Source organism: Pocillopora verrucosa, chromosome 11 (assembly GCF_036669915.1).
Source record: "Pocillopora verrucosa isolate sample1 chromosome 11, ASM3666991v2, whole genome shotgun sequence".
Lineage (NCBI taxonomy): Eukaryota > Metazoa > Cnidaria > Anthozoa > Scleractinia > Pocilloporidae > Pocillopora > Pocillopora verrucosa.
The window spans coordinates 9,315,002-9,378,591 of NC_089322.1; the positions used below are offsets into that span (position 1 = coordinate 9,315,002).

The following is a 63,590-nucleotide window of genomic DNA, read 5'->3' on the forward strand; positions in this document are numbered from 1 at the left end:
TAATGATCGTGATAATAAGAAGGGTGTCAGCTTGATCCCTCAGTGTTATTCGAAGAGATCGCTACTCTCGGAAACTTTTTTTCTTTAATGTTCGACTTTACTAGTTTCGGATTTGGATGCGAAACTATAGCTTGGTCAGGGCAGGATGAAGAACTGGTTACGGACACATATATCAGATTATTCGAACTGTTTTTAATAAAATAACCACTCTTATCTACATAAAAAATTACTTATTGAAATCTGCTTGCTTCCATACAACTTCGTCTGTTCTATTCAAAATATACTCTAAAAACTAACAACTGATAATATATGTAAAAATATGTGACATTTATCTAAGAAATAAGTGAACAAACACGAAAACGTGCTCATTATTGAGATATCTTTTGGTTACAGCGAGTTACCGTCAATTTCTTTATTGTCATTTTCATAATAAACGATTCATAACAGCACGTCATTTACATTGGAATCAAAATGTATGATTTTGATTAAATGTCCAGCATGTTAATTTTTCTGTTCCTTAGAGGATATGTTTCGCAGCACCAGATTCTCGTCAAATTTGTATAGCTGTAGTAACTTAAAGTTTACAAAATTTCACGGTTTTTTGCAAATCACATCGGCAAAAGGTCCCGCTTTCAAAGCCTTGTCGTCTCAAATATTGTTTGGGTAATTTAGTATTATCAATTGAGTTGATAATGTAAATTGGCCACCGTAAAGAGTTAAAAATCAAAGCTGACGTTTCGAGCTTTAGCCCTCGTCAGAGCGACGAAGCTCTGAAATACAATTTGAAATACTTCGCTCATAGCCATTACAAATTAACCTGGATTTACATCGGCAAATCACATGTTACGGTAATTTTTAATAAATATCGCCTTTGAGTCTGCTTTCGAAAGTTCTATACTCATTCACCTTGTTCAAAGAGCTTCATTCGTTCAAAAAGAATCGAATTAAAATCCAGCGGTTTAAGGATGTCTTCGTACAACAGCGCCAGTTCCTCGTTACTGAGTTTTTTGGCATTCTCCGTAAGACGCGAGTCACTTTCCACCGTAGCGCGGTCGATGGACGTGCACGGCGCGCTGCAAACCCTTAATCGCGGCTGATTTACCTTAGGTTTAACACCAGTTGGATCGCTCCCTCTTCGGTCGCGTTTTTCTTGTTTAGACCCTGTCGTCGGAACCAACGTCGTAAACGATCTTGGTTTTCGAGCTTGGTGATCACCTGTAGGCCTCAAAGCCTTTGTAGAGGAAGAAAACCTCATTTCTTCTTGTCTCTCTAACTCCCGCAGAACTGATGATAAGCTGGGAAAATTGTCGATATCAATGATTATACTCATCGTTTGAATTTGTACTTCGATTTTTCGGCTGCCGCCACAACCAAATCAGTAATAATCACCTTGGCGTTACCCACTTTTATAGAGAACTCCTTGCGCTAATTTTGATGATCATTGAAATTCCCGCTACCCCGGCGATTAGTTCTTTGCAAACAAGTGAGGCGAATTTCGTTTTTCATCAATTTTCACGCGCTTACTGTTACTAAAGGAAAAAAAGTTATTTGACAAATATTTCCTTTTGACGTCATTTGAAAAGACCGAATGACGTTAATCGCTTAAGTTTTACGTTTTGCTTACCATTAGATTGTATTTCTTTCCAGCATATTAACTTAGAAATTTCTAGAAATTCTAGGCACTAATTTAGTGTTATTTCATATGAAAGAACTATTTCACACTTTAACGACATTTTCTTTTATTGTTTTATAAAATAACAAGTCTACAGACGACATCTAATATGCAGAAAGTGCTAGGAAATAAATCTCCTAGGTGAGTAAAGGTAATAATTTTAATTGGTATTTCAACACTTTGTCTGCCGACACCTAGTTCCTTTACATTGCCAAACCAAGTAACTATAGCAACGCTAAAGCTGTCTTTATTGATACTAACTGTTCCAAGTCAACTGACGTCAATGAAGTAAATATATCAATTTGTACTAAAACACTGGATGTGCCGACACCCATGTACTTAACAACAGCAAAGCAAGTAACCATGGCAATACTGAATCTGCTTCAGCCAATAATATCATGCCTCCAAGTCAACTGAATTTAGCAAAAGAAATGGATTTAATGGATATCTTAACACCTACCGTAACAACACCCCTTCTCTTTACGACAACCGAGCATGTATCTATGGCAACACTGAATCAGGTGCTAGTGATTGCCAATTCTCACCGGTTTCCAAGTTTACTGATGTTACCAAAGGAGATGATGTTATTTTTTTCACCCAGTGACTCTACGACAATAAAGTAGGTTCTAAGGTGACACTAAATCACACCTTAGTGATCGCCAATTCTTAACTGTTTCCAAGTATACTGTTGTCGCTTTAGGACATAATATCTATTGACATTAAACACCTTTATATCGTCATCTCATGGACTTTTTTTACGACAGCAAGGCACGTTACTATGACGACACTGAGTCAAGTGTTAGTGCTTGCTAATACTTATCTGTTTCCAAGTCTACTGATGTCGCCCAGGGAAATTATATTTATTGTGATTCACAAACTTACTATGTGTACGCCCCACGACTCACAAAAACAAAACAGGTTACTATGACGACAATCAAACAGCCGGTATTGATACGAAAAACTATTATGACACCCAATGGCCTCTCACTGTCTCTACCTGATTTCAAAGTCAACATCTCCAAAGCCAGCAAAAGCTCTTTCGAATTTTACAACAAAACAAAAACAGTAAAGCGATCATTATAAATTCACCACCAATCAACAATACCGGAAAAGTCGAAGATCATTTTCGTAATTCGTAATGAGTGGAAACGTATCGAAGATAAATGCTTTACAAAACTTTCCACCAAAAAGAATCAAAACATGTTTGATGACATCCTTGTTCTGTCGCATTTTGTAATAATTCTTGTCCCACTTCCAAAGAAAAAGGCTGTCGCAGTTTGTAATAAACTTAGTACAGATGGTCGAATGGCAAGTAGACCCAATAACAACCATCATACTTTTCAATTACAATAATACAATACCAATAACAATAATACTAATAACAATGATAATACCTATTATTATGATAAAAATAATAATATGACGATGATGATAAAAATTATAATTGCAGTAATAGCATTTTGTGTATAAAGTCTCCTTTCTCCCCAAAGAAGGCGAAACAGTATGGAAATCTGATAATACAGATCTTCCTCAGGACGATCTTGAAGCTGAAACGCCACAGTTGTCGTGTTTCGTTAGTGGACATATTATTCTTATCATCATTATTGTTATTATTGTTGCTGTTAGCACTTATTACCGTTATCACCATCGTCATCGTTGTCTTTAATATCATCATGCAATTACTACTACAATTATCATTTTCGTCATCATCATCATCATTATTTTTATCATAATTATATATATTATAATTGTTATTAATATTATTGTTATTGACAAGTATGATGGTTGGTATTGGGTCTAATTGCCCTTCGACCATCTGTACTAAGTTTATTACAGACTGCGACAGCTTTTTCCTCTGAAGGAGGGACTGAAGTTTTTCACAAAGTTCGACAATTTTATTACAAAGTGCGGCGAGAATTACAAAATGCGACAGAACAAGGATTTCGTCAACATCAGTAAACTTGGAAACAGGTAAGAATTGTGTTGCCATGGATACATGCTCAGTTGCCGTAAGGGGAAGGGGTGTTGCTACAATAGGTGTTAAGATATCAGTTAAACTGAGCTCTCTCTCTTGCGAACTTCAGTTGACCTGGAGACATGATAGTATTGGCTGTAACTAAAATCAGATTCAGTATTGCCATAGTTACTTGCTTTGCTGTTGTTAAGTAAATGGGTGTCGACAAACCTAGTGTTTTAGTACAAATTGATATATTTATTTCATTGACGTAAGTTCACTTGGAGCAATTAGTATCAATAAAGACAGCTTTAGCGTTGCTATAGTTTCATCCTTTGGCAGTGTAAAAGGAACCAGGTGTTGGAAGACGATTGGTTAAATACCAATTAAAATTATCTCTTTCAGTCACGCGGAAAATTTATTTCCTAGCACTTTCTTTCTTTCATGTAGTCTGTAGACTTGTTATTTTATAAAATAATGAATGAAAATATCGTTAAGGTGTGAAATATTTCACTATCTGACTGACCTAACTGCTATCTGTTTACAGGAGAATTTGGATATCTCGGTGCATGAGTATTTCCAGCCATCGCCTGGGTTTTTGAGCTACATCTGTTTCTTCCTGAATAGGTACAAAAATAATTTTGGCTCTTTGTATTTATTCGATACGACAGAATCAATCTCGAAAGAAAATGAACGCAGTGCTTTTGAAGTGAATTAACACTAAAGTAGTGCCTAGAATTTTGAGGAATTTCTAAGTGAATGTGCTTGAAAGAAATACAATTCTTTAATAAGCAAAACGTAAGACTTACGCGATTAACGTCATTCGGTCTTTTCAAATGACGTCAAAAGGAAATATTTGTCAAAAAACTTTTTTTCCTTTAGTAACGGTAACCACGTAAAATTTGATGAAAAACGAAATTCGCCTCACTCGTTTGCGAAGAACTGATCGGCGGGATAACGGGAATTTCAAAGATCATCAACAATTAGCGCAGTGAATTCCCTATAAAAGTGGGCAGCGTCAAGGTGATTATCACTGATTTGGTTGTAACGGCAACCGGAAAATCGAAGTACAAATTCAAGTAATGAGTAGAATCATTGATATCGACAATTTTCCCAGCTTATCATCAGTTCTACGGGAGTTAGAAAGACAAGAGGAAATAAAGTTATTCACCACTACAAAGGCAGTGAGGCCTACAGGTGATCACCAAGCTCGAAAACCAAGATCGTTTACGACATTGGCTCCAACGACTGGGTCTAAACAAGAAAAACGCGACCGAAGAGGGAGCGATCCAACTGGTGTCAAACCTAAGGTAAATCAGCCGCGATTAAGGGTTTGCAGCGCGCCGTGCACGTCCATCGACCGCGCTACAGTGGAAAGTGACTCGCGTCTTACGGAGAATGCCAAAAAACTCAGTAACGAGGAACTAGCGCTGTTGTACGAAGACATCCTTAAACCGCTGGATTTTAATTCGATTCTTTTTGAACGAATGAGGCTCTTCGAACAAGGTGAACGAGTATAGAACTTTCGAAAGCAGACTCAAAGGTGATATTAATTCAAAATTTCCATAAGATGAGATCTGCCGATGTAAATCCAGGTTAATTTGTGATGGCTATGAGCGAAGTATTTCAAATTGTATTTCAGAGCTTCGTCGCTCTGACGAATAGGTAATGTTTGAAACGTCAGCCTTTTTACTCTTTACGGTGGCCAATTTACGTTATCAGTTCAGTTAATAATATTACATTACCTAAACAATATTTAGGGCGACATACCTTTGAAAGCGGGACCTTTCGCCGATGTGATTTGAAAAAGAATATGAAATGTTGTGTATCTAAGTTAAGTTACTATGGCTATGCTCCTTTGACGAGAATCTGGTGCAGCCAAACATATCTTCTAAGGAACAAAAAAAAGAAAAGCTGGACATTTAACCAACATCGTACATTTTTTACTCTTATGAAAATGACGTGCTGTTGTAAATATTAGTTTATTTTATAAAGAGATAGATGGAAACTCGCTGTAACCGAACAATATCTCATTACTGAATAAGTTTTTGTGTTTGTCATTGCTTGCATAAATGGTACATATTTTACATATATTATAAGCTGTAAGTTTTTAGAGTAAATTTTGAATAAAACAGAAAAAGATGTACGGACGCAAGTAGACTTCATTAGATAATTGTTTATGTAGATAAGAGTGGTTATTTTATGAAACACGGTTCGATAATGATCTGATATATGTGTCCGTAAACAGTCATTCATCCTGCCCTTACTAAGCTATAGTCTCGCATCCAAATCCGAAACTAATAAAAACGAACACTAGTTTAAAAAGAATTTCTGAGAGTAGAGATTTCTTCAAATGACACCGATGGATCATGCTGATACCCTTCCTATTATCATCGGTTTATAACATTCAGAATGCCCGATGCAGTGCGTGATATTTATTGCCTAATTCTTCCGTGTTTTTATAACTGAAAGATGAGACTTGAGGTTTACCTCAAGTTCAAAGCTGCAAAGAGTTCAGAATGCGGCCACCAAACTGCATCTTAAACAGTCGAAATTTAACCAAATTGTATCACTATTGTTCCAATTAAGTATCGCAAAGAGTTCAAGAATTTTTTTCTATGCTTTAAAGCAGTATATTTTATAGCGCCTAATTATGTTAAATAGTTCTAATTAAGCTTGTAAGTTTCAAGATTCCTACTAAATATGAACTGTCTAATCGGAAACTCGTTCTGAGGCCCTAGGAGGTAAAATTTTACTGACGCAAGGAGCAAGGGCCATCTCGTCTTCCACCCCGTGCCTCATTAACAATGAAAACTCTTCCGTAAAGAGACACATCTCAAAGTACCAATGCAAAGTCCACAAAGGCATCAAAATGAGGACCATTGTGCTTCAAAGACCCCGCAAATCCACGCCTGTTCGAAGCATTTTACATACGAAAATACAGACCTACCCTCAACTTCTGAGAAGAATGCAGCGAACTCGCAGACTTTTTGTTCTAATGACTATTTAGCCATATCTAGAGAGATTCTTTGTACATTGACATTAGTTCACTAAATCATTTTATCTATTTTTTATTCGTATTATTTTATATTTGTTCCTTTTTATTCATCTTATGCGTTTTTCTCCCCGCATTCTTTCGCCTTTCACGCGTTTTTATTTGCATTCGTGTTTAAAGTACTTATGAAACGAATTTTTCTAGTTGACAGATGTATTTAAAATTAGAAATAATCGGCTTTAGTGCCTAACGACCATTTTTGGGCGCATTGAAAGTACGATTTGACGGCCAAAAAGTGTCCCCATTACGCACGTGGCCAAAACGATCATGTTGCGTAGCGGTGACGTAGAAACAGCGAAGACAGCTCGGCAAATATGGTGGAGAAAGGAGAAATCTAGAAGAGAGGACGAACATATTGCGTGGCCGGAGCGCCAAATGATGTTAGCTACAATAATAATATACATACACCAGGCATTTCTCTACACTACTCTCCTAAGGGTGTAGCTGTGTGGCCAAAATGGATGCAATCGTCGACGTCGAGGAGATTTTCTTTTCAATTTTATCAGCCTTATTCTCTGTACCGGCTTCGAAAACGTCTGTTACGAACACATACCACCAGTCAAATCAGAAGAAGGTAACCAATGAATTAAGCTAAAAAAATACTGATTAAGGGGCTTGTTACCACACTGTACACGATTTTCCAAATTCTTTTCGGCCGACATTTTGCAAGCGAAGAATGGTGAGCCTCTTATTGTTTTTCATTTCACGCGCTTGAGATGTACTCATACTCTTTGTCTTTCCACATGACTGCATTTGCACTTTTCTTTTCGTATGAAAACCCTACCAGTTGTAGTTTCCATCTTATTTCAAAAACAGAAATACATCATTTATAATAAAGTTAAAGCCCTTTCCTGAGCTTACCGATATCCTGTTGCCCTGAACAGTGCGAAACCTCAGGTGGAAACTGACATAAACACAAGCTCGAGGGGGCCGTATATTCTCCCAACCTAGCTTTCCGAAAATCCATCCCTCGAGCCATCAATTCCCCCCAAGCCTAAAGAAACTAAAAGTAGCAAAAGTAGCAGTGACATTGTGATAACAGCACTGCAACGAGATAATTAAAGAAACAAATATTATTGAATTAGATGGTAGCGAATCCGATTGCTATAAGAAGTCGATGCATACGAAACATGAATTTTTCAACGCTGATGTCAGTTATTCGCCATTGAGCGAAATGGGTCAGTTTGCAATGCTGCACTTAAACTCAAAACATTTTTCTCTATTTAAATCCTTATTTGAGATAAACTTGAACCAAATGACTTTATAGTCACTCGTTTTCCGTGGACTGGCTCGATGACGATAGTCTCTGCCTTTGAAATCTCTGAGGAAAGGAGCAACTTGCAGTGAAACTGCCCGATGACTTCTCGACGAAAAATCATCGTGCCTCGTGATACAGCTAATTCTTTCGTCAAAAGTAAGCTTTTGGTTTGCTAGGGAATTACTCAACAACAACGCAACTCTAGAGCACTGACCAAGGAGAACCTTCGTCGCACTCGGTGCGAAGGAATAAAATGTTGTGGCAACAGAAACGAACAAAGCTACCTATTCCTAACATAAATTTCGCCGTGGAAAACATAACACAAACGCAACATTCACAAACATTCAGTAACAGGAGTTTTTTTTCTTCGTTTAAATCTTCGTTCGACGCACGCGGTTCTCCTTCGTAGGGCTGAACCACACTCGCAACTTCTATTTAACAATTGGTTCATACGTTAGCGTGCGTTCATCGAAATATGAAGCACGTGTGCAGTTTGGAGAACACGAAAGATACGTAAGAGTTGCTCGAAGGGTAGTCGAGAGCAACTCTAGCTTCTTGAGAGCTCTCCAGACTTCCCAATGCTTCATATCTCGATGAACACACAGCTGACGTATGAACCAATTGTTTTATAACATTTTCAACCTGATGGAAAATTTTTTTCTCGAGAGATTTGTTTGCTGAAGTCATGAGCGTGCACAATAGGAATAGGAAGCACGCTCGCGCAATTGAATTTGATCAGACAAATTTACTAGCTATTTTATTATTCTTCTTTGCTACTGGAGTACAATGTAACACAACTCTCAGTAGAGACTGCCGAAAGTAGGTAGACATCGCCATCGGTCATTATTTTAAGAGTACTTCAACGAGAACTGACACAAAATTACAATAGATGTGAGAGATTTGTAGGTGTCAACCGAGAATTTTCACATTTTTCTATGTCATCATTCACTTACCTCGTCGTCAGTCCACGAGATACTTTTAAGTCAAAACAAGAGCACGTTACGGCCCGAAAAAACCGAGTTTTACGTTTTTTTCAAATTTTTGCTACCGGAATTTGTTTGTACATATAGTAAGCTACATGTTTACGCAAAATAAAAAATCGTGTCTGTGGCGCTTTAAGACTTACGCGAAATATTTTTTCATCCCTGATGATACCGTGGATCAGCGAAAGCCTGGATTTTAAAAGGAGATTTTAACATCAATTTACAGAAGTTTAAGGCCTCAATTTATCTTTCGTCAGTTTTATTATCTAAAATTCTGTTGTAGGACGACATTCAACGACCATTACCATTGTAATTGTTATAATTTTTATGATTGTTTGTCACCTTTAGATTATTGGTTGAGAGTCAGTTAGTCAATATTTTTTAATCAACTTTCTCTTGTGGAACAGGTATTCATAAAAGTGTGGGATTCGACAGGTTTTCTGATTAAAGAAAAATTTCCAGCAGCACTACCTTCTAGCGTCATTATAAAACCGCTTCTTGATTTCAATGCGATAAAAATTACGCTCTATCATAGCCACATGCAGTCATAAACCGCCTATCAGTCCCTCCTAGATACTCAAAAGACTTACTGTTTGCGATATGATAAAAGCCGATTATGTCTTTGCTGTCGATTGTCATAATCTTATGATTAAAAGGGCAATCCAAACTTGCGCTTTGATTTCTAGAGGTGAATGTTTCACTGATATGGTGAGTTCCCAATATCTTAATTTCACCGATACATCCTCTGATTCTTTAAACGTTTGAGTAGATCAGTAGTTCATTTTGTTAAGTGGTACGGTAATTACTTAAATGACGACAGAGATCTTACTTGAATTCCAGAACTTTCACACGTTTCTCAAGACTTTCTAGACTCGCAGTTAAGGCTCTCTTTCTTCTTAAAAGCAAATTGCTTGCATTCGTCTTTTCATTGGTTTCTGTCAATTTTTTAACGATTGCACAGTGTCTGCAATGCCGTTTCTGCGATTATCTTCTCCTAAACCGCTGCTTCATTTTGACGTAGTCCAAAGCTATCAAAACCACACTCGACAAGAGCCAAAGTACCATTGCTACGTAAAATACGAAACGGACAGTTTCAGCAAAAAGACTCTTAACATATCGATCCTTTTCATTCCGATCCAGAGCAGCTCAAGTTTACTTTTCCCACATAACAGCTGAAGGTGTTTGCGCAGACTATAGATGGGTCGGTTTAATCCAACTGTTATGAACGAGATAACTTTACATCGATATAGATTATGAGATAAACTGTTATCAGATGTCTGTAGGCTCACATAACCTGCTAAAACACAAATGACAGCTTTGGGTCAAAACTGACGAAAACAGAACTTTTAAAACGTCTGACAGAGTTCCCATTGATCCACACCAAAGGTACGAGGGAGTTTCAGAGAGAATTACCCTTCAATAATGAAACAGGCATGATTTATGAGCCTGTTTGAGGTGAGATCTAACGTCCTTGTTACGATTTTCGTGCAAACACACCGAATTGGTGTATTCTCAATGAAATTGTCTCCATCTCATTCAGAAGGAAAACAAATGTGGGCACTCAAGCTTGAATGCCTGAGATTTGCATAGTCTTGTAAAGAATGGTGGGCAGTTATGCAATCTTTCAAAATTTCCACACACAACCTGTACGTTGTTTTTTGAGCCTTTACGCATCGACATATTTCTGTTACCAATACCAACGTGTTTTACCCGCATTTCTCCATCAGTAAAAGATAAGAAGAAAAAAGGTTTGAATATTTTTATCAACATGTATATTGTCCGAGGCGGTAGATTGCATAACTTTATCCTGTTTGTTTTTTCTCTTAGTTACCTTCCTAGTTAGTTTCTTTTGAGTTAAGTTAGTTCAGTATGATTTAGTCATTCGTTAATCTTTAGAATGTAGTTACTGTATGAACTCAAAGCCAGAAGCTATTTTGCGTTGAGCTATCGTAATGAGTCTCTGAATTGTGACTGCCTTGTTTAACCTTAAGTGGATGTGCTTGGTTTGTCCACTGACCTTGCATTGGCCTTTGCTTTCACCCACACGAAAGTTCTTGTTTTGGCTTACGCAATGAAAGGATTGAAAAGGCGGGAGGAGCTGAAATGACGACGAACGACAAGCCGCTTAAACGATATTACAACAGCGACAAAGAGAAAAGTGAAATCGACAGCGAGATTGGCGTTTAAAAATTAGACAGCGACTTTCTGCGTATTTGGGTAGTTGAAATTGTATTTATAAACAATTGTTAAGTTTAAAAACTCTCGCGACTCGTTGAAACATTCAATGATTATTTACCGATTGTTTATCCTTCTATTTTGGTCATGTTTTCTGGTGGTCATAACAGCCTAACAGACGTACATGTTTGATCACTTGCTTATATTATTTTACAAAACGACACGTGCTTTCGTGGTAAGTTACATATCCGTTTCATTTCATTCTTCGCGTGTGGTTGATTTCGTTTAGTCTCGTTTCAGATGGTTTCGTTTTGTTATTTTTCTTCTTCCCCCTAGTAGCTTTGCATGTTTTCATACTTTTTCGTCACTGCGCCTAAGGATTCTAAGTTACGGACCAACACGATGGCACCCTGACTAAATTGAGTCTGGTTTTTTCAGTCACCTTTGTTTATCACTGTACGTTCGATGCAGTTCTTGTCGCTGTCGGTAAAATTCCCAGCAACTTGCTGCTCGAGTCTCTCGCCAATCTATTTGAACTCTTTCAAGTTAGGGAAAGACCTGCATATGCATCTTAACGCACTTGCAGATCAGCGACACAAGGTGAAAGAAGTATTTGTTTCAGATACTTTGATAATAGTTAGAATCAAGCGAGGAAAATAAGGCGTTGGCTGCATTGTAATATTACTTTCTACACAATAATATAACACAGATACAAAACGAAATCAACAAAATTTATTTACTTTTGCAATTAAAATACATATCCCTCCCGCAAAATAGCGAAGCCAATCAAGGCGGAAGGGAAATAAACATTAGGATAAATTCAATTTTAACTGAAAAAAAAGAAACGTCTACGAGAGGATGGTATAAATCTCGTTTCTGATATTACTCGGCTGATATCACGGACACGAAAGTTATCGATCCGCATGAAGTAGAGTACGTTGGCCAATGTCCCGTACCTTAACCATATGCTTAGTCAATAACATATATCATTAAATGGTATTGCGTCTCAGAAGCAGCGAAAGCGTTTTGGACCGCGACGAAGAAAAGAAGGAAATAATTAGGGTTTTTACCGTACATCAAGCTAAACACGTTCTTCGACTCAAACCTCCTGAAATGATTGCTGCATAGCTTTTTTGGAAAAAGCAAATACACTTGCAACCTCAAAATTGTCCAATATGTCTTTGATCAATATTTTATGTTGTAGAAGAAGGCAGCTGTTTAACTAAAGAGTAGTTCCACAACAATGATCCTGATGAAACAATTGGCGAGAGGATCATGACACTAAATATAGGAAAAGTCTTGCATCATCCGGTTTGGCCCGACGTAATCCCAATGAAACGATTATTGAAATTATCTCCCCTACACTTTCTTTAACTCTTTCAAGTTAGGGCAATTGCGTTTTTCCCAGACCTGCATCTAAGCAAACTTGCCGATATACGACACAAGTTGAGAGAAATAATCGTTATGCGTACTTTGATCGCTGCTCGCATCTCTCAAGTGGAGTGATCAGGGCATGAACTTCATTGCAATTCTGCTTTCTCAGTACTAAATCTCTTAACGCTAATAGGTATCTTCTCAAACTGATGACTCGAGCTTGCGCTTTTCTGTAGTGCACATGCAACAGGGTTAAAGCTACTTGTCGTTTCATTTCATGAAAGGGATCCTGAGATCTAAGGCTGTTACACAGATACAACTGCGACTGTATAGCGTGAAGGAGAAGGGAAGCGTTCTTATACTGATCCCAGATACAAAGTGGGTAGTTTTGTATAACTGAGAAAGATCTGAAATTGTTTAATTTTGTATTCCCCTATCATAACTTTAACATAAAACGACCTGCGTGATATAGTCCAAGTTGTTACGGCTCGTTGGCAAATATTCTGTACTTGAACTACTTGCTTGGTTAATAACATCCGCCGCCTGGCTCGTCATATTAATGAGTTAAATTACTTCCCAGAGGAGGCGAAGCGTTTTGGACCAAGCAGAAGGAAGGAAGAGGGGAAGGAGGCTGGGAGGGAGGCTGGGCAGTTCATCGCAACCCAGGCCAAACACGTGCTTCTTCTTAAACATGCTAATTTGAATTCTGTATATTTCTCGCGACGAGCAATTAACTTCAATGCAATCTCAAAATTGTTCATTGTGTTCGTGAACGATTTTTGAATATGAATGTGTATGAAGCATGTCAATACATGTCCTACAAAATGACAAAGGAACTGTTGGTAAAAAGAATGCGAGACAGGATATTTGGCCTGAGAGATTTTATGCCGAACGAGCGTTAGTTTCCGGTCCGAAAATGAAACTTGCGTGTTTGGGCGCAAGGAGGACAGATCCATAAACTTTTTTGACAATAATCTATAGCGTTGCATTCCTTTCTAATTACTTCCTTTACATTCATAAAAATCACTCTCATAGCAAACGGCTCACTGATTATTTGATTTCTGCTCTTACAGCGTTTCTCGTTGAAAGTCATGGGGCACTCCCTAACATTGGCCGATGTACTTTCATGGAGTACTATTGTGCTGTTCGAAAATGCGTCACATTATTCTATAAAGGACTACAAAAGGACCCCAAAGGAGACTGTTTGTAAGTTCACTTAATTAGCTCTACACTTTGAGGTGTTTTGAAGGGCGACTCATTCCACTGTAACGCAAAACTGCGGTATCTGTCAGTTGGCCTGTTCTGTTCATGAATTACAATGGACTCTCACTCAAAAATTGCTTTACCTCCGTGGCTACCTTGTTTTTTTTCCAGTGCTAAGTTCGACCAAATGAAAGACTGTGTGGTGAAGGTGATGAAGTATTGTGCGAACTCACTGCCGGATAGCACCATCAGAAGAATTGTAGACGACAATTTTCCCAACAAAGAATGTTCTGAAGGCCCCGCTCTAATATCATCTTCGTCAGCGGCATCCCCGCTTTGTTCCAGCTCTTTCGTCACTAAAGCAAACGCCTGTGGAAGGACCTTTCGGCAAATATTCGTCGCGGACAAATCGAATTCCTCTCTTTGCGCGTGAGTTTGTGTAAACTATCTGTTTTCACACAATAAGCTGAGTCCTACACGTATTCTGAGTGGTTGTTACTTATGATGTAAACGCCCAGATTACATCAACGCTCTCCACTTTGCTTCTTTGTTATCCAAAGAAAACAGATTCCATGATGCGGTGGTTTTACTCAGAATAATAAATTAACAGAGATAATTGATAAGGCACGATTGTGGAACAAAGAAAAACTTCACACCCTTGTCTCGAGAATATTCCCCTGAAAAAATTGAGAGATAACAAGAAATTTGGGAACGGGCGTAAAAATGAAGAAAATTTTGTCAAGACGAGAATCGAAACATTATTCCCAGTTCTTTCTCCCACCCAGATGTGGATAAAGAAGCCTTGACGTTATGTATCATTAACTTTAGCAGACATTTAAATCCACTATTTCTTTTAATTTAAAGCTCTGCAAGAAAGGAAAAAAAAAAGTAAAATTTTAAATAAATTGATAGAGAAAAGGGACAAATAAAAATGCGCCTTGGTTGAGTATTACAGGAACAACAACAACAAACAAAAAAAAAAAAAATATCATGATCATTGTTAATGGTGATAGAATTAATCGACAAATTAAGAAGGTGCTTTATGGAAATCCAGTAAACTGACTAGAATCAATGCACAGGGAAACGTCAATAACCAAGTCGCCTTCAGAGGGTGACGCGAGTTTTGCCGATCAGAGTTGGCTCGGCTTTGTAAACCGAAATAGATCGAAATCGATGTAGTCTCAGTTCCAAAACTGCATAACGAGGGAAACGGGCATACGTAGAATGATTTTGTCAACTTTCATTGTTTCAGGGAGGAAGCCAAGCGGAAGAAGTGTGTGAATAATTTGATTGATTCTGACTGCACCTTTTCCTCTGCTGACCGGGAAGTGTTGGACTTGGGGCTTGCTGACTACAATCCTTTCTGCGCAAACAATCGGGACCCTGGGGCGACCGGAAATGATCAGTGTTATGGCGTGACAGACATCCCCTCCGGCATGAATGCAGCCGCTGCCATTAAACCCGGTGTAATGCAGGCGCTGTTGTTAGTTTTCATGTCCATTTGTTTCTTTTTCAACTATTAAAGAGGTTTCCTCTTCATCATTTCATTCCAGTTTGTAGACATTTTAAGTCAAGTTTGATAAGTTTTTGTATCGGCGATGCATTTGAATAACTGTTAGCTTATCCTGAATCTGAAAGATTTCCTTTAAGTAGTTGGCTTTTACTTCTTAACTGCTTGAGCGACCACTTTTTATAAAAGCATTTCAGAAATTAAAGATAATGAAAATTAAAATTGGTCTAAAAAACACATTCTTTTTCAGCAAACCGATTAAACTAATTTGTTTCCGCAATGGTGGAAGTAGATTTTACGCTGAGCCATATGCGTTAACGATATTTCGAATAAACGAAGTTAATTAGAAACAAAAGTGTTTCTTCCTTATCACAACTCATCCACGCCCCAACTACCCTCCCCCAGTCCCCGAGCCCAGCAAATACTTCTCTGGACTACCTACGTTAAAGTTAACAGCCCTTTGGTAACTGGACTTATATTGCAACTCCTTCCACGACGATGACTTTGACGAGTAACGATGGCTTTGTCAATTTTGAGTCCTGCTTGGCTACTGTAGATGACGCCGGCAGATGACACCTCCCCAAACCCAGAAAATACTTCTCTAAACTAACTACGTCTAACTACGTGAAACTTATTAGTTCTTTGGTAAAAGGACTTTTATTGCAACCCCTCCCCACTCCCCTCCCCCCAAAAAAGAGGTTTAGGCTAAGATTTGTACCTGTAAGGGACCGGTCAATATTTACAACCGTGTAGGGACTAAGGAGGATTTTTTCGCGACAACAGAGCATTTACTTGACCTCCCCCTTAAAATATATAGCTTTTCTTTGATTTCCCCGTATTGTCAGTGGAAGATGTCATGGCCTCAAACCGATAAGCTGAATTTTTACAACAGTGCCATTATGCAAAATACAAATTGCAGTAAAGATGGTGGATTCAAATAGAATTGAAAAGGAAGCTTCTATCTAGCATTTGAAAAGATCGGCAATCGCGAATAAAAAATGAAAACACTGATTAAAGAAGAAGCGTTTTTAACAGAAGGCATACTTGCTTTTCGCAAAGCTTACCTCAAAAGAGCTTGCTGGAGAGGTGTTTGGTGCAATCAAATATAACAATAGTTTTACAAGCATTGCAACCATCTATGCTGAGATAACCAGGAAATTGGTCAGGCGTCTTCATCTTTACCCTCTGCCATGGCTGCCAGAAAAAGGCATTTTAAATACAACTTTTTCCGTAACATGCAGCTAATAGCAGCCAGTTCAAACGAAAAAAGCGGTGAAGAGTCTAGCTCGGACAAGGACTGGTAACAAATCGGACAAGGAGGCTATCAAAGGGTTAGCAGAGGGGTTAACATCCCCCCCCAAGAATCAGGGGGATGATGTTCAAAAGTCGGTAGATGGAGGCGTCCATCAAGTCGCCAAAGAAAGGTTGAGGGACGAAGCAGTCACATTAAGCCAAACACTTGTTGGTATATGTATACATTTCCTTGGCAAACAACTGATACTTCAATCAAGGTAAAAACACCTGGTTTTTAAGGATTCAAAATGTCTTTTCTTATTCGGTAGAACCCCGCTAACTCGAAACCTGTCAACTTAAACAGCCAGGAACTCGAATAAGATCCGATTTTCCTTGTACTTCACCCTGTTAATCCAGTCATTTACCATCAGCTACTTCGAGCTCTGTTAACTCAACTCTTCTTTAGCTCGAACTAATTTTTGTTCTGTACCCTGGCTCAAATTTACCCTGACAAATCGAACATAACTGAAAACATCGGTCGATAAATGTCAGAACATAGCTGATTAACACGTTGCATCCTTCATCTACCGCGACTGATACGAACATGACAACATTTATATAAACGTAATGCATTTTGCTTTAACAAAGTCCAGAAAGGCATCGAATCACGACCATTGTGCTACAAAGACCCCGCAAATCTACGCCTGTTCGAAGCATTCTATATGCTAAAATACAAACCTACCTTCAACTCCTAAGAGAAATGCAGCGAACTCGCGGACTTTCAGTTGAAATTATATCCTATTGAGCGTGACTGATAATTTCGCTTTGGGAAAATGAGCCAAAATTAAAAGAAACGACCGTAAATCACTTCGCGTTTAAAGACATCAAGGTCGATTGAAGAGTATACACGTGAGAACAGCGAGTCAGTAAAATAAGACGCCAGAATCGTAAGGGCTTCTCTTATATCTTCTCTTGACGTTGTCAGGTATGACTCCTTGCCCCACCGTGTTTCCATAACGTTACAACTTCCACTGTTTAGCGTAGAAAATTAAAAAAAAAAAAAAAGCAATTTTCAACTCGTGTTTGAACCTATAATTTTTTTTACCATAACTTTTTCTCTTTTGGCTATCCTTGTTTCATGATCGTCCTCTGGCTGGAAATACACGGTGTCTTTTTGAGATTTTTTTTCTGTTATTTAATTCGGCGCCCTTTGCTGTAACTGCGTATAATTTAGGTGTCTTTAAGTCAACTGTCCATGATCTTAACAACTCTAGCTAATGAAATACGAAATTTGTCTAAAATATTCCTTGCATTGCGAAAGTTTGCTTTGAGGGAAGACAAGCTAGAACTAGAATATCATTATTAAAACTTGATAACGAAGAGAGACTTGGGATTCGACCATGAAGACATTTGTAAATACTTGAGATAATAACTGAATTTCATTTTTATATCACAGAAATCAATTCCAAACATCAATCAAGTTTTCTAGTATTTAGTTTAAAAGTTGAGTTGATGTTGTTATTGGCCATATTGAATAGATTGAAAAGTTTAAGGTGGTATTTTCTCATGTCTGAAAATAATTGAATTTACTGGAAGGTGGAGTTATTGCTACTTGTTAACATGAAACACTACAATAAATTTTAATGATATGTAAAAAGTTTTCGTTTGACTATCTACTGGCAAGTCTCTGTATTATAGCGGAGCTCGCAGAGCGTAGCCCCATAACTATACGAAATAGTAGTAACCCATGAAGCCGAAAAAAATTTGGTTGTACGACCGTAAGACCGTACGATCATACGACCGTACGACCGTACGACCATACGACCGTACGACCGTACGACCGTACGACCGTACGACCGTACGACCGTACGACCGTACGACCGTACGACCGTACGACCGTACGACCGTACGACCGTACGACCGTACGACCGTACGACCTTACGACCGTACGACCGTATAAGGTACTACTTTTAGCATACGCGGCCAACTGCACCACGGGCACTATCTTAGCCATTATGTAGTGGAAGGGTGAGGGAGAAGGTAATGCGCAAAGGCAATCCAAACTTTCGCTTTGATTCCAAGAGGTGAATGTCTCAGTGATGTGGCGAGTTCGCAATGCCTTAATTTCACTGATACAGTCTGTGTTCTTTTAACGTTTGAGTAGATCAGTGGTTCATCTTGTTGAGATTGTTGAGATGTACGGTAATTACTTAATTGACGACAGAGATCTTACCCGAATTCCAGATCTTTCACTCGTTTCTCACGACTTTCAAGACTCACAGTTAAGGATCTCTTTTTTCTTAAAAGCAAAGCTTTTGCACTTGTCTTTTCATTGGTTTCTGCAAATTTTCGAACGATTGAACAAAATTTGTGCAATACCACTTCTTCGATAATCTTCTCCTCAAGCACTATTTCATAACATAACAGCTGAAGGTGTATGCGCACACGAAAGATGGGTCGGTTTAATCCAACCGTTATGAACGAGGTAACTTTACATCCATATAGATTATGAGATAAACTTATCAGACATCTGTGGGCTCACATAACCTGCTGAAACACAAATGACAGCTTAGGGTCAAAACTAACGAAAGCAGAACTTTTAAAGACGTTTGACAGAGTTCCCATTGATCCACACTAAGCGTTCAAGCGAATTTCAGAGAGAATTACCCTTTACCAATGAAACAGATATGATTTGTGAGCCTGTTTGAAAAGAGATCTGATGTACTTGTTACGATTTTCGTGCAAACACACCGAAGTGGTGTATTCTCAATGTCTCTACCTTATTCGAAAGGAAAACAAATGTGGGCACTCAAGCTTGAATGCCTGAGATTTGCATAGTTTTGTAAAGGATGGCAGGCAGTTATGCAATCTTTCAAAATGTCCACACACAACCCGGCTGTGCGCTGTTCTTTGAGCCCTCACGCATCGATATATTTCTTTTACCATTACCAACGTGTTTTACCCGCATTTCTTCATCACTGAAGGATAAGAAGTTGAAAGGGTATGAATATTTTCATTAACATGTATATCGTCCGAGGCGGTAGATTGCATAAATTTATCCAGTTTGTTTTTTCTCTTAGTTATCTTCTAGTTAGTTATTAGTGAGTTAAGTCAATTCAGTATGATTTAGTCATTCGTTTATATTTAGAATGTGGTTATTGTATGAATTCAAGGTCTGAAGTTACCTTGCGTTGAGCTATCGTGATGAGTTTCTGAATTGTAAATGCCTTGTTTAACCATAAGTGGATGTGCTTGGTTTGTCTACTGACTTTGCTTTGGCCTTTGCTTTCACCCACACGAAAGTTCTTGTTTTGGCTCACGCAATAAATGAGGTTCTGCTGGGGTAAATTCCGCGATATTAAAACAGCAACAAAGCGAAAAGTGAAATCGACACTTGGGTTTTAAAAATTAGACAGCGACTTTCTGCATATTTGGGCAGTTAAAATTGTATTTTAAATAATTGTTACGATTAAAGACTCACGATTCGTTTAAACATTCAATGATTATATTCTCATTATTTATCTTCTTTTTATTTTGACCTCGTTTCCGGTAGTTGTAACTGTTACATAATAGACGTTCATTTTTAGTGCCAGCGGAGGCTGAGGAGAGAAAGAAACTTGTACCAAGGGGGTGGGAGATGGTCTAAAATAAGGAGAGGAGTGGGGGTGGGGAGTGAATATTACTCTCTTCTCCTTTCCCCGCTCCCTTCCCCCGCCGCCGCTACAATCTCCAAATCAGACATGGACGGTTGAATAAACGATTGCGAGCTTCTTACGTTAATTCCCTCGGAATTAAATTAAAGTAAGTCAACTGTAACTTGGTACAATTTGTTTGCATGATTTATTGTTGGAGTAATTCTCAATTAGTTTCGTTCTCGGTATGTACAATGTAAGTTACATAAAGTTTTCTTTTCTTAATTACCTCTTAAATCGACGCCCGCACCATATCATGAGAATATTTTTTGTTACTGTCATCGCTACGTTTCTTTGCTACCCTTTGATTATCGTGACAATACACTTGGAGTCGATACGTACTTGGATTCTTTTATTTTCTCGTCACCGCTAGTTGACCTAGTTCGTGTGTTCGTTTTTTTAAATGCTCCTAATAACCCGCTACACGTAACCTCTCAAAGGTCATAATATCCGTGAGTTTTGACAGTCTTACGCGTAACCTGTGGTGTCTGAATCTCTTCGGTCATCTTTCATATCTTTCATATGTTGCACTTTGGTTGATAATTATCCGAAAATGAAACGTTTTGGGAACAGAACTGCAAGAACGCATTTACGTTAAACATTAATTCTATACTTAAACATTTCCAATGTCGATATCAGTGGCTCTGACAGCGGTGTAACTGAAGCTTCGAAATTCCGACGTGAAAAGGTTTTAAACTCATCAGACAGGGTAGAAAGACAGGTTAAGAGTTCTCCGTACCCACTACAAAGCGAGTTTCGGTCAGCAGCTGGTTCCCCATCACTGCGACCCAACATTAGCGGAGGACATTTGATGTCGCCTACAATTTAATCCGGTCTTCAATTTTCTTGTCAAACAATGCGTGACTGCGTATCATAGTTGGAGTCCGGTCAACTGGGCCAGCCTTGCTTAGGTAATCAGGCATGTCCAGACCTTCAACTGACGTCACCGAGAAAAAAGCGGAAAAATCGGTACAGCAAACGGTTTTCGTAATTATAATAGGACCTAGGTTACACTCGACTATTCATTTGCAAAGGAGCAGCAAAGATGCAGATCTCTGTGCGTTTCACTTTTATTGTCGTCGTGGCCGTGGGTAAGTTCATCTTTTACTGCTCTACCTTTAGGTACTAATCAAACGGTTTGTAGAACACGAAAACCGTGGGTGTTTACAAGATATTACGGAACATAAAATGCAAGCGCTTGAAAAAATTTATCATCCTATTCCCCACGTGGAGTTGATTTCGTGTAGTCTCGTTTCGGATGGCTTCGTTTTGTTATTTTTCTTCTTCGCTCTGCTAGCTTTACATGTTTTCACATTGTTTCATCGCGACGTCTATGGATTCCAAGTTACGGACCAACGCGATGACACCCTGACTAAATTGAGTCTAGTTTTCAATCACCTTTATTTATCACTGCACGTTCGATGCATTTCTTGTCCCTGTCGGTAAAGATTCTGGCAACTTGCTGTTCGAGTCTCTCGCCAACTCTTTCAAGTTAGGGTAAGACCTGCATCTTAGCGTACTTGCCGATCAGCGACACAAGGCGAGAGAAGCATCTGCTCCAGTTACTTTGATAACAGTTAGAATCAAACGAGGAAAATGAGGCGTTGGCTGCATCGTAATATTACTTTCTTTACAATAATATAACACGAATATACGACAAAATCAACAAAATTTATTAATCCCTCTTGCAAAATAGCGAAGCCAATCTAGGCGGGATTGAATTCTTCAATGATAAGTTTGACTGAAGAAAAGAAATGTCTAATAGAACATAAATTTCGTTTCTGATATTCCTGGGCTGATATCACTATGAATCACTGACATGAAAATGATCAATCCGCATGAAGTAGAGTGCGTTGGCCAATTTCCTTTACCTTAACCATGTACTTAATCAATAACATATATCATTAAGTGGTCTTGCGTCTCAGAAGCAGCGAAAGCGTTTTGGAGCGCGACTAAGGAAAGGAGTAAATAAGTAGGATTTTTACAGTACATCGAGCCAGACACGTTCTTCTACTCAAACTTCCCGAAATGATTGCTGCATAGATTTTTGGCTAAAGCAAACTCCCTTGCAACGTTAAATTGTCCAGTATGTCTGTGATCAGCATTTTATGTTGCGTTAGGCAGCTGTTTTACAAAAGAGTAGTTCCACAACAATGATCCTGATGAAACGGTCGGCGAGAAGATCATGACACTAAATATAGGAATAGCCTTGTACCATCTGGTTTGACCTCACGCAATGCCAATGAAACGATTATTGAAAAGGGTATAAGGTCAATTTTCAGCGTTAGTTTCGCTCCGGAAGCAAAACGTGGTTGATTGGTTTGCTAAAGAAAAATATTTGAATTAAGGACGTAAGCTACGCTCGAACAATGCATTCGCAAACTTGCCGATATACGACACAAGTTGAGAGAAACACGCGTTATGCGTAATTTGATCGCTGCTCGAATCAACAAGAGAGTTCGGGCGTGAACTACATTGTAATTCTGCTTTCTCAGCACTAAATACCTTAACGCTAGCTGGAATCTTTTCAAATTGATGACTAAAGCTAGCGCTTTTCTGTAGTGCACATGCTGCAAGATCAAACCTATTTGTTGTTTGATGAAAGAGATACTGCCATCTTAAGAGACGTGTTCGCATACTGATCCCAGAATTAAAGTGGGTAATTTTCATGCTGTTTTGCATAACTGATAGAGATCTGAAATTCTGTTGTATTCTCCGACAAGGTTTCAAACATCGTAGTCCATCTCTACAAGTCAATCGGTGCACTGTTGAAGGACTGAAGAGATGGCAAAATGAAATATTTTATGTTAATTTATTGTTGCCACGTGTCCATCATCATTGACAGTCTGTTTGAGGAGTCTAATTTTCATTGTATGTTCAGTTTTGTTCAATGTTAAGATGAAAAAAGTTGTAATTTAAATTTATCTGTCTGTCTTTTTCTATTCCGAAGATGCCTTTTGTTTCTTATACAAATCACGGACCTGAAAACGATTCACGTAATGTAGAGCACAAAATCCTGTATTGCACAATATCTTGTAGACGCAAACATCCTGTACCACGTCTGCATGCTTGTTCAATGACGGATAAAGAGTAATATTCCTAGCTAAGACCCTCCAAGTGGAGGCCTTAGAAAGTAAGCTTTAATATACGTACAAATTTTGTTTTCAGCTTCATCACGTTTCTCTCACTTCGATTCACTGTTTCAAACATACCTTGCTAATTTGACCCGAACTGTAACATAAAACGACCCGCGTGATATAGTCCACGTCGTTACGGCTCATTGGCAAATATTCTGTACTTTAACTACGAGTCTGTCTTTTGGTCGAGGGTCGAGGGTTACATGTCGAGGGTGAGGATAATATGTCGAGGGTCCCAAAAATCCTAAAAATAATAATCAATAATTAAATAAAAAATATTAAAATAGAAAATATAATAAAAGTAAAAAAATAGAAAAATATAAATTTATATAAATTTATATTTATATAAATATAAAAAACAAAATAAGAAACATAAATAATTGTAACTTTAAATTATTTGTATATGTTTTTATTTTTATCTTTTCCTTTGTAATTGGCACTGAAAAGCCCCTTTGGGGAAGTGGTCAATAAACGTATGTATGTATGTAAATAAATATTAGAGTATTCTACGCAGCATTTTTTGGGCATGTCTTTGGGGAAGCGTTGCGTGACATCCTAGTTAACTGCGTGATAGATCGAAAGAAATAACTGATTACTGCACCATTTCGGAGGGTGAAAAACGAAATTATTCTGTAAAATTGGGCAAAACACCCGATTGCTGTAAAATATTTACTGCACAATAATTGCCTTTATTGCGTGGCCTCAAGCGCTAACCGGCGTGCGACCTATTCTGGAATTTGAACTACATACCTACGTTTCCGACTCGTTTCGGTTTCAAAAACCGGATGCTTCAAACAAGAATACTGTACCTTCACCCAACAATTGTTGCTAGATTGAGGATATAATTTCAAACATTACAGCTTTCGTAAGCAAATTACCATGTTCGTGCGGGAGAAAAATCTCTGGAAAAGAAAACTCTGGTGTCGATCCGGCATGCGGTTTTCCGGTAAAAGCATTTGATGTCTTACAAATGTGCCTTTACAAGTGTTGATCAATCTCAAACAAAGCACCTATTACTGTACCATTTTCGGAGGGCGAAAAAACGAAATTATTCCGTAAAATTGGGCAAAACACCCGACTGCTGTAAAATATTGACTGCACAATTTAATATGTAATATGGTAATATGTCAAGGGTGAGGGTAACATGTCTTCATTTCCAAAAAAAAACATTTCAGCGTTTCAACTTTTTTTTCTTCAGAGATTACTGTCCCAAAGACATGCCCAAAAATGCTGCATAGAATACTCTAATATTTATTTATATTTCTTATTTTGTTTAAATTCATATTTTTTTATTTTCATTTTTATTATATTTTCTATTTTAATATTTTTTATTTAATTATTGATTTATTATTTTTAGGATTTTTGGGACCCTCGAGATATTACCCTCACCCTCGACCCTCGACGCTCGACCAAAAGGCAGACTCCCACCTGCCTCGTCATATTGACGAGTAAGATTACTTCCCAGAGGCGTCGAAGCGTTTTGGACAAAGAAGGAAGGAAGGAAGGGGGGGGGGAAAGAGAGTTGGGAAGCTGGGCAGTGCAATCCAAGTCAAACACGTGTTTCTTCTCAAACATCCTAATGTAGATTCTGTATATTTCTCGGCACGCGCACTAAATTTCAATGCAATCTCAAAATTGTTCATTATGTTCGTGACCGATTTTTGACAATGCATGCGTATGAAGATAATTGCTTTGTGGAACTTATGTAGTCTTGCAAGATGACAAAGGAATTGTTGATGAAAAGAACGCGAGATAGCACATTTGGTCCGGGAGATTTTAACACGAGCGTTAGAAGGAGGGGGGGGGGGGGGTGGGAAGACAGATCCATAAACTATCTCTGTCAGGGGATTGCTTCAAAGATTTCTACTCCCTCGATGATGAGTTCCCCCACCCCTGCCATCTTAATACTAACGGCTTTTACAGTATTTGCGTGATAACAATCTAGAGCGTTACATTCCTTCCTAATTACTTACTTTACATTCATAAAAATCGCTCTCATAACAAACGGCTCACTGGTTTATTGATTTCTGTCAATCATTGCTCTTACAGCGTTTCTCGTTGGAAGCCATGAGGCACTCCCTGATGTTGGCGAATGTACTTTCATGGAGTACTTTTGCACTGCTCGAAAATGCGCCACATTTTTCTATAAAGGACTGCAAAAGGACCCCAAAGGAAACTGTCTGTAAGTTCATTAAACTTTGAGGTGTTTTGAACGACGACTAATCCAACTTTAACGCAATACCGCGGTATCTGTCAGGTCGCCTGTTCTGTTCATGGGTTGCAATGGACTCTCACTTAAAAACTGCTTTAACTCTCAGTATCTTGTTTTCATTCCAGTGCAAAGTTTAACCAAATGAAAGACTGTGTGGTGAAGGTGGTGAAGTATTGTGCTGACTCACTGACAGACAGCACCATCAGAAGAATTGTAGACCAGAATTTCAACAGCAAAGAATGTTCTGAAGGCCCCGCTCTAATACCACCCTCGTCAGCGTCATCATTGCCTTGTTCCAGCTCTTTCGTCACTGAAGCAAACGCCTGTGGAAAGACCTTCCGGCAAATATTCCTCGCGGACAAATCGAATTCCTCTCTTTGCACGTGAGTTGGTGTAGACTATTTGTTTTTATACAATAAGCTGAATCATACACGTATTCTGATTGGTTGCTTTCCTATGATGTAAACGCATAGATGACGTCAACGTTATCAACTATGCTTCTTTGTGATTTAAAATAAATTAAAGAGATTCCATGATGCCGTGGGTTTACTCAGAATGTATTTGCACTTGTTTGTTAAACATTAATAAATTAATGGAAATGATTGATTAGGGCGCAGTTGTGGAACACAGAACAATTTTACATTTTTGTCTTGAGAATGTTTGAGAAAGTAACATATTTAGGAACAGGCGTAAAAATTTATCAAATTTTCCTAAGACAAGACTCAAACCATTATTCCCAGTTCTTTTCTTTATCCGAGTGTGTTCAAAAGGCCTTGACTTTACGTATCGTTAACTTTAGAAGACATCTAAATCCACCATATTTCTTTCAATTTAAAGCTCCGCGAAAAAAAAATTTAAAATCCAAAAATTTGGAAGAGAAAAAGGACAAATAAAATTGCTCCTTGGTTGAGTATTACAAGAACAATAAATATAAATAGAAATATTTTGATCATTGCTAATAGTAGTAGAATTAACCGACAGATTAAGAAGGCTCTTTATGCAGACCCAGTTAACTGTCAAAAGTGCAAGAAAACACCAATGAGCAGGCCACGTTCAGAGGGTGACGCGAGTTTTACCGATCAGAGTTGGCTCGGCTTTGTAAACCGAAATAGATTGAAATTAATGTAGTCTCAGATCCAAAACTGCACAACGAGGGAAACAGACATACTTAGGATGATTTTGTTAACTGTCATTCTTTCAGGGAGGAAGCGGAGAGGAAGAAGTGTCTGAAGAATCTGATCTATTCTGACTGCACCTTTTCCTCTGCTGAGAGAGAAGTCTTGGACTTGGCCCTCGCTGACTACAATCCTTTCTGCGCAAACAATCGGGACCCTGGGGCGACCGGAAATGATCAGTGCTATGGCGTGAAAGACATCAGTGGACCCGCTGGCATTAATGCAGCCGCTGGCATTAAACCTGGTGTAATGCAGGCGCTGTTGTTAGTTTTCATGTCCATTTGTTTCTTTTTCAACTATTAAAGAGGTTTCGCTCTCCATCATTTTATTCCAGTTTGTAAACATTTTTAGTCAAGTTTGATAGGTTTTTGTATCGGCGAAGCATTTGAATTAACTGCAAGCTTATCTTAAGTCTGAAATATTTCCTTTTAGTAGTTGGATTTATAACAGTAATTGAACTGAAATTGAAAATAATGAAAATTAAAATAAGTCTAAAAAACACATTCTTGCGACAACGGAGCATTTATGGGATATCTCCCTTAAAGTATGTAGCTTTTCTTTGATTCCCCCATACTGTCCGTGCGAGATTTCATGATCTTCCTCCCCCCCCCCCCCTTTCCTTCCCAACCACTTCAAAGAGTCAGTGTTACTATTTACTTCCTAACCCACAAATCGATAAGCAGAATACGAATCTGTTTTTTGTAGTAAAGATGGTGGATTTAAATGGTATCTCTTCGAACAACAGAAAATGTGAAAGCAGTTAAACACGAAATGAAAGATCTGTCAGATAAGCAAAACGATATTCTGAGCAACGAGAAGTCGGGAGTAGGTCAAAATATTACAAAATTAGGCGGCAGGCGCGGATGGTTGCAAAAGCAACGATGACTTTGTCAGGTGTAAGTTCTGCTTGGCCACTGTAGATGACACCTGAATTTTCGTAGCAGCTTCGTTATTATTCATCGACAGCGAGCGAAAATTCCTTTATAGAGAAGACCAAAACCCTTGGCAATTGACAAATTGATATATTTTCATGAAGCTAAAGAACGAATTAGGGTATCCCAAGAGGAATTTCAAGAAGTCTGAAATGAGCTGACAACAACCCTGATAGAACTAAAAAGGAATTTTCCATCTCACATTTGGAAAGATCGGCAATCGCGCAGTAATAAAGACAACAAAATTAAAGGAGAAGCGTTTACAACAGGGGGCATACTTGCTTCTTGCAAAACGTACCTCAAGAGAGCTATCTAGAGAGGTGTTTGATGCAATCAAAAGTGACAATAGTTTTACAAGCATTGCAACCATCGACGCTGAGTTAACCGGGAAATTGGTCAGGCGTCGTCATCTCTACTTTCTGCTATGGCTGCCAGAAAAATGGCATTTCTGACTACTGAGTCTGCGAATAAGGAAGAAATAAATATTTTGCCGGCACGAGATACGACAAGGCCTGAGCCTTAGGCCCGAGCATCATGGGTAATGATGCAGTGGTTTATTAGGGGGAGTATAGCACGTGATGTCCATCTAGTCATCAGAACCAACTGTCCACCTCTGACTGATAACAAATTTATTTGGTTCGAAAAACGTGACTTATTTTGTTTAATTGTGAAGCCTCGTAGGACAGGCTGACTACTGCTCTGAGTTTGGGCCGTGGTTCCTTCCCAGATTTCCTGTCATATTTTTCCCCAAACGGGTTTTTTCTGGCCTCCGTATAACCGTAGTGGTGTCCTTGTTCGGTTGCCAATCTCTGTTAATCCCGACTTGGTGAAGTTTATATGTTAGTAATGTATACCTATTTTTGAATGTGTAGGGAGTTGACTGTATGTCAGGATTGTAAGTGGTTTATCAGTTGCGAATGTATGCATGTATGTATGCCTCGGGTTGGTTCTCGGTAGGCTTCCCTAAATAAACTTATTTGGTTTACATTACTGTGTTATTTGTTGTGTAGTGGAGACTAAATAGGCATTTTAAATACAAACTTTCCTGTTACATGCAGCTAATAGTAGCCCGTTTAAAAAAAAAAGGATGTGAAGAGTCAAGCTCGGACGAGGACTCTGCTAATAAATCGGACGAGGAGGTTATCGAAGGGTTAGCAGGAAGTGAAATCCGTGAGTCAGAGAGGGATGATGTTCAAAAGTCGGTAGATGGAGGCGTCTAAGAAGGCAGCCAAACAAGCTAGGGTTGAAGGACGTAGCTGTCACAATTTTAGTCACAAGCTAAACACTTGTTGATACATGTATAAATTTCCTACTTCTGTTGTTGCTGTTTGTAATGAAAGTGTCCGCCGCGTTTATCGAACGTTCTCACTGTAGGGATACATCTCAGAAACTCAATAAAAGTTTAAAAATTGCTTTACGGATCAAATCCCTGACTCCCAGCACAGCACAGAGAAATATTTCTGAATACCTATTACGTACTCCACTGAGGGCAATGAAACAATTCGTGGTTTTCACAGTTTTTATAATACACATTGGATGATTGTTCCACGCCAAAAATCTGTTCAAATTTCCCTCCGTACCCGCAATCCTCCCATATATAAATTAAAACATAACAAGAATTTTAAAAGCAAACAACTTGTACGTTAAACAAAGTAAAGAAACCTAATTTTTAAGCTTATCAGAACATGATAACATTGATGAGAACGTAATGCATTTTGCTAAACTTCCCAAACTAAACGTCCCTGTGAAAAGGCTCTAAAAAGACTACCTTAAATCACGAAAATGACTGTTGATTGTGCATGAATGACAAAATGAAATTAGAAAAAACAAAAGAGATTTTCTACAGCTTCCACCCATATGTTAGAATGAGATTTTACCGGCCCCAGATATAGGTTGTATGAGGGTCTCAAAGGGATGGTGGTTTTCTTACGGCTAACGATAAAAATTTTGGCCACTCAACGGTTAACGGTTAACATCCTTTCTTTGATGATTACACCAAAAATATTTTATTTTCATCTGTTTTTACGACTAAAGGTTAAAATTTGTTAATTTGTCAGAGTTTTTGGCCGTTTTACAGCTAGCAGTTAACCTCATTGCGACTTTCTTGTACACCATGTACTATTATGGCTAATTAGGAGGGAAGCTTGGGTCGAGTTGTCTGTGCGACTCGTCCCAAGCCTGCTCCAGCTATACCACCTCTTTTCAAACTAAACGACTTACAGAAGCTTATCTCATCTACATCACCCCTACGCAGTGGCCCAGTACAGAAATATTTATTCCAACACAAATATATCCATTCCAGCATCATTGTTTACTGCACAGGTATTTATCTTTATATCATTGTCTCAGACTCTTTAGTGCAACAGATTTTGACGATATACTTGTGTGATCAGTGCTAAAGTTGACACCTTACGTACCAAAGTACAAGGAAGAGGAAGTACTCTGACGTATACGTTCGACAAATTCCGGGCTCGGAAGTGCATTTTTTGTACTGTCTACCCTTGCCAGGGCTAGAAATGTAATATCCTTGGTTTAAAAAAGTATATCCGAGCCTGCAAATTGTTCGATCCCCAAGTCAGCGGAATCCCTTGTCCAATTTTGTAATTTGGTTTATGACTTCATCACTGATCACACATGTATTACGTTATCACATCTTCCCAGAATCTATTGTACTTAGGAGTCTTATCAGTTATTAAATTTAGGCCTTCAACAGGGGTGGGGAGGGAATATTACTCTCTTCTCTTTTCCCCGCTCCCTCCCCCACCTCCGCCACAATCTCTAAATCAGACATGGCCGATTGAATAAACAATTGCGAGCTTCTTCCGTTAACTCTCTAGGAGCTAAACCAAAGTAAGTCAATTGTAACTTGGTACAATTGTGTGCATAATTTATCGTTACTCTGATTATCGGTCTCATTTTCTAAGTAATTCTCAGCTAGTTTCGTTCTCGGTATGCACAATGTCATCGCTACGTTTCTTTGCTACCAGGATTTTGCTACCCTTTTATTATCATGACAGTAAACTTTTAAACTCATCAGACAGGGTAGAAAGACAGGTTAAGAGTTCTCGGTACCCATTGCAAAGCGAGTTTCGGTCATCAGCTGGTTCCCCATCACTGCGACCCAACATATTTATCAGAGGACATTTCAGGTCGCCAACAATTTATTCAGGTCTTCAATTTTCTTGTAAAAAATACGTGACTGTGTATCATAGTTGAAGTCCGGTCAACCGGGCCAGCCTTGTTCATGTAATCAGGCATGTCCAGACCTTCAGCTGACGTCACTAACAAAAAAAGCGGAAAAATCGGTATAGCAAACGGTTTTCATAAATGTAATAGGGCCTAAGTTACACTCGACGATTCATTTGCAAAGGAGCAGCTAAGATGCAGATCTCTGTGCGTTTCACTTTAATTGTCTTCGTCGCCGCGGGTAAGTCCATCTTTTACTGCTCTACCTTAAGGTATTAATCAAAGGGTTTATAGCACTCGAAAAACGTGGGTGTTTGCAATGTATTACAAAACATGAAATGCAAGCCCTTGTAAAAATTTATCATTCTATTCCCCACGTGGAGTTGATTTCGTTTAGTCTCGTTTCGGATGCCTTCGTTTCGTTATTTTTCTTCTTCTCTCTGCTAGTTTTTTATGTTTTTCACATTGTTTAGTCACGACGTCTAAGGATTCTAAGTTAAGGACCAACACGATGAAACCCAGACTAAATTGAGTCTGCTTTTCAATCACCTTTATTTATCACTGCACGTTCGATGCATTTCTTGTCCCAGTCGGTAAAATTTCTAGCAACTTGCTGTTCGAGTCTCTGGCCAACTCTTTCAAGTTAGGGTAAGACCTGCATCTTGGCGCACTTACCCATCAGCAACACAATGTGAGAGAATTGTTTGCCCTTGTTACTTTGATAACAGTTAGAATCGAGCGAGGAAAATAAGGCGTTGGCTGCATTCTAATATTACTTTCTATGCAATAATATAACACGAATATACGACGAAATCAACAGAATTTATTAACTCTTGCAAGTAAAATACATATCCCTCCCGCAAAATAGCGAAGCCAATCGAGGCGGGAGGAAATAAACATTAAGACAAATTCTTTAATGATAAATTTGACTGAACAAAAGAAATGTCTAAACGAACATAAATTTCTTTTCTGATATTCCTGGGCTGATATCACTATGAATCACAAACATGAAAATGATCAATCTGTATGAAGTAGGGTACGTTGGCCAATGTCCTGTACCTTAACCATATGCTTGGTCAATAACATATATCATTGTGGTATTACGCCTCAGAGGCAGCGAAAGCGTTTTGGAGCGCAACGAAGGAAAGGAAGAAATATGTAGATCAAATATGTACATCAGGCCAAACACTTTTTCTACTCAAACTTCCCGAAATGATTGCTGCATAGTTTTTTTTGGCAAAAACAAACCTCCTTGCAATCTTAAAATTGTCCAATATGTCTGTGATCATTATTTTATGTGTTATGCATAAGAAGGCAGCTGGTTTACAGAAGAGTAGTTCCACAACAATGATCCTGATGAGACGATTGGCGACAAGATTATGACACTAAATATAGGAATAGTCTTGCACCATCTGGTTTGACCTGACGCAATCCCAATGAAACGATTGTTGAAAAGAGTATAAGACTAAACTTCAGCGTTAGTCTTCGCTCCGGAAGCGAAAAGTGGTTGTTTGGTTTGCTAAAGAAAACTGTTTGCATTAAAGGACCTAAGTTACGCTCGAACAATTATTCGCAAAAGCGCAGCGAAGATGCAGATCTCTGCATGCTTCACTTTATTTCTTCTCGTGGCCGTGGATAAGTTCATCTTTCTTTTTCCAACTTTTCGGTAATAATCTAAACTACAATAAACTTCGTGAACTCGAACACTTAGACGCAAAAAGTAATCAGTCAATTTCAAAGTGGAAGTAATTTCGTTTAATTCCATCTTCTCCCAGTAGTTCTGCTAGTTTTTACATAGTTTTGTCGCAAAGCGGGGAGTTTGGTTTCTCAGTTTCGGATCCAATTGGAAGACGCCTTCAGTAAATTGACTCTGATTTCATTGCGGTAACAATCTTCGCATTCATATGGTACTTGCAACTCGTATTTCTCCTACAATAAATTTATTATTGAAAATTATCTCTCTTACACTCTTTTTAACTCTTTCAAGTTAATGCAATTTCATTGTGTTTTTTCCCACACCTGCATCTTAACAAACTTGCCGATATACGACACAAGTTGAGAGAAACATTCGTTATGGATACTTTGATCTCTGCTCAAATCAACTGGAAAGATTAGGGCGTGAACTACATTGTAATTCTGCTTTCTCAGCACTGAATACCTTAACGCTAGCAGGAATCTTCTCAAATTGATGACTTGAGCTAGCGCTCTTCTGTGGCGCACATGCAACAGGGTCAAAGCCACTTGTCGTTTTTTGAAAGGAATACTGCGATCTTAGGCTGTTACACAGATACAACGTCGACTGTATAGCATAGAAGAGAAGATACGTGTTCGTATACTGACCCCAGAATTAAAGTGAGTAATTTTCATGCTGTTTTGCATAGCTGATAAAGATCTGAAATTCTTTTGTTTTTCTCTGACGAGGTTTCAAACATCGTACTCCATCACTACAAGCCAAAAGGACGAAAATGATGGCAACATGAAACATGTTATATTTATTGTTTCCATGTGTCCTGTGCACTAATACGATCATAGAAAAAATGTATTCAGCAAGAGACTATTTCATCATCATTGATAGTCTGATTGAGGAGGTTAATTTGCATTGTATGTTCAGTTTTGTTCTAATGTTAAGATAAACAAATGTAATTGAAATTTCTTTGTCTGTCTTTTCCTGTTCCGAAGATGCCTTTCGTTTCTCATACAAACCATCAGTGGACCTTAAAGCGATCCACGTGATGTAGAGCACAATATCCTGTAGACGCAAACATCCTGTACAATGTCCGCATGCTTGTTCCATGACGGATAAAGAGTAATATTACTTGCTAAGACCTTGCAAGTGGAGGTCTTAGGAAGCAATATTACTCACCCAGCGCAAAAGTGGGTTATTCCCTTTACACGCTTCGATACACGTTCAAATTGTGCTCTCAGCCTCGTCTCTTATCATTGTTACAAACATACCTTGTTAGTTTGAACCTAACGTTAACATAAAATGACGTGCGTGATATAGTCCACATCGTTACGGCTCATTGGCAATATTCTGTACTTGAACTACTTTCTTCGTTAATAACATCCGCCGCCTGCCTCGTCATGTAAAAGGGTAAAATTACTTCCCAGAGGTGGCAAAGCGTTTTGGACAAAGAAGAAGGCAGGAAGAGGGGAGGGAGCTGGGCAGTTCATCGCAACCCAAGCCAAACACGTTGTTCTTCCTAAACATCCTAATTTGGATTCGGTATATTTCTCTGCACAAGCACTAAACTTCAATGCAATCTCAAAATTGTTCATTGTGTTCGTGACCGATTTTTGACAATGCATGTGTACGAAGATAGTTGCTTTGTGAAACAGTCTTACAAGATGACAAAGGGACTGTCAGTGAAAACAACGCGAGACAGCATATTTGGTCTGAGCGTTAGTTGTGTTATTAGCCACGAAAGGGAAAGGGTGAACAGATCCATAAACTATTTTTGTCAGGGGATTACTTCAAAGATTTCTACATCGATAATGAGTTCCCCTACCCCTACCTCCTTAATACTTCCGGCTTTTACAAAATTTGTGTGATAATAATCTAGAGCGTTATATTCCTTCCTAATTACTTACTTAACATTCATAAAAATCACTCTCATAACAAACGGCTCACAGATTTATTGATTTCTGTCAATCATTGCTCTTACAGCGTTTCTCCTTGGAAGTCATGGGGTACTCCCTAGCGTTGGCCAATGTACTTTCATGGAGTACTTTTGCGCTGCTCGAAAATGCGCCACATTTTTCTATAAAGGACTACAAAGGGACCCCAAAGGAGACTGTTTGTAAGTTAACTAAACTTTGAGGTGTTTTGTACGACGGGTCATCCAACTGTAACGCAATACTGCGGTATCTGTCAGGTCCCCTGTTCTGTTCATGGATTACAATGGACTCACACCCAAAAAATGCTTTAACTCCGTGGCTATCTTGTTTTCGTTCCAGTGCTAAGTTCAACTAAATGAGAGACTGTGTGGTGAAGGTGATGAAATATTGTGCTAACTCACTGACAGACAGCACCATCAGAGGAATTGTAGACAAGAGTTTTGACAGCAAAGAATGTTCTGAAGGCCCCGCTCTAATACCGTCCTCATCAGCAGCATTATTGCCTTGTTCCAGCTCTTTCGTCACTGAAGCATACACCTTTGCGAGGACCTTCCGGCAAACATTCGTCGCGGACAAATCGAGTTCCTCTCTTTGCACGTGAGTTTGCGTAGACTATTTGTTTTTATACATTAAGCTGAATCATACACGCATTCTAATAGATTGTCAGTTATGGTCTAAACGCATAGATGACGTCGACGTTATCAACCATGCCTCTTTGTGATTTAAACAGATTAAAGAGATCCCATGATGCCATGGGTTTACTCAAAATGTATTTGCACGTGTTTGTTAAACATTGATAAATTAACGGAGATGATTGAGTAGGGCGCGGTTGTGGAACAAAGAACAATTTCACATTCTTGTCTCGAGAATGTTCCTCCCGATAAATTGAGAACTAGTATTATATTTGGGAACAGGCGTAAAAATTTAGCAAATTGTTTTCCTAGGACAAGGATCAAACCATTATTTCTAGTTCCTTTTATCCGAGTGTGTTAAAAAAGCCTTGACTTCGTATCGTTAATAAAATTTAGAAGACATTTAAATCCATTATATAAGAAGATAACAATTAAGAGGCGATCTCTGTAAGAGCGGTCCAGGGCATTTCGCATCGGAAAAAAGTTTTCCCTCAAACTTTACCCAATAAACTATCTTTGGTAACAAGTAAATAAAACCACATTAGTTTTTGGAAATACCTCAAAATAAAATTTTTAGAGCTCTCAAAAGTCAAAGCTGCAAAAGGCCCTTTTTTGACCTCTTGCAACATCGAAAATTTCAAATGTTGAATAGCCCGGTCCTCGTATCACACCGCATGCAACAAAAAATATTTTGTATTCTTAAAGTGTGTGATATATAAGGTGTATAAAATGCATTTCAATTTTGATATTCGTTTATTCAGAGGCTCGTCATAATTTATTTAAAAACACTCGTTGGACAGCTTTCTGAAATTGGTTAAAAGTACTCTTTCTTTCTCGATTGATATTGCTCAAGTCCAGACCAGACCATTAAAAACTCCGCTTGATTTCTGCTAATAAGATGTTTGGCTGCAGAAAAATATAAAAACATCTTGCACTTATTGATTTTCTTCGCCGAGGTGACTTCGAACTTTTAGCGATATTGCAAGCGTGACAGCCGATTATGCAAATTAGTTCATTGAGCAAACTCCGACCGTTTTATGTGAGTAGCTCAATAAATCTTAGATTTTAGCCATTTTAAGTAGAAAATATAGTAGTACAGAGCTTTAAACCACACCGATTAATACTTTAAGCATTTTAAAAGGCCAAAATTTGACAAATTTTATTATCTCGTGACGAAAGACGTCAACAACAACGTATCGAATATCATAATTTGATTAGCGCTCGCAAACCCCTTTTTTAAAGTTTGGCTTCTGTTATTTCATATTTGAGTTCTGATGGCTTACGCTATTCAAACCTGTATGAACATTTCAAAACCAAACTACAGGATTCTATTTAGTGTAACCGGCGATAACAGCACACACTAAATTCACTGTGACCAGTGACTCTGTCACGTAATTCCATCGTGTAATTGTCCAGAATACTTCTCACGTCTAAATAAAGCAGCGATTTCTCGGATTTCTCGCTGAAAGGGAAAAAATGATATTTGTTCATCACATCTGTCTGCATAACAGTCTCTGTTCATAAGTTTGAAGAGTTCTTGTAAAAAAAGATATCGCATTCGCATAACGGGTGGACGTCATAACTAGATTGCATAACAACTGCACTCTGAAATCGTTTCCTCCATTTTTGCAAGAGGTGCTGCATTTGTATCTTGCATTTTGAATGCGAGCTCAAAATGTTCGCATATGTCTCTTAGCATCTTGACTTTGAGACTAGACAACCTTGCTTCTCTTGCCAATGAGCACACATCATAGATATCAAACATGATTGGATGTTTCAATCTATCTCATCCATTACTGTGTTCCTCGCCTCTCTCAAACACCCTTCGTCTACATCAGACGCGGATGCTTCTATCAAGTGGTCGTCTGCGTCGGTGGCATCATCCGATTCTTGTTGTATTTTAGATTGCTGTTTAAGGCACAATCTCGAGAAGAAACCCTGAATCTGTATGTTGGATAACCACTCTGTTCTATCGAACATTCTCTCTCCATCTATTGTGCAAGCAGTTCGCATATCCTTTGCTACTTTCACTGGGTTTGGTTTCTGCCAGTGTCTCATCCGATATTAAATTTCTGTTTCAAGTACTGCCTGACGTTTTGCGAAAGCCGTTCACTTGCACCTCTCTTATGAAGAGCCCATCCCATGGGAAGCTTTGATGTACTTGTCAAGGGTTCTGTGGCCACTGCAACCAGTTCAGTCGAACTTTCACCCTCTAATGACAATGACTGAAAGTAATGAACCCACTACCTCTTCACTTTGTCACAAAGACTTTAAGTCATGCTCGCAGGCACAGGACTTACATGATGAACTAGCTAGTTCATATGGAAGTCAAGGTCGGCCTGCGTCTTAAAATCTTCATCGCAACCAGGTTCAGGGCATTGATAGGAACTACCGTCGTTGCCATCATTGCTTTCTCCTGCTGATGCAGTTCGTCGAGCAGTAGTGGGGAAAAATGGAATCTCCTTCACCAGATCCATCATTTTTTCTGTGGAAAAATTGCAATTTTAATTTTACCGAATAAACTTTCCAGACCCAACATTAAACGCTCTCCAAACGCGCAGGCCCTCTTGTGTAAGTTGCTGAAAGTGGCAATCGTGATGTCCGAGCCCTCGTAGAGTTGATACTAGCTTACTGTTGTGATAGCAACCTGCTTCATCCGATCTTATAAAGGGCCTTTTTTATTCCTGAATTTCTTAACTTTATGGTGACAAAGAGATTTTCTAGGACTGACAGCACTGAAAACCTTTTTTACAGTTGTTAAGAAGGTCTACGTATCAGGTTACTTCCAGGCTTTCCTCCTGTCTTACAACAGCGCTACTCACATGCCAACTGATTTCCCTCTAGGGAAACCATTCTGCTTGCTTTTCCCGGAACTTCATCGCTATGAACTTCATTGTCCAGTCAACTATTATAAATGCTTCATCTCCCTCCAAAGTATCGAAAATTTGCAGCTCGTACTGATCCTGGTTTCTGCTCTCAGGATATACCCTCTCCATTCAAAGGTCTTAGCGGCAGCATTTTTTGCTTCATACAGATAGTCTTCTGCTTGAAACCTACCCAATTGCATTGTGTACTCAGAAATAGCGCCTTTTACTTCTTCAAGAACACTCTTCAACATCTCACAATCCTCACACTTCACGTTGTGACTGTGACTGCAAATTTTCTGAACTTCAGTGTCACCAGCATAGCTTAGTGCAAAGACCCTACAGTGATCGGCACATTTGCTATCGTCCTCTTCGCAGTGATTACGGTATGTAGTCTTCAAATACAACTTGCTCTCCTGAAGCCTCTTCCGAACTTCTTTACACTAGTCCTTTTCTGCTCCCACGCTTTCCAATTCGTCTATAACTTGGAGAAAATCCTTGAAACCATCCGCTCCCTCAGCTGCAGTATCGTGTAAACCTCTATATAACACCATACATCTTAGAAATGGCCTTTGACTTTTGCAAATTGACAGAATACCGGCTCTTTAGCCCTTTGGAATCGCTACCAGGGTGTGTCGGATACTGGCACGCTGAACTTTGGCGCCAGAACTTCCCATAAGTGTGCCTATGCTTTGCGCAGACCCACATTTTGCCATAACTGAGTCTTCTGCATCGAACAGGCCAGCCCTTGCAAAGATAAGCTCTCCTTCTGTGGAACTCTCTTTTGACAAATGGATTAAGCAGAGATGACTCTTTATTGAGTCAGTACTCTGAGGCAAGTTAAACAAACCGGAAACTCCTCGTGAGTCTTCTAACGAAGTTTCTGAAGAACGCGACTGAAAACAGGACTTCTTTTGGCGAATACCACTTCAAGAATTTAGTGTTTTTAATCCCAAGCAAACCAGTACCGAAAGAGAAATATGAATTACAGCTAATATAATTACGCACTTTACAGTATAGATATAGCTAATTGTTGGAAAAATGAGGTCACACGTAACGTAATAATTTATTTCCTCAAAAATCGCGTGGTCCTTTTCCACAAGAACTCCCTAGAGTTCTGAATAGAAACTTTCATAAAGACAGGTGTGCAGACAAAATTTCTCTTATTCCTGCCGACCAGAATTCGGATCCAAAAGGCGATGTTATCGCTGCTTTATTAAGAAGGGAGAAGCAAATGAGGATAATTACACATGTACAATTTAATTATGTGACAGTGGTCACGGTGTATTTCAGTGTGTGCTGTTATCGCCGGTTACACTAAATAGAATCCTGTAGTTTGGTTTTGAAATGTCCATACAGGTTTGAATAGCGTAAGCCATCAGAACTCAAATATGAAATAACAGAAGCCAAATTTTTAAAAAAGGGGTTTGCGAGCGCTAATCAAATTATGATATTCGATACGTTGTTGTTGACGTCTTTCGTCACGAGATAATAAAATTTGTCAAATTTTGGCCTTTTAAAATGTTTAAGGTATTAATCGGTATGGTTTAAAGCTCTGTCCTACTATATTTTCTATTATATTTTCTACTTCTAAGATTTATTGAGCTACTCACATAAAACGGTCGGAGTTTGCTCAATGAACTAATTTGCATAATCGGCTGTCACGCTTGCAATATCGCTAAAAGTTCGAAGTCACCTCGGCGAAGAAAATCAATAAGTGCAAGATGTTTTTATATTTTTCTGCAGCCAAACATCTTATTAGCAGAAATCAAGCGGAGTTTTTAATGGTCTGGTCTGGACTTGAGCAATATCAATCGAGAAAGAAAGAGTACTTTTAACCAATTTCAGAAAGCTGTCCAACGAGTGTTTTTAAATAAATTATGACGAGCCTCTGAATAAACGAATATCAAAATTGAAATGCATTTTATACACCTTATATATCACACACTTTAAGAATACAAAATATTTTTTGTTGCATGCGGTGTGATACGAGGACCGGGCTATTCAACATTTGAAATTTTCGATGTCGCAAGAGGTCAAAAAAGGGCCTTTTGCAGCTTTGACTTTTGAGAGCTCTAAAAATTTTATTTTGAGGTATTTCCAAAAACTAATGTGGTTTTATTTACTTGTTACCAAAGATAGTTTATTGGGTAAAGTTTGAGGGAAAACTTTTTTCCGATGCGAAATGCCCTGGACCGTTCTTACAGAGATCGCCTCTTAAAATTTAAAAAATTTGGAAGAGATAAAATATAAATAAAAATGCTCCTTGGTTGAGCATAACAAGAACAGAAAATAAAAAACAGAAATATTATGATCATTGCTAGTAGTAACGGAATTAACCGACAGATTAAGAAGGCACTTTATGTAGATCCACTAAACCGTCTAAAACGCATGCACAAGAAAACGCCAGTGACCGAGCCGCGATAAAAGGCTGAGGCGAATTTTACCGATCAGAGTTGGCTCCGAACCGAAATAGATCGAAATCAATATAATCTCAGATCCAAAATTGCACAGCGAGGGAAACAGGCATGCACAGAGTGATTTTGTTAACTTTCATTGTTTCTGGGAGGAAGCCAAGCGGAAGAAGTGTGGGAAGAATCTGATCGATTCTGCCTGCACCTTTTCCTCTACTGAGAGAGAAGTATTGGACTTGGACTTCGCTGAATACAATCCTTTCTGCGCAAACAATCCAATCGGGACCCTGGGGCGACCGGAAATGATCAGTGCTATGGCGAGAAAGACGTCAGTGGACCTGCTGGCTTTAATGCAGCCGCTGGCATTAAACCTGATGTAATGCATTCGCTGTTGTTAGTTTTCATGTCCATTTGTTTATTTTTCACCTATGAAAGAGGTTTCCCTCTTCATCATTTTATTCCAGTTTGTAGACATTTTAAATCAAGTTTGATAAGTTTTTGTATCGGCGAGCATTTCAATTAACTGTTAGCTTATCTTGAGTCTGAAATATTTCTTTTTAGTAATTGGCTTTTATTTCTTAACTGCTTGAGCGACCACTTTTTATAAAAGCATTTTAGAAATTAAAAATAATGAAAATTAAAATAAGTCTAAAAAACACATTCTTTTTTCAGCAAACCAATCAAACTAATTTGTTTTTATAATGGTCATATTAGATTTTACGCTGAGCCATGTGCGTTAATAATATTCCGAATAAAGGAAATTAACAAAAAACCAAAATGTTTCTTTGTTATCACAACTCACCCACGCGCCACCCCCCTACCCTCTGCTAACCCAGAAAATACTTCTCTATACTAACTACGTGAAACTTACTAACCCTTTGGTAACTGGACTTTTACTGCAACCCCCCCCCCCCCTTCCCCTCCCTCCTCCGAAAAAAAAAAAAAAGGTTTAAGCTAACATTTATACCTGTAGGGGAACGGTCAATATTTATAACTGTGGGGGAGATGCGGAGGATTATTGTTGCGACAACGGAGCATTTATGTATATACCTTTTCTTTGATTCCAGCATATTGTCAATGGAAGATTTCGTGATCTTCCCCCCCCCCTCTTCTTCCCAACCACTTCAAAGAGCCAGTGTTACTATCTACTTCCTAACCCACAAACCGATAAGCTGAAGTTTTACAACAGTGCTATTAAGCAGAATACGAATCTGTTTTTTGTAGTAAAGATGGCTGATTCAAATGGTATCTCCTTGAACAACAGAAAATGTGGAGGCAGTTAAACACGAAATAAAAGATCTGTCAGATAAGCAAAACGATATTCTGAGAAACGTGAAGTAGGGAGTAGGTCAAAATACTACAAAATTAGGGGGCAGGCGTGGATGGTTGCAAGAGAAACGATGACTTTGTCAAGTGTGAGTCCTGCTTGGCCACTGTAGATGACACCTGGATTTTCGTAGCAGCTTCGTTATTATTCATCGACAGCGAGCGAAAATTCCTTTTTAGAGAAGACTTACTCCAAAACACTTTGCAAATGACAAGTTGATATATTTTCAGGAAGCTAAAGAACGAGTAAAGGTACTCCAAGAGGAATATCAAGAAGTCTCAAATAAGCTGACAACAACCTTAATAGAATTGAAAAGGAAGTTTCCATCTCGCATTTGAAAAGATCGGCAATTACGAAGAAAAAACGAGAATACAGAATCATTCTCAAAGGGTGGCATACTTGCTTCTCACAAAGATCACCTCAAAAGAGCTTGCTGGAGAGGTGTTTGATGCAGTAAAAAATAACAATAGTTTTACAAGTATTGTGACCATCAATGCTGAGATTGGTCAGGTTGGTCAGGCGTCTTCACCCCTACCCTTTGCTATGGCTGCCAGAAAAAGGCATTTTAAATACAACCTTTCCCGTAACATGCAGCTAATAGTAGCCAGTTCAAACGAAAAAAGCAGTGAAGAGTCTAGCTCGGACAAGGACTGCCACCAAATCGGACGAGGAGGCTATTGAGGAGCCGGTTAGCAGGGGGAAGTCCAAGAATCAGTGGGGGATGATGTTCGGTAGATGGAGGTGTCCACAAGGCTACCAAATATAGGTTCAGGGGAGAAGCGGTCACATTAAGACAAACACTTGTAAGTATATGAACTCATTTCCTTCTTCTGTTGTTGCTCTTTGTAACAACGGTGTCCGCCGTGTTTATCGAACGTTCTCACTGTAGGGATACCTCTCGGTGACTCAATAAAAACTTTAAAATTGCTCTATGGATCAAATCCTTGAATCCCAGCACATGACAGAGAAATATTTATGAATATTTATGAAGTACTCCAATGAGGGCGATGAAACAATTCGTGGTTTTCACAGTTTTCATAATACAAATTGATATATTGTTTAACGCCGAAAATCTGTTCAAATTTCCGTCAGGGCCCGCAATCATCCCAAGAGAAATAAAAACATTACAAGAATTCTAGAGGCAAACAAGTGATACTTCAAACAAGGCAAAAACATCTGGTTTTTAAGGAGTCAAAAATGTCTTTCCTTATTCAGTAGAGGCCCGTTAACTCGAAACCTGTCAACTCATACCACCACTAACTCGATTAAGATGCGATTTCCCCTGCATTTTACCCTATTTATCCAGTCATTTACTATCAGCTACTTTGAACGGTTAACTCGAACTCCCCTTTAACTCGAACCAATTTTTGTACTGTCCCTTGGCTCAAATTTATCCTGATAAATCAAACTTAACAGAAAACATCGCTCGATAAACGTCAAAGTGTCAGAACGTAGCTGATTGACACATTGCAGCCTTCATCTACCGCGATTGATACGAACATGACAAAATTTATGAAAACGAAATGCATTTTGCTTTAACAAAGTCCACAAAGGCATCGAGTTCAAGACCATTATGCTACAAAGACCCCGCAAATCTACGCCTGTTCCAAGCACTTTACATACGAAAATACAAACCTACCCTCAACTCCTTACAGAAATGCACCGAACTCGCGGACTTCTTATTCTAATGACTATTTGGGCATATCTAGAGAGATTCTTTGTGCATGGACACTCGCTCATTAGATCATTTTATCCGTTTTTAATTCATATTTGTTCCTTCTTATTTATCTCATACATTTTACTCCCCGCATTCTTTCGCCTTTCATACGTTTTTACTTTATATTGGTGCACTTGGTGCACTTGGTGCACTTGGTGCACTTGGTGCACTTGGTGCACTTGGTGCACTTGGTGCATTGGTGCACTTGGTGCACTTGGTGCACTTGGTGCACTTGGTGCACTTGGTGCACTTGGTGCACTTGGTGCACTTGGTGCACTTGGTGCACTTGGTGCACTTGGTGCACTTGGTGCATTGGTGCACTTGGTACGAAGGAATAAAATGTTGTGGAAATAGAAACGAACACAGCTAACAATTCTTAACGTAGATTTCGCCATAGAAAGCATAAAACAAACGCAACATAGCAATTGATAACATGAATATGTTCTTACATCATACAATGATGTCCCAATTCTTATTATTACTCTATACATTCTATCTGTTTCAGTGGCAACCCTTGAAGATCCCTCACCCGAGGGCTGTCAGCCAAAATTCGAGCCTCTATCCTTTGAAGTGATTCAAGATGCCTCTAAAAGGGGAGGTGACATCCTTGTGGACAGCCATGGGTACAGCTACACAGTTAAGTATTCTGACAAAAGTGGTATTAACTGGCATTGCACCAAAAGAGGAACGGTATGTACATATCCTATGTATAAGATACTTATTAAGATGATTTTTGCAATGTATTTCAGTTCTCTTGACATGTCTTTAAGTTTTGAATTTCATAAGTGATATTATTTGATCATTGATAGTATATAAACTGTGGTATACCTGTCCACTGGTATTCCAAATAAATTAGAATCAAAAAATGGATTTTTATAAAATAATTGTTGTTATATAGGTTGCTCCATGCAAAGCTAACGTCGAGCAATGCGGCGCTGAATTTGTGATTAGCCCTATAAACCATAACTATGAACCAAAAACTGGAGTTTCAGTGGCAGCTAAAATTAGCAAAGAAGTCAACAAACGTTCGATGGAAAGGTTGCTAGGTTGCTCCATGCAAAGCTAACGTCGAGCAATGCGGTGCTGAATTTGTGATTAGCCCTATAAACCATAACTATGAACCAAAAACTGGAGTTTCCGTGGCAGCTAAAATTAGCAAAGAAGTCAACAAACGTTCGATGGAAAATGTGTTTGAACCTGCATCAGTAATTATTGAAGAGGAAGAACATGAACCAGGGACTCTGTAGTGCTCTTTCCAAAGTGGACTACATGGCCCGGATTGCCGTCAAAAAGTATACCTGAAGATCCAAAGGACTTCGACTTTGAGATTCCAGAAGAACACATACCCGATAATTTCCTTCGTGGAGATGTAATGTATATAGATCGGTACTACCTTATATTTGCAAAATCTGATCAACTGACTCTTTTGGCAAAAGCAAAGAAGTGGTATGCAACTTACATATGGCATGTTATTGGTTAATGCAATGTGCTTGACAGTATCACCAGAATCAAAAACGATGTGTGTGTATATACATATACATAATCTATTAACTAATTAAAAATTATCCCTTTGGACTAAGAGTATACATAAGGAGGGAAACCTACTTTAAAAACCCTTTTCTTCTGTGTATTTATTCCCATTCTATTTCTGGTATTTTCACAGGTAAATGGACGGCACATTCAAGCTGATGAGAGATCCATTTAAGAAGATTTTCACCAAAAATGCCTTTGTCTGTCATGGAGATTGCAGTAAACAAGTCCCACTTGTCTTTCTTGTAATGTCTAGTAAAAGATATAAAGATTACAAAAACGTTTCTGTAGGTAGCTTTTAAATTCGTTTTACAGTCAAACTATTTGTGTTCGTTGTGAAAAAATATGACTTTGTGCATAATATTGAATAACATATGACATGAAAAAAAGAGTTAGTTTCTTTTACCATAATCCTGTAATTCCATTTCTGTTTTTAGGTAATGGAGAGAGTCATTGAAATCCTGCCAACGGAAGAACATTTCAAGAGAGCGGTGCTCGACGGCAGCAACATAAAAGGCATGCCGTTAGGTTTTACCTAGTGTGAAGCTGGAGGGATGTGCCTTCCACTGGAGTCAGCGTTTTCCGTCAGGTAACTGCATATTATTATCATTATCATGGTTACTATTGCGAATCTAGAAGACTTGCAAGGACACTATTATTCGCGCACTAATGTGCATTGATTGTAGTGCATTCTTAGAGGTTTCTTCTGAGATCTGTAGGAAGTTTCTGTTTATTTATTTATTTATTTTTTCTTTATCAGATCCAGTTCTTTGGTCTTTTAAGAGATTATTAAGAAGACCCTGCAGTCCACCTCCTCCTCAAGAAACTGATGGCACTCCCCTACCTACCATCAGAATACGTTGTATAGCCGCAAACGCTAATCACTCGTATTTCAAACTTTACTAGAACAAACTTGACACATTGTTGAATACGGTAACTGAAAATGACAAAATTACAAACACGCGAATGAGCATAAAATAACTTACATCGTATGAGTGAAAGTACTGGAAAACGACAAAGCGAAATAAACAAGGATACTTAAAAGACGAATGTGACCAAACCAAAGACGAAAACATGAAACCCAGAGCTAGATATGTAACGATAATTTTCGCAAACTAGACAACTAACCAAATAAATTACGCGTAACCAATATATATACGATATGCAAATAAATATAACAAGTACAAAACTGGTAACTGACAAAGGACACTAATGAAGACGAGAAAATAAACACCTAACACGAAACTATGAAACCCCAACACTAGCAAAAAATGATAATACAAATTCTTGCGCCTACACGTTGTTCCAGTATTCAATACCCTGAGGAACGAAAAAAACCACCCTGTAATAAAGGAGCTTATGACCTCTGTACACAATACATGGATTGATAATACTAATTGGAAGCCATCTGCCTGGTCGGTGTTTGGAAGGTTTGTTACCCTCAGTTAAATATAAGACTGTTTATGAAATCATAGAAACGTTTTGCAACCACTTTGACAAGCATATAAATTAAAAATTAATAATTTTTTAATCTTTTTTAACAACAGACCCGTTAGAACAAATAATGATATAAAGGGTTGGACCACCGACTCAACCGAGAGGCCGGTATTCGAATAGATTGCACCATGGTTAGATCGCTCCCAGTTAGATCGCTCCAACCAAAAGTTAGATCGCACTCGAAAGTTAGATTGCTCCATTAAATAAGTCACTTGGCTTCCAACATGAGTTACTTCGCTCCATGTTGTAAAGTGAAGTATTACTCACCAATGACCTTTAAAGTTTATAGGTGGCGATGTGTCTTGCGACGATTCGAGTACATCGTATTCACTTTGACCTTCAGATTAGCCACCGAGCTACCGATGTATGATGTATGACAATGATGGATAAAATGATCGTGGAATAAATTAAAACGTTATAGTCTGAAGTGAATTGAAAAAGATCTTTCAAATGCCAATACTATCCAGTGTGGCCTTTTTCGCTGTTTGGTGTAATAAAACTGATATCCGCTATCTTTAATTAATAAAGTTGATTACGCTTCGTGAGTCACTTTCATGAGGCTTTATTTATTCTTTCTGCGTAACTCGGATTTATTTCAAGCGCGGTAAGATATGCACGTCATTTAATGGACTATCGATTAAGATACCTTAGTTTTGCTACCTTTACCCTAGTTTTCTACATGGAGCGTAGAAACTTATTTGATGGAGCTATCTAACTTTCGAGTGGAGCGATCTAACTTTTGGTTGGAGCGATCGAACTGGGAGCGATTTAACCATGGTGTGATCTAACCGTAATTCGAAAGGTCAACGGAAAGACTCATCTCCCATTCTACCATCTTATGAAACTCCTACACAGTGAGGCCATATTAACAAAGTTACAAGTAAGACTGGTTTCGCAGAAGAGGCTAACATGAATGCAAAGGCGAAAATATCTAAACTTGCCAGCCAACATCTTCCGCTTATGGGACTAATTCGACAACAACGAAATTGATGAATTTCAACTTATACTAAGCTGTACGTGCTTCTTGGTGCCAGCAATTAATAATCGGGTCCTTAAAATCTAATCATCATTATTGATTGATGGGAGCGAGAAACGGGATCAAAAAAAATGCACAAACTAGCTTCGTGCAAGCTTACTATGATTCTTCCCTTCCTTTGTAAATATTATGACAAAAAATTGAAAATAGTTTTGATGAAAATATTGTAAACATCACGACAGAAATTGAAAATAGTTTTGATAAAAATATTGTAAATAATATAATAAAACCCTTTTTCGTACCTTATTCTAGTAATGAACTCTTTGCTTACGTTTAATTATGATAAACCATCTCGTATTTTTCCATGTATATTATTAACACGTAATCACATGCTTTTTCTCGTGAAATTTGGAATAAACAAGCACTTGTTAATTTTTTCAAAGACCATGAACAATTTTTAGATTGCATTGAAGTTTAGTGCGCGTGATGAGAGGCAGGCGGTGGATATTATTACCCAAGCAAGTAGTTCAAGTATAGAGTATTTGCCAATCGGCCGTAACGACGTGGACTATATCACGCGGGTCGTTCTTTGTTAACGTTTCCCGTCTACTGGACCATTTTGAAGGAGGATTGGTGACTAAAGCTATCGGAACCAAAATGGCGACGGCTCGCACTAATAAGTTCTTTATATAGCCTTATCTAACCCCCCAACTATTAGACGAACAGAAAAAGATGAAAAAACCTTTGGACAAAAAGACTGTAATTCACTGCCGCTATGTTCAGATTACATGCAACCAAAGCTAGGAGCTAAACCAAAGTAAGTCATTTATAACTTGTTCCAACTTGTTTTGCATGATTTATTTTTACTCTGATTGTCGGTTTCATTTGGAGTTATTCTCAATCATTGGTATGTACAATGTAAGTTACATAAACTTTATTTTTAATTGCCTTTTAGTTCGACGCCAACAGTATCATGGGGATAGTTTTTTGATAATGTCATTGCTACCTTTCTTTGCTACCCTTCGATTATCATGACAATAAACTTGGAATTGATACGTACTTGGTTTCTTTTTTTTTTAATGCTCCTAATAACTAGCTGCACGTGACATCTCAAAGGTCACAATGATAAAGTTAAACTACCCGTGAGTATTGACAGGCTTCTCATTTCATCTTTCATATATTGCATTTCGGTTGATAATTATCCGAAAACGAAATGATTCGGGAACAGAACTGCGAGAACCCATTCACGTTAAAAATTAATTATATATTCTTAAATATTTCCAATGTCGATATCATTGGCTCTGACAGCGGTATACGAAACTTCGAAATTGCGACGTGAAAAGGTTTTAAACTTATCGGACAGGGTAGAAAGACAGGTTAAGAGTTTCGGTCAGCAGCTGGTTCCCCATCACTGCGACCAAACATATTTAGCTGAGGACATTTGATGTCGCCAACAGTTTAATCAGGTTTTCAATCAGCTGGTAAAAAATACGTGACTGTGTATCATAGTTGGAGTCCCGTCAACCGGGCCACTCTTGCTCATGTATTCAGGCATGTCCAGACCTTCAGCTGACGTCAACAAGAAAAAAGCGGAAAAATCGATTTGGCAAACGGTTTTCATACTTATAACAGGACATAGTTACACCCGACGATTCATTTGCAAAGGAGCAGCGAAGATGCAGATCTCTGTGCGTTTCACTTTAATTGTCGTTGTCGCCGTGGGTAAGTTCATCTTTTACCGCTCTACCTTGAGGTACTAATCAAAGGGTCTATAGGACACGAAAAACGTGGGTGTTTGCAAGGTATTACAAAACATGAAATGCAAGCGGTTGCAAAAATGTATCATTCTATTCCCGTCGTGGAGTTGATTTTGTTTAGTCTCGTTAAGGATGGCTTCGTTTTGTTCTTTTTCTTCTTCCCTCTGCTAGTTTTGTATGTTTTCGCATTGTTTCCTCGCAACGTCTATGGATTCTATGGTTACGGACCAACACGATGACACCCTGACTAAATTGAGTCTGGTTTTCAATCATCTTTATTTATCACTACACGTTCCATGCAGTTCTTGTCCCTGTCGGTAAAAATTTCTAGCAACTTGCTTTTCGAGTCTCTCGCCAACTCTTTCAAGTTAGGGTAAGACCTGCATCTTAGCGTACTTGTCGATCAGCGACATAAGGCGAGAGAAGCATTTGCTCCAGTTACTTAGATAACAGTTAGAATCGAGCGAGGAAAATAAGGCTTTGGCTGCATTGTAATATTACTTTCTATACAATAATATAACACGAATATACGACGAAATCAACAAAATGTATTAACTTTTGCAAAAGAGCGAAGCCAATCGAGGCGGGAGAAAATAAACATTAAAATAAATTCTTCAAAAGTAAGTTTGACTGGACAAAGGAGAAAGTCCAGGAGAGCATAAATTTCGTTTCTGATATTCTTGGGCTGATAGCACTATGAATCACGGACATGAAAATGACTAATCCGCATGTAGTAGAGTACGTGGCCGATGTCTTGTACCTTAACTATGTATTTAATCAATAACATATATCATTAAGTGGTCTTGCGTCTCAGAAGCAGCGAAAGCGTTTTGGAGCGCGACGGAGGAAAGGAGGAAATAAGTAGGATTTTTTCCGCACATCGAGCCAGACACGTTCTTCTACTCAAAGTTCCCGAAATGATTGCTGCATAGTTTTTTTAGCAAAAGCAAACACCCTTGCAACGTTAAATTGTCCGAGAAGATCATGACACTAAACGATTGGCGAGAAGATCATGGCACTAAATATAGGAAAAGTCTTGTACCGTCTGGTTTCACCTGATACAATCCCAATGAAACGATTCTTAAAAGGCCAAATTTCAGCGTTAGTTTCGCTTCGGAAACGAAACGTGGTTGTTTGGTTTGCTAAAGAAAAATGTTTGAATTAAAGGACCTAAGCTACGCTCGAATAATTCATTCGCAACTTGCTGATATACGACACTAGCTGAGAGAAATTCTCGAGAGATCAAGGCGTGAACTGCATTATAATTCTGCTTTCTCAGCACTTAATACTTTGACGCTGGGAGGAATCTTCTCAAATTTATGACTAGAGCTAGCGCTTTTCTGTGGTGTATATGTAACAGGGTCAAAGCTACTTGTCGTTTGAAGAAAGGGATACAGCACGATCTTAGGCTGTTACACAGATACAACGTCGACTGTATAGCGTGGAAGAGAAGAGACGTGTTCGGATACTGACCCCAGAATTAAAGTGGGTAATTTTCATGCTGTTTTGCGTAACTGATAAGAATCTGAAATTCTTTTGTTTTCTCCGACGAGGTTTCAAACATCGCATTTCACCACAACAAGCCAATCCGTGCACTGATGAAGGACTAAAGTGATGGCAAAATGTTATATTTTATGCTTATTGTTTCCACGTGTCCTGTGCATTAATAGGATCACAGAAAAAATTTATTCAGCAAGAGACTATTTCATCATCATTGACAGTCTGTTTGAGAAGGCTAATTTGCATTGTATGTTCAGTTTTGTTCTAATATTAAGATGAAAAAAAATGTAATTTAAATTTATTTGTCTGTTTTTTCCCGTTCCTAAGATGCCTTTCGTTTCTCATACAAATCACGGACCTGAAAGCGATCACGTAGTGTAGATTACAATACCCTGTATTACACAATATCTAAACGCAAACATCCTTTATCATGTCCGCATGCTTGTTCAATGACGGATAAAGAGTAATATTACTAGCTAAGACCTTCCAAGTGGAGGTCTTAGGAAGTAAGCTTTAATACACAAATAAATTGTGTTTTCAGCCTCATCAGGTATCTTTCACTTCGATTCACTGTTTCAAACATACCTTGCTAATTTGACCCTGACGTTAACAAAGAACGACCCGCGTGATATAGTCCACGTCGTTACGGCCGATTGGCAAATACTCTATACTTGAACTACTTGCTTGGGTAATAACATCCACCGCCTGCCTCTCATCACGCGCACTAAACTTCAATGCAATCTAAAAATTGTTCATGGTCTTTGAAAAAATTAACAAGTGCTTGTTTATTCCAAATTTCACGAGAAAAAGCATGTGATTACGTGTTAATAATATACATGGAAAAATACGAGACGGTTTATCATAATTAAACATAAGCAAAGCGCGCGCGTCAAGTGCAAAAATCATTTATTCAAACCTTGCTTTCGGTCAAAACAACCGCGTACGATCAAAATAATAATAAATTATGCAATGATATCTTCACATCTTTATGTTGCAAAAAAGTTCAAAGTCCGGCTAAACAGTTCAAGGAATTGTTCAGTCTGTGTCCTAATCACTTTCGATGAAATGGAATCGTCGTTTCCGAGGTTTAACCATGTTTGTTTTTAATTTCGGCGTGTGATCGCTCGAGCAAAGTGTTAAGCTGGGTCGGCTCGTAATTTTCGATTTCCTCGGCAATTCCCTTCTCTAAACACCACTTTTTCCAAATCGACAACCAAAAAGCAGTGCTTTTTACAGTGTTTTCGTTGTTTAAGCTGTTTTCCAGCTGCGGTGGCGAAAGAAAGCCTACTTAAAACACCGGCCATCGTTTCGCTCGCAAATTTTCAAATTTTGTTGCGACATCCAAGGCTCGCATTTGATTGGCTATCTGTGAGTTTCTTTGATTATTGACCAATCAGAATGTCTGATTTGTTTCTTTCTTTGCACTGAATTAACCCTCTTCTGCACTGAATTAACTCTCTTCTGCACTGAATTACCTGAAAACTGCCTTTATCTTAACCAATCAGAACTAAGTAATTTTTCCATGTATATTATTAGCGTGATAACAATTTAGAGCGTTACATTCTTGTAATTATTAATTATTAATAATTATTATTATTATTATTAATAATTATAATAATTATTGTAATAATAATAATAATAATAATATTAATAATAATATCCTAATTACTTACTCCATATTCATAGAAATGACTCTCATAACAAACAGCTCACTTGTTTATTGACTTCCGTCAATTACTGCTCCCACAGCGTTTCTCGTTGAAAGCCATGAAGCACTCCCTCCTGTTGGGCAATGTACTTTCATGGAGTACTTTTGCGCTGGTCGAAAATGCGCCACATTTTTCTATAAAGGACTGCAAAAGGACCCCAACGGAGACTGTCTGTAAGTTCATTGAACTTTGAGGTGTTCTGAACGATGACTCATCCAACTGTAATATACCGCGGTATCTGTCAGGTCGCCTGTTCTGTTCATGGATTGCAATTGACTCACAATTAAAAACTGCTTTAACTCCGTGGCTATCTTGTTTTCATTCCAGTGCTAAGTTCAACCAAATGAAAGACTGCGTGGTGAAGGTGTCGAAGTATTGTGCTGACTCACTGACAGACAGCACCATCAGAAGAATTGTAGACGAGAGTTTTGACAGCAAAGAATGTTCTGAAGGCCCCGCTCTGATACCGCCCTCGTCAGCGTCATCATTGCCTTGTTCCAGCTCTTTCGTCACTGAAGCAAACGCCTGTACAAGGACCTTCCGACAAATATTCGTCGCGGACAAATCGAATTCCTCTCTTTGCACGTGAGTTTGTGTAGACTATTTGTTTCTATACAATAAGCTTAATCATACACGCATTCTGATTGGTTGCTACTTGTGATGTAAACTCATAGATGACATCAACATTATCAAATATGCTTCTTTGTGATTTAAAACAAATTAAAGAGATTCCATGATACCATGGGTTTACTCAGAATGTATTTGCACTTGTTTGTTAAACATTGATTTATTCATGGTGATTGATTAGGGCGCAGTTGTGGAACAAAGAACAATTTTACATTTTTGTCTTAAGAATGTTCCCCCCGACAAATTGAGAAATAACATTATATCTAGGAACAGGCGTAAAAATGTAGAAAATTTTCCTAAGACAAGAGTCAAACTATTATTCCCAGTTTTTTTTTTTAATCCGAGTGTGTTCAAAAAGCCTTGACTTTACGCATCGTTAACTTTAGAAGACATTTAAATCCACCGTATTTTTTTCAATTTAAAGCTCCGCGAAAAAACATTTAAAATTCAAAAAATTTGGAAGAGAAAAAGGACAAATAAAATTGCTCCTTGGTTGAGTATTACAAGAACAGTGAATATAAACAAAAATATTATGATCATTGCTAGTAGTAATAGAATTAACCGACAGATTAAGAAGGCCTTTTATGCAGACCCAGTAAACTGTCTAAAATTCAAGAAAAGGCCAATGAGCAAGTCACGTTATGAGGGTGACGCGAGTTTTACCGATCAGAGTTGGCTCGGCTTTGTAAACAGAAATAGATCGAAGTCAATGTAGTCTCAGATCCAAAACTGCACAACGAAGGAAACAGGCATATGTAGAATGACCTTATTAACTTTCATTGTTTCAGGGAGGAAGCCAAGCAGAAGAAGTGCCTAAAGAATCTGATCGATTCTGACTGCACCTTTTCCTTTGCTGAGAAAGAATTCTTGGACTTGTCCCTCGCTGACTACAATCCTTTCTGTGCAAACAATCGGGACCCTGGGGCGACCGGAAATGATCAGTGCTATGGCGTGAAAGACATCAGTGGACCCGCTGGCATTAATGCAGCCGCTGGCATTAAACCTGCTGTAATGCAGGCGCTTTTGTTAGTTTTCATGTCCGTTTGTCTCTTTTTCAACTGTTAAAGAGGTTTCCCTCTTCATCATTTTATTCCAGTTTGTAGACCTTTTAAATCAAGTTTGATGAGTTTTTGTACCGGCGAAGCCTTTGAATTAACTGTAAGCTTATCTTGAGTCTGAAAGATTTCCTTTTAGTAGTTGCCTTTTATTTCCTAACTGCTTGAGCGACCACTTTTTATAGAAGCATTTCAGAAATTAAAGATAATGAAAATGAAAATAGGTCTAAAAAACACATTCTTTTTTCAATCAATTTCGATCAAACTTATTTTTTTCACAATGGTCGTATTAGATTTTGCGCTGAGTCATGTACGTTAATGATATTTTGAATAAAGGAAATTAATAAGAAACCAAAGTGTTTCTTTGTTATCACAACTCACCCACGCCACCCAACTCATCTCTACTCTCTGCTATGACTGCTAGAAAAATGGTATTTCTGACGATTGAGTCTGCGAATAAGGCAGAAATAAAAATTTTGTCGGCACGAGAAACGACAAGACCTGGGCCTGAGGCCCGAGCACCATGAGTAATGATGCAGTGGTGTATAAGGGAGAGTATAGCACGTGATGTCCATCTAGGCCCCAGAACCAACCGTCCACCTCTGGCTGATGACAAATTTATCCTGGTTTGAAAACTTATTTTGTTTTACTGTGAAGCCTCGTAGGCTGCTAACTGCTCTGAGTTTGGGCCATGGTTCCTACTCAGATTTCCTGTCGTATTTTTTTCCCAAAGGAGTTTCCTATGACAGGTTTTTTTGGCCTCCATATATCCGTTTAGTAATGTCCTTGTTAGCGGTTGCCCATCTCTGTGAATCCCGACTTGGTGAAGTTTGCATGTATGTAATGCATACCTATTTTTGAATGTGTAGGGAGTTGACTGTATGTCAGGATTTTATATACCTCGGGTTAGTTCTCGTCAGGCTACCTTAAATAAACTTATTTGGTTTTCGTTACTGCGTTATTTGTTGTGTAGTGGAGACTAAATAGGCATTTTCAATACAACCTTTGCTGTAACATGCAGCTAAAAAGTAGCCAGTTTAAACGAAAAAGCAGTGTTTCCGGTCGTCATAACTGTTACATAATAGACGTACATATTTAGTAGCAGCGGAGGCTGAGGAGAGAAAGAAACGTGTACTAAGGGGGTGGGAGATGGTCAAATATAAGGAGAGGAATGGGGGTGGGGAGTGAATATAACTCTCTTCGCCTTTATCCGTTTTGAGGTCCTAAATGTAATAACTGTCCTAAATGTAATAAAGCCCTAAATGTAATAAAGTCCTAAATGTAATAAAGTCCTAAATGTAATAAAGTCCTAAATGTAATAAAGTCCTAAATGTAATAAAGTCCTAAATGTAATAAAGTCCTAAATGTAATAAAGTCCTAAATGTAATAAAGTCCTAAATGTAATAACATTTGGTCCTAAATGGAATAACGTTCGGTCCTAAATATAATAAGCCTCCTGTGCAATCGTTTAACTGCGCTAACATTGAGTTGTTAAAGTGACAGCTGTTGCACCAAAGAATCCTCTTACCAATATTCATGGCATATTGCTCGCTCGCTGATATCAATCAGCGTCTTTTAATTTCCCAAAGACGTTGAGAAGTGTTGGCTACTAAAACTTATACTGATGTGCTTTTAGCATCAAATTGACGGACGCAAAAGCAATGAGAACGCTGATCAATAACTCTCTTTATATCATTGGCTTAGACTCTTACGGTGTAACAGAGGTGATTGATATCAGCAAGCCCGTAATGTGACATCACTGTCCCATCACTGCGACCCAACATATTTAGCTGAGGACATTTGATGTCGCCAACAATTTATTCAGGTCTTCCATTTTCTTGTAAAAAATACGTGACTGTATCATAGTTGGAGTCCGGTCTAGTGGGCCAGCGTTGCTCATGTAATCAGGCAAGCCCAGACCTTCAGCTGACGTCACCGAGAAAAAAGCGGAAAAATCGGTGAAGCAAACGGTTTTCATAATTACAATAGGACCTAGCTTTCTCTCGACAGTTCATTTGCAAAGGAGCAGCGAAGATGCAGATCTCTGTGCGTTTCACTTTAATTTTCGTCGTTGCCTTGGGTAAGTTCGTGATTCACTGCTCTACCTTTAGGTACTAGCCATAGGGTTTATAGAACACGAAAAACGTGGGTGTTTGCAAGGTATTACAGAACACGAAATGAACGCGGTTGCAAAAAATTTATCATTCTATCCCATCGTGGAGTTGATTTCGTATAGTCTCGTTTCGGATGGCTTCGTTTTGTTCTTTTTCTTCTTCCCTTTGCTAGTTTTGTATGTTTTCGCATTGTTTCGTCGCGACGTCTTTGGATGGTAAGTTACGGACCAACACGATAACAACCTGACTAAATTGAGTCTGCTTTTCAATCACCTTTATTTATCACTGCACGCTCAAGCCAGCTCTCGTCCCTGTCGGTAAAATTTCTATCAACTTGCTGCTCGAGTCTCTATCCAAACTATTTGAACTCTTTCAAGTTAGGATAAGACCTGCATCTTAGCGTACTTGCCGATCAGCGACACAAGGCGAGAGAAGCATTTGTTCCAGATACTTAGATAATAGTAAGAATCGAGCGAGCAAAAGAAGGCGTTGGCTGCATTGTAATATTACTTTCTATACAATAAAATAACACGAATATACGACCAAATCAACAAAATTTATTAACTTTTGCAAGTAAAATACATATCCCTCCCGCAAAATAGCGAAGGCAATCGAGGCGGGAAGGAAATAAAAATTCAGATAAATTCCTCAATGATAATTTTCACTGATTAAAAGAGGTGTCTGAGAGACCACAATTTCGTTTCTGATATTCTTGGGCTGATATCACTATGAATCACGGACACGAAAATGATCAATCCGCATGAAGTAAAGTACGTTGGCCAATGTCCTGTACCATATGCTTGGTCAATAAAATATATCATGAAGTGGTCTTGCGTCTCAGAAGCAGCGGAAGCGTTTTGGAGCGCGACGAAGGAAAGGAGGAAAAAGGTAGGATTTTTACCGTACATCAAGACAAACACGCTCTTCTATTCAAACTTCCCGAAATGATTGCTGCATATTTTTTTGGCAAAAGTAACGTTAAAATTGTCCAATATGTCTGTAATCAGTATTTTATGTTGCATAAGAAGGCATCTGGTTTGCAAAAGAGTAGTTCCACAACAATGATCCTGATGAAACGATTGGCGAGATTATGACACTAAATATAAGAATGGTTTCGTTCCATCTGGTTTGATTCGACGCAATCCCAATGAAACGATAATTAAAAAGAGTATAAGACCAAATATCAGCGTTAGTTTCGCTCCGGAAGCGAGACGTGGTTGTTTGTTTTGCAAACGAAAACTCTCGAACAATTCATTTGCAAAGGAGCAGCGAAGATGCAGATCTCTGCGCGCTTCACTTTGTTTCTCTTCGTGGCCGTGGATAAGTTCATCTTTCTTTTCCCAACTTTTTGGTAATAACCTAAACTAATTACATTCTACAATTGATCAAACAATTAGATGTGGAAAGTAATCAGTCGATTCCCACGTTGAAGCAATTTCGTTTAATTCCTTCTCGGAGGCTTTGTCTTCTTATTTCCTTCTTCCTCCTTGGAGTTTTGCTATTTTTTACACAGTTTCGTTGCAAAGCGGGGAGTTTGGTTTCTCAGTTTCGGATCTAATTGGAAGATGCCATCAGTAAATTGACTCTGATTTCATTGCAGTAACATTCTTTGTAATCATTTCCTACAATAAAACGATTATTGAAAATTATCTCTCCTTCACTTCTTTTTAGCTCTTTCAAGCTGTCCTCATTTAATTGTGTTTTTCCCAGACCTACATCTTGGCAAACTTGCCGATGTACGACACAAGTTGAGAGGAACATTCGTTATGCATACTTTGAGTATAGCGCTTTTCTGTAGTGCACATGCAACAGGGTCAAAGCTACTTGTCGTTTGATGAAAGGGATACAGGACGATCTTAGGCTGATACACTGAAACAACGTCGACTGTATAGCGTGGAAGAGAAGAGACGCGTTCGCATACTGACCCCAGAATTAAAGTGGGTAATTTTCATGCTGTTTTGCGTAACTGATGAAGATCTGAACTTCTTTTGTATTCTCCGACGAGTTTTCAAACATCGTAAATCTCTTTATCTGTCTTTTTCTGTTCCGAAGATGCCTTTCGTTTCCCATACAAATCACGGACCTGAAAGCGATCACGTAGTGTAGCGCACAATATCCTGTATTGCACAATATCTTGTGGACGCAAACATCTTGTACCATGTCTGCATGCTTGTTCAACGACGGATAAAGAGTAATATTATTGGCTAAGACCTTCCAAGTGGAGGTCTTAAGAAGTAAACTTTAATACACGTACAAATTGCGTTTTCAGCTTCATCACGTATCTCTCACTTCGATTCACTGTTACAAACATACCTTGCTAATTTGACCCTAATGTTAACATAGAACGAACCGCGTAATATAGTCCACGTCGTTACGGCTCACTGGCACTATATTATAGAATATATATATTATAGAAGGAAGGAAGGGGCGGAGGGAGTTGGGAAGCTGGGCAGTGTAATCCAAGTCAAACACATGCTTCTTCTCAAACATCCTAATGTGGATTCTGTACATTTCTCGGTACGCGGATTAAACTTCAATGCAATCTCAAAATTGTTCATTATGTTCGTGACCGATTTTTGAAAATGCATGTGTATGAGGATAGTTGCTGTGTGAAACATATGAAGTCTTACAAGATGACAAAGGAACTGTTGGTGAAAAGAACGCGAGACAGTATATTTGCTCTGAGAGATTTAATGCCGCACGAGCGTTAGTTTCCGGTCCGAAAGTGAAACTTGTGTGTTTAGGCGCGAATGGGAGGAGGAACAGATCCATGAACTTTTTTTGTTAGGGGATTGCTTCAAAGATTTCTACTCCCTCGAGGATGAGTTCCTTTTACAATATTTGCGTGATAACAAACCTGAGCTTTTAATTCCTTCCTAATTACTTACTTTACATTCATAAAAATCACTCTCATAACAAACGGCTCACTGATTTATTGATTTCTGTCAATCATTGCTCTTACAGCGTACTTTCATGGAGTACTATTGCGCTGCTCGAAAATGCGCCACATTTTTCTATAAAGGACTGCAAAAGGACCCCAAAGGAGATTGTTTGTAAGTTCATTAAAATCTGAGGTGTTTTGAACGACGATTCATCCAACTGTAACGCAATACCGCGGTATCTGTCAGGTCGCCTGTTCTGTTTATGGATTACAATGGACTCACAATTAAAAACTGCTTTAACTCGGTGGCTATCTTGTTTCATTCCAGTGCTAAGTTCAACCAAATGAAAGACTGTGTGGTGAAGGTGATGAAATATTGTGCTGACTCACTGACAGACAGCACCATCAGAGGAATTGTAGACAAGAGTTTTAACAGCAAAGAATGTTCTGAAGGCCGCGCTCTAATAGCGCCCTCGTCAGCGGCATCATTGCCTTGTTCCAACTCTTTCGTCACTGAAGCAAACGCATGTGCGAGAACCTTCCGGCAAATATTCGTCGCGGACAAATCGAGTTCCTCTCTTTGCACGTGAGTTTGTGTAGACTATTTGCTTTTATACAATAAACTGAATCATACACGCATTCTGATTGGTTGCTACTTATGATGTAAACGCATAGATGACGTCAACGTTATCAACTATGCTTCTTTGTGATATAAAACAAATTAAAAAGATCCCATGATGCCGTGGGTTTACTCAAAATGTATTTGCATTTGTTTGTTAAACACTGATAAATTGATGGAGATGATTGATTAGGGCGCGGTTGTGGAACAAGGAACAATTTTACATTCTTGTCTTGAGAATGTTCCCCCCGACAAATTGAGAAATAACATTATATTTAGGAACAGGCGTAAAAATGTAGAAAATTTTCCTAAGACAAGACTTGATCTATTATTCTCAGTTCTTTTTTTGTCCGGGTGTGTTAAAAAAAGCCTTGAATTAACGGATCGTTAAGTTTAGAAGACATTTAAATCCACCATATTTTGAAAGCTCCGCGAAATAAAAAAATAGTCTTAAAATCCAAAAAAATTTGGAAGAGAAAAAGGACAAATAAAATTGCTCCTTGGTTGTGTATTACAAGAACAATAAATATAAACAGAAGTATTATGATCATTGCTAATAGTAGTAGAATTAACCGACAGATTAAGAAGGCTCTTTATGTAGACCCAGTAAACTTATTAAAACGCAAGAAAATGCCAATTAGCAAGCCACATTAAGAAGGTGACGCGAGTTTTACCGATCAGAGTCGGCTTAGCTTCGTAAACCGAAATAGATCGAAATCAATGTAGTCTCAGATCCAAAACTGCACAATGAGGGAAACAGGCACACGTAGAATGATTTTGTTAAATGTCATTCTTTCAGGGAGGAAGCCAAGATGAAGAAATGTCTGAAGAATCTGATCGATTCTGATTGCACTATTTCCTTTACTGACCGAGAAGTGTTGGACTTGGGCTTCGCTGACTACAATCCTTTCTGCGCAAACGATTGGGACCCTGGGGCGACCGGAAATGATCAGTGCTATGGCGTGAAAGACATCAGTGGACCCGCTGGCATTAATGCAGCCGCTGGCATTAAACCTGGTGTAATGCAGGCGCTGTTGTTAGTTTTCATGTCCATTTGTTTCTTTTTCAACTGTTAAAGAGGTTTCCTTCTTCATCATTTTATTCCAGCTTATTAACATTGTTAGTCAAGTTCCTTCCCCTCCCCCCAAAAAAAGGCTTAGGCTGAGATTTTTACTTGTAAGGGACCGGTCAAGTTTTATAACCGTGTTGGGGATATGCGGAGGATTTTTTTTGCGACAAAGGAGCATTTACGTAATTTAAATTTACATAAAGTACATAGCTTTTCTTTGATTCCCCTATATTATCAGCGGAGGATTTCATGATCTCCACCCCCCCCCCTTTTTTTCCCAACCACTTCGAAGAGCCAGTGTTACTATCAACTTCCTAACCCACAAATCGATAAGCTAAAGTTTTACAACAGTGCCATTAAGCAGAATACGAATCTCTTTTTAGTAGTAAAGATGGTGGATTCAAATGGTATCTCCTTGAACAACAGAAAATGTGAAGGCAGTGAAACACGAGATAAAGGATCTGTCAGATAAGCAAAACGATATTCTGAGAAACGTGAAGTAAGGAGTAGGTCAAAATACTACAAAATTAGGCGGCAGGCGTGGATGGTTGCAAGAGAAAACGATGACTTTGTCAAGTGTGAGTCCTGCTTGGCCACAGTAGGTGACACCTGGGTTTTCGTAGCAGCTTCGTTATTATTCATCGACAGCGAGCGAAAATTCCTTTACAGAGAAGACCAAAACACTTTGCAATTGACAAGTTCATATATTTTCATGAAGCTAAAGAACGAATCAGGCTTAGGCCCGAACACAATGAGTAACGACGCAGTGGTGTATAAGGGAGAGTAAAGCAGGTGATGTCCATCTTGGCCTCAGAACCAACCGTCCACCTTTGGCTGATGACAAGTTTATCCTGGTTTGAAAACTTATTTTGTGTAACTGTGAAGCCTCGTAGGCTGCTAACTGCTCTGAGTTTGGGCCATGGTTTTCTACTCAGATTTCCCATCATATCTTTATCCCAAAGGGTTTTTTCTGCCAGGTTTTTTCTGGCCTCTGTATAATCGTATAGTTATGTCCTTGTTAGCGGTTGCCATCTCTGTTAATTCCGACTTGGTGAAGTTTGCATTTTAATAAAGTATACCTATTTTGAATGTGTATATCAGGATTGTATATGGTATATCAGTTGCGATGTATGCATGTATGTATGCCTCGGGCAATATATGGCTCGGGTTGGTTCTCGTAAGGCTTCCCTAAATAAACTTATTTGGTTTTCATTACCGTGTTGTTTGTTGTGAGGTGGAGACTAAATGGACATTTTAAATACAAACTTTCCTGTAACATACAGCTAATAGTGGCCAGTTTAAACGAAAAAAGCAGGGAAGAGTCAAGCTCGGACGAGGACTCTGCTAATAAATCGGACGAGTAGGTTATCGAAGGGTATTAATTTGTATAGGATGGCTGGCAGTTATGCAATCTTTCAAAATGTCCACACTCAACCCGGCTGTGCGCTGTTCTTTGAACCCTCACGCATCGACATAGTTCTGTTACCATTACCAATGTGTTTTACCCGCATTTCTTCATCACTGAAAGATAAGAAGAAAAAGGGTTTGAATATTTCCATTAACAGGTGTATCGTCCGAGGCGGAAGATTGCATAAATTTATCCAGTTTGTTTTTGCTCTTAGTTAACTTCCTAGTTTAGTCACTTGTGCGTTCAGTACGATTTAGTCATTCGTTTCATGATATTTAGATTGTAGTTACTGTATGAATTCAAAGTCTAGACTAAGTCTGAAGTTCTTTGCGTTGAGCTATCGTGAGGAGTCTCTGAATTGTGACTGCTTTGTGAACCTCAAGTGGACGTGTTTTGTCTTCGCCAACACAAAAGTTCTTGGTTTGCTCACGCAATAAATGAAGTCCTGCTGGGGTAAGTTCCGAAACACGACAAGGCAATGAAAGACCACAAACGGCCACGTGAAGGAGCTGAAATAACGACGAACGACGAGCCGCTTACGCGATATTACAACAGCGACAAAGCGAAAAGTGAAATCGACAGCGACATTGGTATTTTAAAAATTAGACAGCGACTTTCTGCGTATTTGGGCAGTTGAAATTGTATTTTAAACAATTGTAACGTTTAAAGACTCGCACAATTCGTTTAAACAGTCAGTGATTATTTACTGACTATTTATCTTTTTTTTTTTGGCCATGTTTCCGGTAGTCATAACTGTTACATAAGAGACGTACATATTTAGTAGCAGCGGAGGCTGAGGAGAGAAAGAAAATTGTACCAAGGGGGTGGGAGATGGTCAAAAATGATGAGAGGAATGGGGGTGTGTAGTGAGTACTCTCTTAGCCTTTCACCGCACACTCCCCCTGCCGCCGCCACATTCTCCAAATCAGACATGGCCGGTTATATAAACGATTGCGAGCTTCCTACTTTAACTCGATCGGAGCTAAAACAAAATAAGTCAACTTTAACTTGGTACAACTTGTTTGCTTGATTTATTGTTACTCTGATAATCTGTTTATTTGGAGCAATTCCCAGTTAGTTTCGATCTCGGTATGTACAATGTAAGTTACATAAAGTTTTTTTCTTAATTGCCTTTTAGTTCCACGCCACCATATTATGCGAATATTTTTTGTTAATGTCATCGCTAAGTTTCTTTGCTACCCTTTGATTATTGTGACAATAAACTTGGAATTGATACGTACTTGGTTCTTTTATTTTCTCGTCACAGCCAGTTCGTGTGTTCGTTTTCTTAAATGCTCCTTATAACCCGCTACACGTGACCTCTAAAAGGTCACAATGATAAAGTAAAACTATCCGTGAGTACTGACCGTCTAACGTGTAACCTGTGTCGTCTGCTCTCTTCTCTCATCTTCTCATCGCATCTTTCATCTGCTGCACTCTCGTTGATAATTATCCGAAAATGAAATGTTTTAGGAACAGAACTGATACAACGCATTTACGTTAGACATCAATTCTATTTGACAAA

General features: G+C 38.6%; 4 protein-coding genes and 1 pseudogene across 4 annotated transcripts; all 5 read left to right on the plus strand.

Moving 5' to 3' along the window:
- Nucleotides 1–13,273: 13,273 nt before the first annotated feature.
- LOC136284144 (uncharacterized) lies at nucleotides 13,274–15,197 on the plus strand. The gene is made up of 4 exons (XM_066173967.1): nucleotides 13,274–13,368; nucleotides 13,507–13,677; nucleotides 13,846–14,103; nucleotides 14,927–15,197. The coding sequence occupies exons 1-4, from the start codon at nucleotides 13,274–13,276 to the stop codon at nucleotides 15,195–15,197; spliced, it is 795 nt and encodes a 264-aa protein (XP_066030064.1).
- A 5,757-nt stretch (nucleotides 15,198–20,954) lies between these two features.
- LOC131777232 (uncharacterized) lies at nucleotides 20,955–27,136 on the plus strand. The gene is made up of 4 exons (XM_066174811.1): nucleotides 20,955–21,200; nucleotides 25,296–25,428; nucleotides 25,584–25,841; nucleotides 26,660–27,136. Exons 1-4 carry the CDS (start codon nucleotides 21,155–21,157, stop codon nucleotides 26,934–26,936), a joined length of 714 nt encoding a protein of 237 aa, XP_066030908.1. The 5' UTR covers nucleotides 20,955–21,154; the 3' UTR covers nucleotides 26,937–27,136.
- A 3,741-nt stretch (nucleotides 27,137–30,877) lies between these two features.
- LOC131780526 (uncharacterized) lies at nucleotides 30,878–45,392 on the plus strand (annotated as a pseudogene).
- Nucleotides 45,393–48,933: 3,541 nt separating this feature from the next.
- On the plus strand, nucleotides 48,934–54,096 carry LOC131786408 (uncharacterized). The gene is made up of 4 exons (XM_066174543.1): nucleotides 48,934–49,048; nucleotides 52,333–52,465; nucleotides 52,620–52,877; nucleotides 53,708–54,096. Exons 1-4 carry the CDS (start codon nucleotides 49,003–49,005, stop codon nucleotides 53,982–53,984), a joined length of 714 nt encoding a protein of 237 aa, XP_066030640.1. The 5' UTR covers nucleotides 48,934–49,002; the 3' UTR covers nucleotides 53,985–54,096.
- A 1,888-nt stretch (nucleotides 54,097–55,984) lies between these two features.
- LOC136277014 (uncharacterized) lies at nucleotides 55,985–60,713 on the plus strand. Its single transcript, XM_066158614.1, has 3 exons — nucleotides 55,985–56,054; nucleotides 59,298–59,555; nucleotides 60,388–60,713. The coding sequence occupies exons 2-3, from the start codon at nucleotides 59,314–59,316 to the stop codon at nucleotides 60,662–60,664; spliced, it is 519 nt and encodes a 172-aa protein (XP_066014711.1). The 5' UTR covers nucleotides 55,985–56,054; nucleotides 59,298–59,313; the 3' UTR covers nucleotides 60,665–60,713.
- Nucleotides 60,714–63,590: the final 2,877 nt, after the last annotated feature.

Excerpts from the sequence above, each read along its gene's own strand:
- LOC136284144 (XM_066173967.1), top strand. The coding sequence starts at position 13,274 with ATGTCAATACATGTCCTACAAAATGACAAAGGAACTGTTGGTAAAAAG. Across the intron at positions 13,369-13,506 it reads AGATTTTATGCCGAACGAGC|CAAACGGCTCACTGATTATT; the intron begins GTTAGTTTCCGG and ends TCACTCTCATAG. Across the intron at positions 14,104-14,926 it reads TCGAATTCCTCTCTTTGCGC|GGAGGAAGCCAAGCGGAAGA; the intron begins GTGAGTTTGTGT and ends TCATTGTTTCAG.
- LOC131786408 (XM_066174543.1), top strand. The coding sequence starts at position 49,003 with ATGCAGATCTCTGTGCGTTTCACTTTAATTGTCGTTGTCGCCGTGG. Across the intron at positions 49,049-52,332 it reads AATTGTCGTTGTCGCCGTGG|CGTTTCTCGTTGAAAGCCAT; the intron begins GTAAGTTCATCT and ends CTGCTCCCACAG. Across the intron at positions 52,878-53,707 it reads TCGAATTCCTCTCTTTGCAC|GGAGGAAGCCAAGCAGAAGA; the intron begins GTGAGTTTGTGT and ends TCATTGTTTCAG.
- LOC136277014 (XM_066158614.1), top strand. The coding sequence starts at position 59,314 with ATGAAAGACTGTGTGGTGAAGGTGATGAAATATTGTGCTGACTCACTG. Across the intron at positions 59,556-60,387 it reads TCGAGTTCCTCTCTTTGCAC|GGAGGAAGCCAAGATGAAGA; the intron begins GTGAGTTTGTGT and ends TCATTCTTTCAG.
- LOC131777232 (XM_066174811.1), top strand. The coding sequence starts at position 21,155 with ATGCAGATCTCTGTGCGTTTCACTTTTATTGTCGTCGTGGCCGTGG. Across the intron at positions 21,201-25,295 it reads TATTGTCGTCGTGGCCGTGG|CGTTTCTCGTTGGAAGCCAT; the intron begins GTAAGTTCATCT and ends TTGCTCTTACAG. Across the intron at positions 25,842-26,659 it reads TCGAATTCCTCTCTTTGCAC|GGAGGAAGCGGAGAGGAAGA; the intron begins GTGAGTTGGTGT and ends TCATTCTTTCAG.